Below are 72,089 nucleotides of genomic sequence, written 5' to 3'. Positions count from 1 at the left end.
ATCTTAACTGATTAGTTTGAGCCATGAATGGGGATTTGCACCGACATTGTGTTTTGATTGAAATGAATGAAGTTCATAAATGTTATATGACATGTGCAATGTGGACCTAAGGTCATTCTGTTTATGCTATGATATGTTTGGGTCCGTGGTCATTCTATACATGTATGGGCCTGAGGCCGTTCTGTTAATGATATGATCATATGTGATTGGACCTGATGTCGTTTTGAACAGCTGTTAATATGTGGGCCTAAGGCTGTTCTTAACCTTATGTGGGCTTGAGGCCATTTTGTTTATATGATGGGCCTAAGGCTGTTCCATTTATATGATGGGCTTGAGGTTGCTCCGTATTATGTTGGGCCCAAGGCCATTCCGTATTATGATTATGGATATTGTGAGAACCTTATGCTCATTTATTTACACTGCTTTACATTATTATTACTCATTGAGTTTCACTCACCCAATATTATGTATGCACATGTAGGTGATCCACAACATGAAGCCCATCATTAGAGTCAGCTTCAGGAGCTATTTTGTGACCCTGTCGAGTCATGCCTTTGAGATGGAGTTTTGCCATTGAGTCACATCACGCTTTGACTTTATTTTGTTTTTGCTACTTTGGTCTTGGGTTATGTAACCGATATGTATAATTTCTTATGATACCTAAATTTCTTTGTATGGGCATGTAAATATGTGAACGTGTGTTGATGTAAGCTTTATTATTTTCCTTATATTGGCACAGCTCAATGGACTTCTTCATTTGTTGTATGCTTTCGTTTATGGCCCCATTATTATAATTATTCCATATGTTTGTATGAGGCTGAATTTAAGCAAGTGATTACAGGCCGATTGTGATGCAAACTTTTAGGGACAGGTTTGGGTCATGACACATTCTCAAGCCTCGGTGAATCGTCTTAAGTATATGTATCTTTCAGTGGTAATTGCTAAGCACTAATTAATCCAATGCACTATCACCCAGTGCTAAATGCTACGTAAACCCATCAAATTTATTGGCTTTTAACCGGAAGGACCTTGGCACTTATACCACATTTCGGTCTTTCAATATAGACCATCAAGCCAAATTAACCTCTATCTCATGACCCGGATTCACCACTGATAACCGATTAAAACCATGATGTTTTAATGTAACTAATGTAATAATGCAACATTCAATTCTTGACAAAACGTGCTCAGTGCACTTCTGTTCAATAACAGATTTTTATTCTCAATAAACAATTCAATGGTACAATTGAAATAAATTCCTTTTCATCATCATCATATTACAATGATTTTCTCAATAATTTAATTTCCATAGATGACCTAACAATCATTTCCAATTAACAATACATAATTCCTTAAATTATATTATGAAATTTCCAAGTTTAATCTAACATTTCAAATTTCAATTTAATATCATAAATTCCAACATTATATGTTCAATTTCAATATCCCAACCTCAATTTCTCAATTCGTAAACTCTCAATTTCTAGGTTTATTTATTTATTTTTTATTTTTTTATTTACAAATCGGGGTTTTCTTATTTTCTTGTAACTACATGCAATATTAAATAGGAAAACTAGGTTTACTAACAAATATAGAGAGAACTACCTAACAAATTTCACAAACCCTAAACCCTCATGTTGTTTTCCCCAAAATCTCTAACAAGTCAAATAATTTGAAGGAAAATACCACAAACACATCCACAACTCATATTAAGTGAATAAAACGAAACCCTACCGATTGTAGAGAAGAGGAGACGATAACTCTCAAGATGACGACCGAAACGACTTTCCGTCGAGATTAAAGTGAAGCCTTCACCGAGCTCTACAATATCCGTGTCGGATTGGAGATCAAATCTCACTCTAAGCACTCCAAAAGTTTGGTTGAAGATGAGAGTATTGGTGGTGGGTGTGTAAATATAGAGAGATGGAGGAGAGAAATAAAGAAAAAGAGCGAACGTTGTGTTACAAATGAGAGAGAGGAGTTGATGGCTTAGGAATAACAAAAGGGGTATCAAAAAGACTAGGTTGTGGTGTAGCCATGTTCACACATTTCAGCATTGGCCGTTCATGTGCCTGTGGTGGCCACTCAAGCGGTAGATGGTTTAGACCTCACTGCTTAACGACCGCTTGTACGGCCAAATTATACTGCTCGTGTGGCCAGTTCTGGGACAGATTTGAGTTTTAAAGTATTTCAATGCCTCCACTTTTCATTCTTATGCCCGAAACAAAATTTATCAAAAGCGTTATGCGCTAAACAAGTGTATTAACATTTCAATTAACTAAACAACAACGTAATCCATCAAGTCACAAGCCCGAGAATGTGTCAGGGCATCCATATACATGGTTTCAAGTTGGCTTTTAGACGAGGACACTACAGATTCTTCGGGCCCAAAATAGGATGTAACAATGTTAATATAATATAATTTACGAAGTTTAAAATATTTCGGTGAATTGGGAATCATGATGTATTGATTGCCTCATTTTACAAGTATGCAAGTCTAATTCGATTTGAGATTCTTGAGATTCGACTCTCCAAGCATGGTAATTATTATTTATATGCTAATTAGGTGTATATGACAACCATGTTCCATATTAAGCTATTATTTCATTAATTATACATGTGATTATGTGTTTAACGTGCTTTTGAAAGCTAATTATGTGTTTTGTAAGAGTTTTGACTCTATATTTGTTCATCGTAGGAAAATCTGTTCCGAATTCGATTAAAATTTGAAATTGAGAGCCGAAAAGGTGATAGAAACCAAAATTGTTTAATTTATTGTGATCAGCATAATTTTTAGAGTTTATTGTGAAATTCAATTAAAAATTAATTCAGATAAAATTAATTAGATTAAATTCAATTAACATAAGCTCTAATTACTTAGCTAAGCTTTGATTAACTAATCAACTAATTGAGCCTATATATGATGTATATGCGTTTAAGCTCATATTCTTGAGCTCAAAATATGAGGGAGAACTCTAGAGAGAGAAAGAGAATGTTAGTAATGGGCGCCCATGTGGCATGACCATTAAAATTTGATTTTGAATCCTTATCCAAATAGGTTTTGATTTTGAAATCAAACCTATTTAGGATAACCACTCTTGAAACAGACGTTATCAGTTTGAACTGATATAGATAGATATAATATATATTAGATATTATCTGTATCTTAACTGATATGGATAGATATTATAATATATTAAATATTTGTTATATGGTTATGGGTAATCCAAGAGAAACAACGTTGAGTCTGTTTCAACCCATATTCTGACTCTCTCCCAAGAAACAACGATCAAAGTCATTTTGCACTGTGGTTTGTGTGGGTGATATTCACCATTGTAATATCACCCCACTGCTGGGATTGATTGATCTGATTCTGGAAGCACGTGATTTATCCACGAGGTTCAATCATCAAAAGGTATGATCTGATGATTTTATTCCGCTGCATGTTTTGTGTTTTGATTTACATTGGTATCAGAGCCATTGATGGATATTTTCGTGCTTTCTTTTATCATATGTATATTTATAAAAGATAGTGAGATCCAAAATATTTCATTTTTATGATCATTAATGTCATTTTTTAGAGCATAAATGATTTTATTTTGGAAAAAGGAGTCCGGCAGTACAAAAATCGGAACTGTCAGTACCCTGGAAGGCGGCGCGTGGCATTCACGCGCCACCACGCCGAAGCCACGCGCGCCCACGCGCTTCCACGCGCCTACACGCGCCGGATGCCCTTCTGACGCGCCTGCACGCGCCATCACGCGCGCGTCGGCGGTGCTGTCTACGCACGCGCGCCGTCCGCGCCCGCACGCGCGCCGCGTGCGGAGCCGAGCGCCGAGCCGAGGCTGAGCCGCGGGCCGAGCCGAGGCTGAGCCGCGCGCCGAGCCGCTCCCTGAGCCGACTCGCGCCGAGTTGCGCTGAGCGGCGCCGAGCCGAGCCGAGCCGTTTTTCCCGCCTGGCTTGGCTCTAAGGCTCTGTTTGTTTGTTTTTTAATTCTGAATTGCGTTAATGGGCCATAATATATTCGTTATAGCTTTGTTTTAAGCATGGTTGGTACCCTTAGACTCAGAATTAATTTTTCTACATTCTATAAAATTTTGAAAATTTTAAGAAAATAAAAAATATTTTTTCTGTGTTAATAATTCATTTTTTATGCTTTAAAATGATGCTGGTATTGCATAAATAATTTTCTGGGGTTGAAATTTTTATTATGGACTTCTGAAATGTTTTAATATCTACTGGTAATATTGTCTCATTTTATCAGTTTCTGGATTTTTTATTTCTAATTTTATGTGTATTTATTAGTCATTTAAAATTCCAGAATATTTCAGAAAAATTTCAGAATATTTCAGAACAATGTACATTTTAATTATGGCATAATCTGAATATTGTTTCTGTTTACTAGTTTCTGGATTTTTTATTTCTAATTTTATGTGTGTTTAATTAGTTATTTAAAATTCCAGAAAATACCAAAAAAATCCAGAAAATTTCAGGATGATGTACTTTCTGTTATGGCATAATTTAAATATTGAATACAGCATATTTTTTTTGGGTTTGTAATATGTTGTAATTAGAAGAGCATGATTATTTATTTATTTATTAGAATTCCATTATTAAATAAATATAGCATGAGTTATTTGTAGATTTACATTAAAATGCTATTGTATGGAATTTATCATGCTTTGTATATGCCATAGTCAGTGGGAGGTTATTCGGTTGAGAGAAATCTTTGTAGATTAACTCCCGAAAACCAATATTTTGCGCATAAATTAAACTAAATTTTGGATAATTGTCACTTGTGGCGCAAGAGATGATTACGAGCATAGCGGATTTTCGATCTTGCGACTTGTGTAATATTGTCACTATTTAATTTAGATTTTTGCGGCAAAATTATATTATGCTAATCAAATTAATCCCAATGCGAATTTCTCTCTAAATTGATTTAGCTTATGGAAGTTAATTTGGTTGACCTAGACTTAGTAGAGATGTTCAAATGTGAACAAACTAATCCCATTCTTTAGATGAGAAAAAGTCTTGGAGACTTTAGGTCAAACCTTAATTGAGCCAAAGTAAGGAAACATGACTCAAAGTCGCCGTGTTTTTGTTGCCTTGTTTGGCACAATAAAAACTAATGTGTGCGCTATAGTTAGCGGCACGCTACATAGTTTTGGTTGGCGAGTTTTGGAGTTATGAAATTAGTAAGCCCTCAATAGATCTGTATATGATCTTGACTAATGAGCTGCGCGGATTGACTTTGTAATTTGACTTGTAAATAATGTTGCATCATTGGATGAAGTAACATTCAAGAGTCACGTCATCCAAGAAATACGAGCTTAAATAAATTAGTCATTAAGTGTAAGACGAGTAGCCAGTACGAGCAGTGTTTTGCTCTCTACCCAATTATTGGGAGTGGATTGAGCGAAATTTCATGCACTATAATAGTGTGCGTTGAAATATCACGTGAAGTTAAAAGATTAGCGCTTAGAAGCTGCAAAATCTATTAACACTGAGTGAAAAGATTAGCGCTTAGTGGCTGCAAAATCTATTAGCATTGCCAACTTGTCTAAGTGTGGACACTTACTGTTTCCACACTTGAGTGTGAAACATGGATGAGGTGCTTCTTTGTGTGATTCCTTTACTAGGCTAACGTTTTGAATAACATTTACCACTAAGCGCAAACGTTGCAGCATAGTAATGAAAAGGTTAAGGCTGACAAGGTTGTTATGACTCTAAGAATTTAACGCATCGCTTGTAAGAGCATTGTGTTGAATTAGACTCTTTAGCCTAATTCGCGCTTAAGTTACTTCAGGAGCTATCATAGTTGATAGCTTATTCTCTCCTTCTTGTGGATAGTAGAATTAATTGCAAGTAACTATGAAGCGAGAAATAGAGATGGCAACAGGAGTATCGTCATCTTTCAACTAGATGTATTAAAGTGTATGGAGAATAAAATTGACTTGAAGGTGCAGGGGATTAGCACTTACTAGTTAAATTTGCGACTTAGGCGCAGTTGATATCTCCATGACATCCTTTTTATGATCTAGTGAATATGACTTAGTCGTGAGTCATTACCTAGTTGGGCCTAAACCTTTAAAACTTGTCTTCGAGAACTCACACATTAAGATGATTGGAATTAGTTTATGACATTGGTCATGAACCAGTGGCTTATTATACTTAATCACATTAATGAGATGATGACACGATGGTTTGAGTAGGCCTTCTCGGGCCCACTCGCTTATGACATCCTGCTCTCATGTGAATGTGTAACTTTGTTCGCAATGGGTGCGCACAAGTAAGTAGGAAAGCCGCAGAAGGTCATTTGTTTTGGCGCATTTAGTCCACTATGATATTTTGTGACTAGATATGTGTGAGGGTATGATAGCTAAGCCTCAATCTCGACACATTTATAGATTACGATACGCATCTGAGTCAAGACTATTTGATCTCCCATAAGTCAAAAATTTTTGAGATGATTTTTGACATTGCACATATAAGGCCGAGATCAATTAGATAAGAGTTTTTTGTGCTTTTAGTTTTGACCAAGGTGGCGAGTATCTATTTGAGTTATTTTTTCAGAAAAACTCTGTGAAGAGAGATGGATGCTTAGAACATTGATTATTCCTAGTACTCAACAACACACTGGTGTAGTAGAGATAAGGAATTAAATATTGTTAATGTTAAGTAGATAATGGCACAAAATGTTTCCCAATTGGGAATTGCACTAGTTTGTTGCCTATATCCCTAACTAAGTGCCCTCCATATCAGTTTTTACACTCCATTTTGAGTAATGGGTTAGCAGAGAGCCATCTATGGGCGATCTGTAACCATTAAGCAGCTTATCTTTATTCTACTTCTCATAAGATTGCGAAGTTAAGACCTAGGGTTCTATAGCGCATTATTGTATGCTGTCTTGTAAACACAAAGGGTCGTGTGGCGCATTATTGTATGCGGTCATGCAAACCCTCCGGGTCATGTGCATATAGGTAAGCAGCTTTGTGGTAGTGTAACTAAGTCACATAAAGTTTTATTAGTAAAGGTGACGTGAATAGAGTTTTCGGAACTCTATAAGATGGAGAATTCCAAGCATAGCGCTCTATGTAGCCTAGTTGAGAATGGAAAGAAATTTCCAATATCCTAGGGACAGTGGGAGCGATGTGTCTACTAATGGATTACTCCATTAGAACAGAATACTCTACATTCTTAGTTGCGTGGTAGCAAATGTGAAAATTTTCCACGTCATCACTGGGTGATTGAGAGGGAAACATTCATGATTGCTCCGCAAGATGATAAAGAGCCTAGGATAATGCCAAAGGCTCTAGTCTCCTGTTTTTTAGAAAGTGGATCAATGTTGCGCAGTTTAAGACAAAGTCTTTGAGGATTAACCATTTTTATAATTTGGTTGACTTTCCATTATGACGCAAAACTGTTGTAAAGTTATGCGTAATTTGGATAGTCATTGTTGAGGCATAAGGCTCGCTAGATACCGAATGGTCGCACCATTGAGGAAAGTGTAGACCATGAGAAGACTTCCTCCTGGGGAGTGAGGTTATTTTGACTTAGGCTATAATTGACATAAGTTCGGAACATTGATTTGTGGACATTGTGACCTGATTTCTCATTAGAGAATTGGATAAGTAGATCCGTAAGGATTTACCTTCTGCTTTTATAGTGAAAAGTTAGGAGCGCAAAAAGGTTGCTGGTTCCAATAAATCTTTTACAGCCTAAAGCAGTTATCCAAACAGTGGTTCTTAGATTTCGTCAAGCCATGATAGGGCAACGATGATCGATGAAGACCACTGAGGCATGATCAATGGTCCAAAAGAAGTTTTTCCTTACTTAGTCATTATGAGCCAGGAATTTATAAGGTTGTCGCCACCTAGGGTGGGCAGTCCTCCATTTTAGATATGATGGACATGGGTGATGTAATTCATATGCTCGGATGTACGATCCTTAGGGATTGTTTTAGGAAAATTCTCGGTTTGTCTTCGATGACTTACATAAGGAATATCCTAGAACGATTCTAGATGCAAAATTGCAAACCCATTGACTTACCTATCGGTAAAAGCCAGAGCCTTAGCTATTGAGTGAATCCTCAGATTGTCTTTGGGAGAAACAGATGACCTATATTCCTTGATTTTTTCTTTGTTGTGGGAGCCTAAAGTACGCTATGTGGGCGTATTCGGCATGATAAGTTTTATCTTTGATAAATGGTTAACTGAGTTGTATAGACATTGACCTTGCTCATTAGACTGTGGATAAAATGCTTTATTAGAAGCATATTAATTTGCTCCTTGTAAAATTCAATGCGCTAGTTGGGCGCATCTGCGCTAGTTGGGCGCATTAAGAATGAACGCAAATTGGTCACCAAAAATATCTTTATGAGAGGTTATTGCGCAAGAGGTAGTGATCTTAAATCATTTCATGTGAGGCGCACATGGTGGATTCTGTTGTATATACTTATCGCAAGAGGTGCTGATATGGCTTATGTTTGGAATCCATAATTGCGCAAGCTGTGGTCTTTTTTTTTTAAATCGATCACTTATTTTGAGATGATGGGATGTTGACACTATTATGGTTTGTGTCATAATGATTAGCAGATGATGATGTCAGCAGGCAAGATTGGCTCACTCACACGAGCAATCGCCCTTGGCGCTTGGGAGCGAGCAAGGATGAGACTGGTGGTTTATTTTTATTCGGAGCCAAGAGAGGCTTAAATCATCCACTATGTATGTCGCCTTGGTTATAACCAAGATGAGGTCGTGTTAAGGACCAAACATGGATGTTAGTACCCACTTTCCATGTTGTGCCTGTTATGATTAGCCAGATACGAGATCTCATTTGGCGCCTAGAAGGCGAGCAAATAGAGAATTCGGGTTAGGCGCTAGAAAGCGACTAGACTAATATCTGTACGGTGTATCGAGTATGACGTCACTCTTTATGGAAGAGATACTCCACCGTAGCATGTATTCATACTATATGTGCTTGGCGACTGAGTAATGAGGTGAGAGAATGGATCCCTGCTTCCTCACCGTGTGAGTCTTACGTGTCATTATTGATATGACTTTCATTTATGTACCCTTTTGTGACTTTTGACTATGTCATAAGGTAAGGGGTTGATGTTCTGCTACTTTGGTATGTTGCCTGCGGTCATGCATGATTCGGCCTTAAGGGACATCACTGGGAAAGCGGTCAATCCTAAACTAAATGGCATGAGTGCAAAGGGAAGATCATCTAGTATTACACCACTGTTGTATATTCACTGCCGGCAACTCATATCGCTCTGTATGAGAGGTGAATTGAGTGTGAATATATTGCAAGAATTAAGAGGGTCAAACATGCTCTTTTTGAGGGATTAGAGATGTTTTTTGGACCGGTGTAATTAGATGGGTCTGGGGTATATGAGACACTATTTCTGTTCTTTTTGGGTTGATGTCTCTATGCTGGCTCATTTTGAGTTTCTAGTATAGAGCTCCCACATGCAGGTGTTCTCAGCAGTCGCACGGTGCAGTGGCTAGTATGAGATTGTTCGTTTTTGGGGAGATTGAGATAGAGATGTGGCAGTGTCATGCCAACTCATGTGCGAGTGGGAGATGTTAGTAATGGGCGCCCATGTGGCATGACCATTAAAATTTGATTTTGAATCCTTATCCAAATAGGTTTTGATTTTGAAATCAAACCTATTTAGGATAACCACTCTTGAAACAGACGTTATCAGTTTGAACTGATATAGATAGATATAATATATATTAGATATTATCTGTATCTTAACTGATATGGATAGATATTATAATATATTAAATATTTGTTATATGGTTATGGGTAATCCAAGAGAAACAACGTTGAGTCTGTTTCAACCCATATTCTGACTCTCTCCCAAGAAACAACGATCAAAGTCATTTTGCACTGTGGTTTGTGTGGGTGATATTCACCATTGTAATATCACCCCACTGCTGGGATTGATTGATCTGATTCTGGAAGCACGTGATTTATCCACGAGGTTCAATCATCAAAAGGTATGATCTGATGATTTTATTCCGCTGCATGTTTTGTGTTTTGATTTACAGAGAACAATATATAGAGAGAGAAAGAGAGCTTAACATGAATAATCTTGCTTGAAGCTTAAAGAATTAAAGAAGATAATTCAGGATTTTGCTAGAATTGGTGCCATTAAGGACTCTAGGTATGTAATTGAACCTTATGCTGTGAATTGAAGTCATATAGTTTGTGAATTCAAGAAGAACTTGTGATTAAGTGTAAGAAATGAACTAAGATGAAGGAATTGGGATGAATCATACATGTGTGTAAGAAATTACCATGGAATCTCATTTTTGAGCATGAACATGTATTCTATGTTGAAATAGAGTTGTATCATTCACGAGTTCATGGAATTTAAGTTTAATTAAGAAGAATTCAAGCTTACTTGGTAGTTTTAGGGAGTAATTCAAGTAATATATATATATATATATAAGATAAGGAAGAAATTGGATAAATTGAGATATTGAGATTGGGACTCAAATATGCTTGTTTTATGATTTTACACTTCAATTCAAGAATTTGATCTTTTGCATGGAAATTGAGTTTTGATTTAAAGATATGACTTTTGTTTAAAGTTAGATATGTTAAATTGAAGATGTTTTTAAGACTTTTGGGCCTTGAAAGGTATGAAATTGAAGTTGGTTTTGCAAAAGAGTGAGTTCCAATTCAAAGATAATTTTCGGATTTGAGGAAACCTAGAACTGCACGTACGGCTAGGAGCCCCACACATGCGGAAAATAGAACACACCAAGGTTCCAACACTATTTTAATTGCACATGTAAAGCACACGTGCAGTGGTAGTTCCGCACGTGCGACCTGGCCTTCCGCATGCGTGGTTTTTAGGATGATTTTCAGTTTCATTTTCTCTTCATTTTTTCGATGTTCGGGCCTTCATTTGCACGATTTTAACGCATGTTTTAAACTCGTATGCTTATCATGATCACGGAGGAAATTAAAGAACAAATAGGAAAGACTTTACAAATTTGTAAAGTATGAATCGAAGGTTTAAGAACCGGCTGAATGAATAGAATGTGTCTTGAGAGATTGTGCTTGAATGTGTTTTTGTAGCTCAGACGCCGCATTCTAATCCAATTGTGAGTAACAACCTTGTAAAGATATGTTTGAATTATAAGTATTTTCTGAATTATAAAATGTGCTATTTCTCAAATGATGCTTTTTGACTGATTGAATGATTGTCCTATTTATAAAATGTATTTGTGGCATCCATAGCATCTATTACTGTTACTGTTACTACTGCTGTTACAGAGATCTCTATTCGTTTTAATCTTTGGAACTACTGTTTGCTGTATTGATGGCCATCAATTATAACTTTTTGGTCTTATATGACATACTGTACTGTTTTGTTATTGGATGTACCACGTATGACTGCTATGATTTCAATATGATTTGATATGTTATGAGATACATTGACTGTTTAAAATTACTAAAAGGACATCATTCATTACCTCTTTACACAATTGTTATTCACTAGGCTCTAATTCACTGTTTTATATATGTATGTAGGTGATCAAGTGCAAGATCGAACTTAGTGGCGTTGACCTTAACTCTGTTTTTTTTCAAGCTAGCTTTTTTGCCTCACTTCGAGGTTCTGACCGGGTCAAGCTTTACATAGGTGGTTTAGAATTCACTATTTTATATTTGTGAACAAGTGTTATGAATTTGTTTAAGACTGGTTTGTTATCGAGACTTAATCCTTAAGTTATGTTTTGTTTTTGTACTTCAGCTTGACATGGACTTGTGTGTATATGTATATATAAAGGGTTGTTTTGTTTATTTAAGTCTTCACAGCTCATTGGACGTTATAATTTATTATTTAAGGCTTCCGTCAGCCCCTAGTATTGTATTACTGTTAAGCAAGCCTTTGATAATCTCAGATTACAGGCCGATCACTTCTCTAATCCCTTGGGGCGGGGGTTGGGTCATGACAGAGTGGCATCAGAGTGCGAATTATACCGCACACACGCGTCCAAATTAGTTATAGGATGTCTTAGAAAAGAAATTAGGGCATTACATCAACATGTGTCAGTGTGTGTGGAATTGTTATGTACATACTTAATGTGAATGTGAATGTTACTTTTCCTATGTTTATTATTACCATGTTTACATATAGATAATGGAAAGAACAAGAATTGTAGATGAAAAGAAAAACAAAATGAACCCGAATCCTCTAATGCTGGGATTGACTGATCAGAAAGATTGAACGGTGGAAGTTTTAACCAGAATAGTAAGACAATTGACACAAATTATGTGCAAAATGGTTATATGGAAATTAGTGTAGGAATTGTGCATTCCTTGATTCGATATAAATTTTGAACATGCTAACTAAACTCAGTAAATTAGAAGCGGCCTACTAATAGCCTTGTGAATTTGTGAATGTACTAAACACGAAGGAATCGAATTTTGTATTTTGAATACTCTTGAGCAATATTGATGGACTTGTAATTTTGGGAACCTATCTAGTTAAATCTGATATGGAACTATTAGTTATGACGTTGATTTTACAAGAATGGATGGGAGTGAGACTAGTTTGTCATCATATTGTGTGTTACTTAAAATATGAATTTCGAATGGATATTGTTAATATTAGATTGATAGTTGCCTATGGGAATCTCTGATAACGTGAATGTGTTTATTATCATCTGCTTATATGGAATGGTTAAACTGTAAGACTTACTCACTTTTGTGACACCTGTAGCTTATATAATTACTGAATGATTTGTCTCACCTAAAGTACTTTGGACTGTGTGTGAAAGCATCAAATGATTGATAATCTGTCAATCTATTGTGAGAAACAAAACCCTAATTGTGCTACATTACCGAAACATGATTGAAAATCTTTTCTGTGACAATTGAATGCCTGACTTCATTATACTCAGAAGAGTTATGCAAATATTGATGATACGCTTCAGTATATATACAAATCTTGAATTTTGATAATTTGCTAGGTTGATTCTTCACACTAGACTTAGACAATTTACTATGAACTGCTATGCATGACATTTTGAACTATGCTAAAAATGAATGGACATGGGAACATATTATAACTAACTATGTTATGGAGATATCGTAAAAACTTTGATATAAAGTGAACATATTTCCTAGCATTTGCTTATATGAAATAACGTAATTGTAAGAACACTTGCTTTTAAGATATTCGATGGACTGATAAGAACTGCTTGGGATGTAGAGTAAGGTTGAGAATTTGTTTGCTACAATATCGATCTGATCTTGTCGATGACTGTTAATTATGACACTGTGAATAAAACTATTGTGATCTACTTATGCCAAACGACTGAACTACACGAATGATTTGGGTGTGTGATATTCGGGAATTATATGGATTTTTTTTTTTGTTGAAACGTACCACGTCATGTTATTAAAATTTTGGGAAGGATTGAGAAACTTCGCTTGTTTGTTTGCTGGATTAATGTAATCATGGGTTTTGAATATGGGAAAAATTTGGTCAACCTTGTGTACCATAGTATAAAAAGAGAAATTATTTGAGCAACAGAAAATGAAATGATAAACGGAACCCGAATTCGATTTGTGATATGGTAAGAGAAAATATTAATCAAGGAAAAATATTTACACTCACCCCAGAAAACACCCAAAATACTAAGATTGTTATCTCAGGTGCCTTTACTATTGTGAATGATCATCTATGAATTAATTGACTTTGGACTTTTATATATACCTTTGCTCGGAATGATTGTTATATTACTAGTTTCTATCGATTGGACTATCAACACCATGATTTTGTGAGCATGTGATCTGTATGGATACCCCGAATAGTGAATTTTATATCATGTAAAATTGTGAACCTATACGCCTACATGTGAGACATTTGAGAATTGTTATGCTGAATATAACATGATACCTATTGATGTGACTTGAGATTATTTGAACCATTATGACTTGACTTTAATATAACTGTGAGAACTGGTGGACTTAGAATAATTGTGAAATTGCTGACTGTTTACCTAAACTAATTGATTGTGACCTTTGGAATGAAACTTTTCTTGAGACTAAAAGGATAGAACCTTCATCTGATTTAATCTAATAGGACCACTATTTGATCGGCTATGATTCACTATTTACCTGATTTGAGTTAATCAGAGCCTCTATCTGATTTAATTTCATTACGAGTGAATTACGAACCAATATAACAAATGACCAGATTGTAGAGCTCAGAGAAATTGAATTTCCTGAATGTTTACTTTATGATAAGAATCACATATGGACTGCTAACAACAGAAAGATCTAATCATGAACTCTATTGAGGACCAATCATTGACTATAAGGGATATGTGTGTTATAGATGAACTAAATTGTATGAGTCAAGTAAATGATTGTTTTAGAGAATGGATGTTTTTGTGTTACCATGATTTAAACCCAATGCAATGAGAATTGTTAATCGTGAACTATATTGATTATGAACACTACTTGGGATTAAAAACTTTAACCATCTAGAAGTATATGAATTCAGTACATCTGGTGATTGATTACCTCAGTATTATATTTGTTGTTATAGGGTTAATATATGGATTTGCTTGATATTCTTGATGACCACCCGATAATGTCAGAAGATTGTGATGGAATACAAATTGAGTCGTAAACTGTTGAATAATTGAGAGCATTTGTATTATGCTAGAGATTGACTGTTTATCGAATTCTACCATTTCTGTTATGGGGAGATACCAATTATGTACATCATGTGACTAATTGCTTCGGTATTACCTTTGCTATCATGGGAGTAATGTCTAAACTCATCTTGTAATCCTGATGACTTCTAAATGATTTGAATGAATGAAATGGATCACTGAATCAAATACCGAATTGAATTATGAATTGTTGAATGACTGAGGAATGAACCAAGTTTTTATAACATAGTTGAATGGAGAATAATATGAACCTAAGACATTTGATCTGTATCCGATATAAGGTACCTAAGTTTGGAGGACCAAACATCCTAAAGTGGGAAGAATGTGACAACCCTATTACGTATTAAGCTATTATTTCATTAATTATACATGTGATTATGTGTTTAACGTGATTTTGAAAGCTAATTATGTGTTTTGTAAGAGTTTTAACTCTGTATCTGTTCATTGTAGGAAAATCTGTTCTGATACTAAATCTGAAATTGAGAGCCTCAAAGGCGACAAAAACCAAAATTGATTAATTTATTGTGATCAGCGTAATTTTTAGAGTCTATTGTGAAATTGAATTAAAAATTGATTCAGATCAAATTAATTAGATTAAATTTAATTAACATAAGGTCTAATTACTTAGCTTAAGCTTTGATTAACTAATCAACTAATTGAGCATATATATATGATTTTATATGTTTAAGCTCATATTCTTGAGCTCAAAATATGAGAGAGAACTCTAGAGAGAGAAAGAGAACAATATATATATATATATAGAGAGAGAGAGAGAGAGAGAGAGAGAAAGAGAGCTTAGCATGAATATTCTTGTTTGAAGCTTGAAGAATTGAAGAAGATAATTCAAGATTTTGCTAGAATTGGTGCCATTAAGGACTCTAGGTATGTAATTGAACCTTAAGTTGTGAATTGAGGTCATGTAGTTTGTGAATTCAAGAAGAACTTGTGATTAAGTGTAAGAAATGAACTAAGATGAAGGAATTGGGATGAATCATACATGCATGTAAGAAATTACCACAGAATCTCATTTTGAGCATGAACATGTAATCTATGTTGAAATAAAGTTGCATCATTCATGAGTTCATGGAATTTAAGTTTAATTAAGAAAAATTCAAGCTTAATTGGTAGTTTTATAGAGTAATTCAAGTAGTGTATATATATATATATATATATATAAGATAAGGAAGAAATTGGATGAATTGAGTTCATAAACATGACATGCATGGCATAATTTCATGGAATTCTTGTTCATACATATAAAGTCTTGCATGGTTTTACAAATTTGAGAAGAAAACTTCATGGATATTGAGATTGGGACACAAATATGCTTGTTTTATGATTTTACACTTCAATTCAAGAATTTGATCTTTTGCATGAAAATTGAGTTTTGATTTGAAGTTTTGATTTTTGTTTAATGTTAAATATGTTAAATTCAAGATGTTTTTAAGGGTTTTGGGCCTTGAAAGGCATGCAATTAAAGTTGGTTTTGCAAAAGAGTGAGTTCCAATTCAAAGACAATTTTTAGATTTGAGGAAACCTAGAACCCCATGTGCGGCGAGGAGCCCTACACGTGCTGTAGAGACTCTAATTTTTGTAATTACCTTTTGAGAGGGAGATTTATAATCTGGCTTTGGGCCGTGGAGGAAGTCGGACTGGATAGAGCCGAGCACGTTTGGGCCGAGCTAATTTGGGCCTGTTCCGAGTGGGTTTCACTCGGTCGTGGCTCAGGCCCCCTGTTTAGGCCGAGCTAATTGGGGCTTCTTTGGAGTTGATCTTGCTCGATCGAGGCCCAGGCCCGAGGTCCAGGTCCCATGTTTGGACCGAGCTTACTTGGCCGAGATGACCGCCTGCCAACCCGGGTTCCATGGGTTGCACACGTAGCTCGGCGAGAAATGGCTTCTATTCACCGGCCGACCTGCCTTGAGCACGGCTCTACCGGAATGCTACCGAGCTCGGCCGTTATGGGGCTCGACGAGTGGAGCACTTAGGCACGTTACGCAGCACGGTCGTGGAAGGCCGAGGTAATACCGTCGGGCTGTCGAGTTCCCACTAATGTTGTCTGACGGTTTGGTTAGGTGGTGTTCGCTGGATTTGTGCTGACAGATGGGAGAGCAGCTCCACGTGTCGAGAGACTAATGGGTGCAGAGTTGAGCGCAGAAAGTATATAAGCATGACTGCGCCCCCCATGCTAGGCATGGAACATCATTTGGTGAGAAACACTCATTGTGATATATCTCTCTCTTCCTCTCTCTCTCCTTGAGTGTGTGTGCTAACTTGACCGTCGGAGGGGTTTTCCGGCCACACCGGCAGGTAGCTCACCGCCGTTGTGCTCGCAGGTCGATCGGATAGACAAGGAGCTTGGACAAGAGGAGTATGGGCTCCGCGGAATATTTGCTCCCCGTACAATTGGCACCGTCTGTGGGAAGCTTGATAGACAAAACCTTGTCTTCCAAGCTCATCTGATCGCCTTCCATGGCGAACAACGACGAAATACCGTTGTCTGCCATCGACGGTGTTACCCCGGAGTCAGCCAAATAGAGAGACGGACTCCCTGCCATTCCAAACATGGTGGACCTGGAGACTTCCCCAAGAGGACATTCAAGAGACGCGCGTGATAAGCATGCTAGAAGTTTTGGTCACTCGCGGAGCCTAGACGGACACCGGCGGCGAAGAGAATCGCACGCTAGACGTCTGGAGCACAAGTTAAGGGACTAAGACGTCATCATTCGGAGAATGGTAGCGGAGATGGAAGCTCTCAAACGGCATATCAAAGGGAAGGGTGTTGCTGGAGTGGGAGACCAGAGTGAGCGCACCCAACCATGCCGTTCAGGCAGTCAGAGCCGGCGGCACACTCCCTCCCTTTCTATCACTAGAAGTTACAGCGTTGGAGATTCCGATGCGCCTGTAGAGAAGTCTAGCGCGCAAGATAGTACCTATCAACCCTCACGTCCGGCGACGATGTCGAGATATTCCTACTCCGCTCGCTCAGAGGACTTGCGGGTAGTCTTGAAGGAGCGGGCTCGCCGGAGAGAGACTCAAAGGGTGCCGGCGCTCCAGCGGCTATCTTACGGGGGTTACGCCAGTGAAGAGGTCATAATGCCACCACCCCACCCAGTCGTGCCTCTCCTTCTAGACACAGATTTGGCGACGCTGAACGCGCCCTTCTCCCTTGAGATAGAAACCACACCGCTCCCCGCGGGCTTTCACCAGCCCAAGTTTACGCTCTACGACGGAAAGACTGATCCATACATGTATGTAAGCCACTTCCGGCAGGTCATGGTCGGACATAGGCGCAATGACGCTCTTATGTGCCATATCTTCCCGTCGAGTTTAGGCGAGCTGGGCTTGAAATGGTTTGAGAGGCTGCTGGAGGGAAGCATCGAAAGGTGGCAGCAGTTGACAGAAGCCTTTGTGACTCGTTTCAAGATCAACACTGAAATGCCAAAGGAGGTGGACCACCTTCTCAGTGTCAAAATGGAGTCGAGTGACACACTCAAGGCATACAACTCAAAATATTGGAAAACCTTCAATGAGATTTTAGATTGCCCGATCAACCTGGCAATCACCCAATATAAGCGCGGTCTCCCGGTCGGACATAGGCTGCGGGACTCACTTACCATGAACCAGCTGACATCCATGGGCCAACTAATGCAGCGCATCAATGAGCACATCCGAGTAGAGGATGATGCGGCGGCGTCCACCGCGAAGACAACTCCAGTGGTAACAAATAAGAGGTCGGCTGGCAATGTACACGCGGTCGGACAGGAGACTAACTGTCCAAATGATCGCGCCGAGGAATCTGACCGTGGGTCAAATCATCAAAACCGGGGAAGGGGTCGTCGGAATGACCGAGCTGAATACCCCCGCGATGACGTAGCTGATGCTAACAGAAGGTTGAAAGCTCGGATGGGCATCATCACGGTCTTTAAGATTCCAATCTATCGCATACTTAGTGAAATCTGTGACGAGGATTACGTCCGGTTTCCTGCTAAGTTAGGCGATGAGCAAAAGGGCTTCAATCCGTGGTACCGCTGCACATATCACCGGGAGCGAGGACATCGGACAGAGGATTGTTTACCTCTGAAGCAACACTTTGAGGAGTTAGTCGCAGCCGGACACTTAGATCTTTACATTGATAGGGGTGTTAAGTCTACACATCCCGCCCCGGCTGATCTGCATGGACCGAATGACTTGGAGGCGCCCCCTCAAGGAGTGGTTAATGTGATCCATGGCATAATGGAGCCGGCGCGTGTATGCGAGCTCTGCGAAATGATCAAAAAGGCGAAACACATAAGGGAAGTTTTGTCAGTCCAACCCGCGATCAAAAGGGGGAAGACCGAGGGAAAAGACGTGATTAGTTTCTCCACAAGGGACCTAAAGTGCATTCAAACGCCACACAACGACGCCCTAATGGTCACCCTCCGTGTCAAAGAGTTAGATGTCAAGCGCATCTTGATTGACCAAGGAAGCTCGGTTGAAATTATGTACTACGACGCGTTCAAACAACTCAAACTCTGAGATACAGACTTGGCTCCAGCAACTTCGCCACTGGTAGGTTTCAACTCGCAACCGGAGTGGCCTTTGGGAAAAATAATTTTACCAGTCAAAGCCGGATCCGTGGTCAAGCAGGTGGAGTTCTGGGTATTGCAGGTGCTGTCTACACACAATCTGATCCTCGGTAGGAGCTGGCTTTACGCTATGCAGGCTGTAGCGTCGACCTATCACCAGGTTATGAGATTTCCCTCGGCTATGGGGGAAAATGAGGAAATTTGGGGCGATCAAGTCATGTCGAAACAATGCTTCGTGGCAGTAAACGGGAGCTGGGCTGCCAAAGGCTTCGTCCAAATGATAGAAGGACCGGAAGACCAGGGAGTCCTTGAAGATGTGGGCACCAAGGCCGAGGACAAGGCTGTTGAAGAATTGGTAGAAGTGCGGATCGGCACCGAAAGTTCAAACAAATTCTTTTTGCTTGGCTCAAGCCTTACCGCCCAAGAAAGGACCGAGATGGTTGATTTCTTGACGTCGAATATCGAAGTCTTCGCCTGGACGCCGTACGATATGCCCGGCGTTGACCCAAGTTTTATTTGCCACCAACTCAATGTCTTCCCGAATGCACGCCCTGTCATTCAAAGAACAAGAAGATCGGCTCTCCATCATACCGAGGTAGTCGCAGAGGAGGTAAGAAACTTGCTTGAAGCACGGGCTATTCAGGAAGTGCACTACCCTCGGTGGATTTCAAACACGGTCGTAGTACCCAAGAAGAATGGGAAGTGGCGAGTTTGCGTTGACTACAAGACCGTCAACCAAGCTTGCCCTAAAGACAGCTTTCCTCTGCCTAGAATAGACCAGTTAGTGGATCTGACGGTAGGGCATAACAGGCTCAGTTTCTTGGATGCCTACCGAGGTTATCATCAGATTGCCATGCATGGCCCCGACCGTGAGATAACCTCTTTCACCACTCCAAGGGGACTCTTCTGCTATCGAGTCATGCCTTTTGGTTTGAAGAACGCCGGGGCAACTTTCCAAAGGATGGTGACCAAAATGTTCGCCCCTCTACTAGGCCGGACAATGGAGGCTTACATCGATGACATGGTGGTCAAAAGCAGGCATTAGGCAGACCACTTGTCTGACCTAGCCGAGATGTTCGCCATTCTCAAATAGCACAAGCTACACCTGAATGCGTCCAAGTGTGCCTTCGGCGTAGAATCCGGGAAATTCCTAGGCTTCTTAGTCACAAACCGAGGCATCGAGGCAGACCCCACACAAATCAAAGCCATACAAGAATTAAAGCAGCCCAACTCGGTGAAGGACGTGCAGCATCTGGCCGGAATGGCCGTCGCGCTTAATCGATTCATAAGTCGGTCATCAGATCGCTGCCGCCCTTTCTTTTGAGCCCTGAAATCCAAGTTTTCGTGGGATGACGAATGTGACAAGGTTTTGGCCGAGCTAAAGGCGTATTTGTCTTCTGCTCCATTATTGGTGACACCAAAGCCCGGCAAAGAACTCTACCTTTATCTGACCATTTCTCAGCATGCAGTTAGTGTAGTGCTTGTCCGGTCAGAAGGAATCCAGCATTTCCCCAATTTCTACGTGAGCAAAACCTTGCTACCGGCAGAGTCGAGATACTTACAGCTGGAAAAACTTGCCTTGGCGTTGATGATGGCCTCTAAGAAGTTGGCGCATTAATTTCATGCTCACACAATCATCGTTTTGACCGAGTTCCTGCTCAAAGCTTTATTCGAGCGGGCGGATTTCTTCGGTCGAATCCTCAAGTGGGCGGTCGAATTGGGACAATTCGACGTCAAGTTCCAACCCCGCACTGCCATAAAAACACAGACATTGGCCAATTTCGTTGCTGAATTCTCACATGGAATTCATCCAGTATGCCCGGTGGATCTTGCCACGGCAGCCGAGGAGGTCAATGCAAGCTTGCTAGAAATTGCACAACAGGGCGATGTCGGCGACGCGGAACTTGCGCGCCCCGCCATAGAACCTCCAGCCGGCATAGTACTGTAGCCCGACGATGCGACGCCGGACTTGGGCATAGCAGTTCAACCTGTTGGGTCTGGTGCTGCATCACCGAGGGGAGATGAAGAACAGCCGAGCGACTGTGATCCCATCGACCTTCAAGCCTCCCAGGACCCCTCAGAGTGTTGGAAGCTCTTTGTCGGTGAAATGTGGAAACTTTTTGTAGATGGAGCCTCAAATCGTCACGGTGCCGGGTTGGGCATAGTTTTGATCTCCCCAGATGGTCTAAACATCGAACACTTTATCACACTCGGATTCCCTGCGTCAAACAATGAGGCTGAGTACGAGGCGCTGCTAGCTGGACTTAAGAGCACGCTCCAGTTGCGCGCATCCGAGCTGATGGTTTACAGCGATTCCCAACTTGTTGTCAACCAAGTGTCTGGGGTCTACGAAACTAAAGATGACAGAATGGCGAAGTACCAAGCTCTGGTAAGAGACCACATCAAGCGATTCTAGGCCATAAGGGTCCAACAAATTGGACGGGAAGAAAACAGCCGTGCGGATGAGTTAGCCGGTCTGGCTTCCATGGTCGACAGAACATCTCCCAATCCTCTCCTGATTGAGTTTCTTCCAAGGCCTAGTATTGAGGAACCTGAGCAGACAGAAGTACTCTGCACCGAGCTTGGCTTTTCTTGGTTGGACCCTATTATCCTCTTCCTAAAAGAACGGACCCTTCCGGCCGATAAAAAGGAAGCACATAAAGTCCAGGTAAAGTCAGAGCGGTTTTGGCTCTCTCCATCTGGCGCTTTATACAAGAAGTCTTTCACCGGTCCTTATCTTAAGTGTGTACACCCAAACAGCGTGTAAGCTTTCCTGTACGAGATTCATGAAGGCATATGCGGCAGTCACATCGGGGGAAGATCTTTGGCCTACCGTGCTATCTCGCAAGGATATTGGTGGCCGTGCATGCAAGCGGATGCTCAGAAATATGTTCGCAAATGTGAGAAGTGCCAGAAGTTCGCCCACCAAATTCACCAGCCAGCTAGAGAACTTCTTCCCCTCACAAACCTTTGGCCTTTTGCGATGTGGGGGCTGGACATAGTGGGACCACTCCCAACGACACCAGGCAACTAGAAGTTCTTCATCGCGGCTACGGACTACTTCACCAAATGGGTTGAAGCTGAGCCCTTAGCAACTATCAAGGAGAAAGATGTCAAACAGTTTGTCTGGCAGAGTGTGGTAACGCGGTTTGGCATCCCCAAGATTCTAATTTCTGATAATGGCACCTAATTTGACGGGCGTTTATTTAGAGGATTTTGTGAGGAATTGAAAATTGAATTCTACAACTCCACCCCGGCTTACTCGCAGTCTAACGGCCAAGCCAAAGCATCAAACAAGACCATTCTTGATGGGTTGAAGAAAAGACTTGAGAAAGCCAAAGGAAAATGGGCCGAGGAACTCCCAAGTGTCCTTTAGGCATATCGAACGACCCCGAGGCGATCTACTGGGGAAACTCCTTTTGCCCTGGTGTATGGCATGGAGGCGGTTATCCCATTGAAAATCGGCATGCCCACCATCCGCAGTGAAAATTTTGAGCCCGAGTTGAATTCTGAAGCAGTCGCCCTGGAATTGGACCTAGCTGAAGAGCGCCGAGAAAAAGCTTTGATCCACGTGGCCGCATACCAACAAGAATTATCCAGGAAATACAACAAAACCGTGCACTCCAGACCGTTCAAAGTGGGCGACTGGGTTCTAAGGAAGGTTATGGGCAACACACTGGTGCCGGGCGAAGGCAAGGTAGGGGAAAACTGGGAAGGGCCTTACAAGATAACCGGTCTGGCAGGCAAGGGGACATACCACTTGGAAGATTTGGAAGGAAAGGGCATACCCCGATCATGGAATGCGGCTACCCTCAAACTGTACTATTTTTAGTTTTCATAATTTTTATGTGATTTTTTTGAGGAACGACTTATTTGCCTTACACTTCTGAATGTAATATTCTTTATGTCAATATAATAGACGTGGCTTATCTTTGCTGAAGCATTCTGTTGTTTTCAATGCTTACTTTGAGGTGTTAACCGAGATGTTTTATTCCAGTTCAATGAGTTGATGATTTACTCAACTTTGTAATTTCAACCGAGATGTTTTATTCCGGTTGAACGAGTTGATGGTTTACTCAACTTTGAGATTCCAACCGAGATGTTTTACTCCGGTTAAATGAGTTGATGATTTGCTCAACTCTGTGATTTCAACCGAGATGTTTTACTCCGGTTAAATGAGTTGATGATTTGTTCAACTCTGTGATTTCAACCAAGATGTTTTACTCTGGTTAAATGAGTTGATAATTTGTTCAACTCTGTGATTTCAACCGAGATGTTTTACTCCGGTTAAATGAGTTGATGGTTTACTCAACTGTGATTTCAACCGAGATGTTTTATTCCGGTTACATGAGTTGATGGTTTACTCAACTATGGTTTCAATCGAGATGAATTACCTCGGCTAGATGAGTTGATGATTTCCTCAGGGCTTTTGCTGAAATGTTTTGTCCCGGCTAATGGTGTTGATGATTTGCACAACTCAAAAGGTTTAGCCGAGATGCTTTACCCTGGCTAAACTAGTTGACGTTTTGTTAAAGGTTTTTGCTGAGATGATGAAACACAGTGCAACATGCAGTACAACAGTTAACGAAATCAGAACTTTTCATTGATGTGAAATAGAATTACATACGGTGGGACTGGCAGCCCGGTTATATTCCTAAAAATAAAAAAGAAGAAAAAAAAAACTAAACTAAGGGAGATAGGTCGGCGAAGTCATCCCTGGTAGCAGTTGCCTCCAGGTCGACTGTGGTTGTGGTTTCTTGGACGCCGGTCTCAACTTGGTCAGCCTGCTTTGGGCGGTTATCTCCCTTGGCATTTTCCTCGGCTACTACAACGCTTTCTTCCTCGGCTTCAGCCTGCAATGCGCTGAAGACATCGTTGGCGTATGGCACCATGTACGTCGGCAGGAAGGCAGCTGGAGGAGAGGCAAACACGTCAGTTCCAGATCCTTGGCCGAGCTGTTCGCAAGAAGCCTTCCAGCCGGCCTTGAAGAAAATGTCCTGGGTGGCATGAACTTGCTTGGTGTAGTTTTCCTCGGCCTTCTTGAAACCTTCGTTGTTCGCCTCATCCAGCTCATCCTTTCTTGCTTGTTTCAATGCTTCCAGCTCGGCCCAGAGAGCATCTCTTTCTTGCTTGGCGGCTCCAAGTTGGCCAAGCAATTTCGAGTTGTCTGAGTTCGCAATCTCCAAAGAAGCTTCTGACCGCCCCAGCTCGGTCTGAAGGTTCTCAACCTAGCTGGCAGCGTCCGTCGCCTTCTGCAAGAGTCTATGAATCCGCTCCATCACCAGATGTTGTTTCTGGATGGCCTGCAAGAAGAGAGTTTTGATTAGAGAAAGGAAGCCGAGCAAACACTTGGAAAAATTTGAATAAAGCATGCGAAATTCTTACCCGGGTCATAGACTTGACCGAGGACTTCACGAGCCGGGTGTCCGGCACGTGGTCGCTGTCGGTCACATCGCTCGGCAGAAACAGGGCTTTGGTTAGATCGAAGGCGAGGAGGTGCTCTTTATCCCCTTTGACCGAAGCATTGGCCGGGATCTCTTTTCCCCGGTGCTTCAATTGGGGCTTCCATGGAGGTGTTTGGTCAGCTGTGACAGCTGGTTGCTCAGTGTTTAGCTCCGCTATGAGCTCAGCTGAGGGATCAGCAGTGCGAGGCCTTTTACCAGCGTGGCGGCTTTCGTTGCTTGTCTGCACCGCGGCGGTTAACGCCAACGCGACCATGGCCCCGCTTGATTGACCGGCAACAGCTGTACAGGAGGGAATGCTCGGTAGCTCGGTGGATGTGGCGGTGATTAGGTTTTTGATGCAGCTTCGTTTCGCCATCTCCTCTACTTCGGTTAACCATATAAGGGGCACGTCCGGTAGTGTTGGGTCAGGAGGTGGGGACAGCGCTCGGAGGAAGTCTGTCACTCTACTTCGGCGGGGAGCGGAGTATCTGTAGGTCGGTACGTAATCGAGAAGTTCGTGGCAATCCCAGTTACTGTACCGAAGCACAATTCTGATGGCTGATTCGTTGGGCTTGTAGTAGTGGGCTTGCAAAGCTTCAATGGTTGCAAAGAGAAAAGAAGAAAAGATATTAAGTACAGAATAGTGAAGGAAAGTAGTTTGACCGAGCAGTTAGCACGGCTTACATGTTGAACCGAAGTTCTTGCTGATATACCAGCCCAGCACGTTGGCTGTTTCATAATTACCAGACACCCAGAAAAAGTCATCGCCGTGCATATCTTTATCTGGGGTGCCGGTTACTATCTTCTTCTTGCCCGGTCTGATTTTTAAATAGTAGTTGAGACCATCGCCGGTATGCCCTAGGGTGTACTGGCGAAGTATCTCAGCTAGTCCTAGGCTCAGGCCTAACCGGTTGTGCTCGGCTATCCCGTTAATTATCCTATAAGTGTTGGTTGAAACTTGGGTTGGTGCTAACCCAGTGCGCCTCAGGAACTCGCACATTAAAGGGTTGACCAGGAAGCGAAGGCCGCCTTCGATAATGGAAAGCACGGTGAAAGGGCACTGGTCTAGCCTGCCCCAAGGGGTTGTGTCCTCAGCACCGAGCTCTAGATGTACATCGGCAGGGACACCGTATTCTTCTCGGAACGTGGCTAGTGCGACTGGCGTGTCAACCAGGAAGCGGTAGCGCCCCATGTGTAGCCGGCTGGTTTAGCACGGCTATGTTGGTTTGGCAAATTTCTCGGTTGATGGCTGCTCGACCTTAGAGAGCCTCAGTATTGGTGTGTGGTCCCCTTGGACTTTGCAGTAAAAGGAAGTTTAAGTGTGAGCGAGAGCGCGGTCGCACAAAACGAGCTTGACTTTAGCTCGGTCAGATGGAGTGCCTAACCATCTCGGTCACAATGGTAAACCTAGAAGCTCAGTCGCACAAGCGGGCCAGATTTTAGCCTGGTTGAGCGGTCCAGCACTTTGTTACCTCGGTTCATACGCAAGTTTTGCAAACCTACAACTTGCTTGGTGTTGGTGTTATTTGGGATCAAACGAAGACCTGGAGCCCGGTCCGCCCCAGATCCTCATGTGTTCATCACTGAGGTTGAAGAACAGTAAAAAGAGTAGGGACAAATGAGGGTTTTGGGGGTTATATCCTAAAACCAATGGTTTTTCGTGCCCAAAAATGTGAAATCCCAAATGAAAAAGCAATAAAGGGGTTCGAAGAACTTACCAGAATGGGGCAGAAGTCGAGTCTTCAAGCACGAACGCGGCAGAAAGCAAGAATGGAGCTTAAAAAAGCAATGGAGGGCACTGCAAGTCGTTTGGAATGAAAGAGAGACAGTAGGAAGAAAATGAAGGGGGATGTGGCATGTTTATAGGAGAAAAGAACCGCCTAAATTTGAATATGAAGAGATGACTGGGTTGGCTGCTCGAGGCCAATAAATGATCGACGCGTGTCCCCATTGACGGCGGCGTCAGTATTAAAGAGACAAGAAGGCGAGTTGAGACGTCAACCGAGCAAATCAAGAAACCGAGCTTAGGGATTAGCGCGGTTAACATTTTACGAACTAAGAACCGAGGGAGAATCTACCCCGGTCGGATCAGGTAATCCCAGTCATGCTTGCGCGGACGGAATTAAGGGGCAATTGAGAGGGAGATTTATAATCTGGCTTTGGGCCATAAAGGAAGTTGGACTGGATAGTGTAGACGCGCCCGTGGGCCTCATGCTACAGTTCGGACTCAAATAGTCCCTGTTCTTAATCTGATCTCACAATGTGCGATGTGAGATTGATAAATCACCAAAGAGTCCAAATCCGGCAAATCGTTTTAGAAAATAGATTTTTAAGAAAGAAGTGTCAAGCATGGACTGCTTTGCCAAATACAGAGTCGCCACCTAAATGTTTTATTTTTGGGAAATTTAGGAAATCCTGACTCGTTGCCTAAGGCCACATGTCCGTCATCACCAAAGTTGTCTCGGCTTGGGAACTTGGGTACGATTGGGGAAGGTCAGCTATGAGCACCCCCACTCGCCCGATCAAAGATCGGCCACTACTAAACATGATATCTTGTTTTTGAAAATACATGTGTTTTGATTCCGGTTAATTAGCTAGAATTACTATGTGATGCGCACAGCAAAACAAGTATAGACTAGATCGCCTAATTTGGAACAAAGCATTGCATATCCGTTTGTCCGGAAAAATGGTTTGAGTTTTGCTACTCGCAAGTAGGCTAAAATACGAATTTCAATGAATTGTCCCAATTCAAGCAATCCAACCTTCATCCACAGGCATTCAGGCAGGTACATCACATAAGCAATTAGCCTCATGGCAAGCATGCTATCATGTTAACATTCACATACATACAAGATGCTAAAGCATAAATACTCACAATGTACTCCGAGCCAAAACAAGAAACTAGTTAGTAATCATGCATGATCCTAGTTCATGTTAAGATGGCTAATGCGACGCATGCAAAATACAGCTAGAATAGTCTCGGCTAATCTATGGATGGCATGTGAAATGCAACAGATAACATGTATTTAAGTTAGATTTGAAATACTATGCAATTAGTATGATGCGCCGAGCCCGGTGCATGCAATACAAATGAATGGATGCAAACATGCTATCATAAGTATGCTAATCAAAACATGTCCTAATACTAACCATCAAAAGCAGGTAAGTAAAGGGGAGAAAGAAGTGGGGGTTGGAAGACATGCATCACACACACGCACGCTTATTACACAATTCGCCCTCTCTTGGAGGGACCAAAAGAATAATACAAATTTAACTAACTAATAAGCTAATTAAATAGTTACAGACCACTTAACTAGTTAAGCAAATTAACTAAGCTAATAAAGCGACAGAACGGCCTCGGGAAGAGGGTCCAATGCATGCGTGCTCGGCTCCGCTCGGAAATCCACCACCATGCACAAGCTGCCTCTGTTTATACTGCTCTGCATCTCTAAAGACTACATAAGTCCCAAGGATGCTTCAACATCACTCCCTGATCACTGTGGAATATCACCGACCAAGAGGAATGGTCACTGGCCATAGGAAAGTGGTCATCGACCAGTTGTAAGGCTCTCGGCCATCTATTATTGGTCGATCGGCATTGAAAATGGTCGGTTGACCATATCTTCCTGCAAAACCCTATTTTGACAGCAGCAGAGGACAGACCAGGCATGGTAATGCATCTTAAAGCAAATGTTTGCACAACCAACCTCCCCATCATGTCATGAACTCAAGGGAGTTTGGTCCTCGACCCTCGGACCACCAATCACGCATTTCAATGCATGATGGTCCAAGAGGCCAATGTGTACAATTTCAATGTCAAATGGAATGCACACAAAACACATAAAGGACCCAACCTCTATCATGCTTGATCAAGAGGCAAGGCATGCATGATATGCACAATGTTATGCATCCTAAGCATGCAAGCTAAGTATGCAACATGAACATGCAAACAAGCAATGTGTACTAGGCACGCAACCTAAGCAAACAAGCTTGCGAGGCATGTAACAACCATGCTAATGACAAGCATGCAACAATATGTAAAGGGGACTTAGCATGGAAGCATGTAAGGCAACTTAACAAGACGATGCATGCCAAATGCAATGTGATTCAAGCATGTGACAACATGCAATAGGCCAAGTATGCAACAACACGCAAGGCGAGCATGCAACAACATGCGAAGGATGGACTTACACCAAAATGGACAGCCCTCTACTAGGTCCAAAATAGTGGCCAATATGCCAAGGAAATGGAGGCAAATGTACATACAAACATGCATGCATACATGATCCAATACTTAAGCATAAAGAGGCAACTTTTAAGCACACTTAAAAGGAACAAACATGGACAAATGGCATACATTGTAAGCTCTGAAATCATGTTAGAAAAGGTGCCAAACCAACTAAACAAATCAAGCAAAGCATGTAACAAGGTCCAAGGCTCAAGGCTAGCCAAGGGGCTCAAGCCATGACCATGCCAACCAAGCCTCAAAGGGCCAAAGGGACTCAAAACAGTCCCAAGGCAGACCAAAACAAGGCCAAAGACACACTTAGATGGCATCCCAAATGCCTACACATGATGGCATACACAATGGCATAAACATGGAGCATGAAACAGAAACTCTCTAAGACATTAAAAAAGCATCAATTGTGAGTAAACAAGCATGCCATATGGAATGAAATGACATGGTAAGTGACTCCAAGTCACTAAAATAATGCAAGTAAAGCATGCTAGAGGATCCAATACTCAAAGCCTACAAGCTAGGTTACATGGTAGCTATACAAAGCAAGTCCTGGATGACCCAAACAACCAAAATCAGACATTAAGCATACCAAAACATGCATAAAAACTTCACAAAGCTAAGCCAAAATCATGCTAGAAAGTCATGGTACATCATGATGCATGTTAAGACAATTTCATGGCATTACAAGGCAAGTATGCAAAGCATGCATGGTATGTCTAAACCAACTTAAAACAGTGCTATGTCATGATAAAATAAGCACAAATACCGGCTGAAATGAAGCTAAAGCAAGCTAGGCATACAAGCTACAACACAAGCCATTTGTGCAAGCATCAAAGGCAACATGGAGAGGGGATGACTCTCTCCCATTTAGGACCTCAAAATCACCTCTCCACCACTGAAAATCCTCTAGATTTCAGTGGTAGAGAGGTCATGCAAAGCTCAAAGCGAGGGCCAAAAGGTATGGCCTTAAACAAGGCCTAACAAGGCCTTGGAGGGGGGAAACAACCCCAAACCTCAAAGAAAACTTAAACAAAGTTCTAAAACACACAAAATCAGAACTTTTATTAGTTATGCACTAAGCTCAAAAATGGATGCAAGATAGGTCAAAAGCTTGTGCAAAAATGTGGAATAAAGGGGTAAGGTTCTTACCCTTGAAGACCTTCTTCAAGAAGACCACTCCAGTAGCCTCCCTAGGTCAAAACCAGCTCAAAAACTCCAAGAACAACCCTTTGGCACCTCAGCAACCAAGGTATGGTGTAATACTATGTGTCTTAGTGCAAAACTAAGAACAAAACACCTTTATACACACACAAATCAAAAGGAGAGGGAGATATAGAGATAGATAGATATAGGACTTCTCTAACCCTAATATTAGACCTCTGGAACTTTTTGGAACCTTTGAGGAGGGAGGAGAAGCCCTCCCTTTATAGGAATTCCAATCTTGCAAAGCTTACAAAACAAGCTAAGTAAGAGGGAAATCCCTCCATATACGTGTATGGAGGGGGGGGCATTGTGGATGCCAGCTATCACAGCTGGCATAAAATATCTGCCAAAAGCAGATGAATAGTGGTCGGCCAGCCAAAAATGACAGATTGACCAAAACAATGGTCGGTCGACCATAAAGAGTGCCGACCGGCCATCACCAATGGCCGGTAGCAACAAAACAGGGCCGGTGGCCTCAAGCCATGGCCGGTGAGGTGTGGGGATGACCTACAAGCCATTCCCTGCCCTCAGAAGCAAAACAAGTGTTTGGTGCAAAACCAAACACAAAACAAGCAAGTCGAGAGATCCTAAGGCAAGGCGCATAGCTGAGACCTCCGAGAACTCAAAACGAACACGAACATGGATGATTGTCGAGTGTTCAAGCGGTGACGTCCAAGTCTTGAGGACGGCCAAAAATGGGATGTCTACAGATAGGGTCGAGCACGTTTGGGCCGACCTAATTTGGGCCTCTTTTGAGTGGGTTTCACTCGGTCGTGGCTCAGGCCCCCTGTTTAGGCCAAGCTAACTGGGGCTTCCCTAGAGTTGATCTTGCTCGGTCGAGGCCCAGGCCCGAGGTCCAGGTCCCATGTTTGGACCGAGCTTACTTGGCCGAGATGACCGCCTGCCAACCCGGGTTCCATGGGTCGCACGCGTAGCTCAGCAGGAAATGACTTCTATTAACCGGCCGACCTATCTTGAGCACGGCTCTGCCGGAATGCTACCGAGCTTGGCCGTTATGGGGCTCGGCGAGTGGAGCACTCAGGCACGTTACGCAGCACGGTCGTGGAAGGCCGAGGTAATGCCGCCGGGCTGCCGAGTTCCCACTAATGTTGTCTGACGGTTTGGTTAGGTGGTGTTCGCTAAATTTGCGCTGACAGATGGGAGAGCAGCTCCACGTGTCGAGAGACTAATGGGTGCAGAGTTAAGCGTAGAAAGTATATAAGCATGACTGCGCCCCCCATGCTAGGCATGGAACATCATTTGGTGAGAAACACTCATTGTGATATATCTCTCTCTTCCTCTTTCTCTCCCTAAGTGTGTGTGCTAACTTGACCGTCAGAGGGGTTTTCCGGCCACACACTGCCGGGTAGCTCACCGCCGTTGTGCTCGCAGGTCGATCGGATAGACAAGGAGCTTGGACGAAAGAAGTACGGGCTCCGCGGAATATTTGCTCCCCGTACACCTTTAAATCCCGAACCTTGAGTTTCTTTTATTAAAGCCCTTGAATTTACACTTAATTGCGTTTTAAACCCTAGAATCAGAAAGAATCGTAGATTAATCCGAGTAAGCCCTAATCGAAACCAGTAGATTAATAATCACCTTTAAAACCCTAGTATTAATTATTAGACCTTGTAATTATAGATTAATTACTTTAAAATCTTAATTCCCGGTAATGCCATTTTCACTCGATTTCTTACCTTTCTTTGCGCTTTAATTTAGCGAGACCCAAATTTATTATTTCAAATTTTCTAATATTAGTATATTAATAATAAATATCAAGGTTTCATAAATTTAGACTTGGTCCCTACATACTTCTATTTTATTTCATTCTGAACCTTAATTGTAATATTTTATTAATTAATGTACTTGTGCCTATTATTTTATGTTTACAAATACAAATATATCCTATATATATATATATATATATATTTCTTGGAGTCCAAGTAGTTGGCCATGTGATGGATGAAAGGTCCTTAATGGTTTTGATGGACAACCTTGACAAATTTGCACTTGTAAAACTTCGTCCCTAAGAAACCTCTCAATCCTTTCTCTATGTATATGCACACTTCTCCCTCTCATTTTACACATTTTTAGCAATGCATTAGAGGAGTGATAGAGAGTGATCTTGGAAAAAAAGAGTGAGAGAGAGAGAAGAGAAGAAGAAAAAGAAGAATTGTGTTGAGTCTTATACAACAAAGGTAAACCTACATCACATCTTCTCTCAAGTTCTTTAACCACTTGTTTTTCCACTCCTAATACATGCTATTTGTATATATATATATATATATATATTGTAGTTGCGGAAAATAGAACACACCAAGGATCCAACACTGTTTTAATTACACGTGCGGAATGCGCGTGCGGTGGTAGTTCCGCACGTGCGATTTTCAGGATGATTTTCGATTTCATTTTCTCTTTGTTTTTCTAATGTTTGGGCCTTCATTTACATGGTTTTAACACGTGTTTTAAACTCGTATGCATATCATGATCACAGAGGAAATTAAAGAACAAATAGGAACGACTTAACGAATTTATAACAAATGAATCGAAGGTTTAAGAATTGACTGAATGAATCGAATGTGTCTTGAGACATTGTGCTTGAATGTGTTTTTGTAGCTCAGACGTCGTATTCTAATCACATGGTTCAAGGAGCTAACTGTGAGTAACAACCTTGTAAAGATATGTTTAAATTATAAGTATTTTCTAAATTATAAAATGCTTTATTTCTGAAATGATGCTTTCTAACTAATTGAATGATTGTCCTATTTATAAAATGTATTCGTGGCATCCATGGCATCTATTATTGTTATTGTTACTGCTACTGTTATAGAGATCTTTGTCAGTTCTAATATTTGGAACTACTGTTTACTGTATTGATGGCCATCAATTATAACTGTTCGGTCTTATATAACCTACTGTACTGTTTTGCTATGGGATATACCAAGTATGACTATTATGATTTCAATATGATTTGATATGTTATCAGATGCTGATTCACTGATGAAATTGACTGTTTAAAATTACTGAAAGGACATCATTCATTACCTCTTTACATCGTTGTTATTCATTGGGCTCTGGCTCACCATTTTATATATGTGTGTAGGTGATCAAGTGCAAAACCGAACTTAGGGGTGCCAACCTTAACTCTGTTTTTTGTCAAGCCAGCTTTTATGCCTCATTTCGAGGTTCTGACCGGATCAAGCTTTACATGGGTGGTTTAGAATTCACCTTTTTATATTTGTGAACAAGTGTTATGAATGTGTTTAAGACTGGTTTGTTATTGGGACTTAATCCCTAAGTTATGTTTTGTTTTTGTACTTAAGCTTGACGTGGACTTATGTGTATATGTATATATAAAGGGTTGTTTTGCTCATTTAAATTTTCACAGCTCATTGGATGTTATAATTTATTATTTAAGGCTTCCACCAGCCCCTAGTATTGTATTACTGTTAAGCATGCGTTTGATAATCTCGAAATACTAGCCGATCATTTCTCTAATCCTTGGGGCGGGGGATAGGTCGTGACAGTGTATTTAAATTATAGTAGATGACCTAATGAATTTGGCGAATGATTATGGAGAAAACATATAATAACTCTATTAATTTTGTGGAGTTTTGAAGTAAGTTTTTCGTGAAAAAGTATAAAATCCCTATAGATCAAATTCTTGTATTAATCTGAGTACTACAAATTTGTTTTTAGTAAAATTAATATTTATGAATTCTTTTTAAGATCTATATTGATTGTGAAATTTAATAAATAAATAAGATAAATACGTCTATCTGTGCACTTTTAAATCATTTTTAAATTAAAAAATGAAACAAATTTTCAAATTAAAAAATGGAGACATATATACCTATTTGTATACTTTTAAATCGCTTTAAAATGAAAAAAATGAAAAAAAGAAAAAGAAAAAAAAGAAGGAACAAATAGATCCAAATATTGAGACAAATAGATTCAAATATGGAGACATATAGATATGTTTAACTATGAGAAACTATAGGTAAAAATATGAAATCCCCTTGGAGTGAGTCTCTCTCTCTTCGATGAGAGCTTTTCCAACCTAGGGATTTTCCCGTGGGTTTCTTTACAGAATCCATAGCCCTTCTTCTTTCCCTTCATCTCCATTCACCCTTAATCCCTTGCCCAACCTCTGTTGTCTCCACTCCATCCTTCTTACCACTCTTTCACCCCAAGCTTAACCTCCACTCTCCCTTTTCATCTCAACCCTTTCTATCCTATTCTGCCCATGGCCTCTCCCTCTAATAGCCCTGCTTCGAAGGAGCTAGAGTTGTTTGACAGTCCGGACGAAGTGGACGTTGCCTCCAGCCTGTGTTTATTGGGCAAAGCCTTAGCATCCATGCCCCTGAACCACAATGCTGCCTCATCCATTATCAAAGGGGCATGGAAAGTCAAAGGAGAGCTATCAATCTTACCTTGGCTTAAGAATACCTTTCTCTTCTAGTTTTCAGAGGAGGATGACCGCAATCGCATCCTAAGAGATAGTCCATGGTTGGTTATGGGTTCTCTATTGGTGCTTCAAACTCTCTCTGCAGGACAAACCATTGACGAAGTGGGTTTCCACAGATGCCCTTTTTGGGTTCAAGCACATGGGCTACCCATCCAGAAAATGACCAAACAGAATGGAGAAATTATTGGCAATCGGATCGGGAAAGTGATTAACGTGGAAGCCCCTAAGGAAGGCCTCTTGCTTCATCGAAGTTTTTTACGCATTCAAGTGGAAATCAACACCCAAAATCCTCTTCCTAGAGGTCTGTGGCTAAAATGTTCCCATTGTGGCAATGAGGTTTGGATTTCCTTCAAATATGAAAAACTTTCAGATTTTTGTTATGACTGCGGACGTATTGGTCACGAGAACAAGGTTTGCAAGTTTGTTTCTAAAGCAGTCGGAAGCCAATCGGGGTATGGGCCTGACCTTCGCACGAGGGTGGCTAGGAATGTTGTTTCTCTGGTGAATTTTGCCAAACAATCTGATGTCTCGCCGAAAAATAGCCGTATCTATCTCAGCCCAAACCAACGGAGAAATACCGGCAACTCACCGCTGGCATCCATGGCAGCGCATGAGTTAGGGGCACACACCCACAGTACTACGGATGAGCCTCCTCAGTACAGCTCCCCTCCACATCCAGAGTCGTGCGCACACACTACTGCTTATTCTCAGATTACAACCAATGGCACGCGTAATTCTCCTCCACGTGGCCTCCAAACAGAGGCAGTATGTGAGCCTACTCCTACTCCGATAGAGGCCTTCTCTGGTAAGTCTCTAATTCTGCCCATCTTTCCTACTAAACATTCCCTTCAGCCCTTTGGCCCACTTAAAGAAGCAAGCCTTTTGAATGAGGTTACTCATAAGCCCACTTATTTCGTGACTGGGCCACCAGAAAGCCCACGCACACCCGAAAGCCGAAAAGAGTTAGAGCCTACTGCACCTCCTAATGGTTTGGGCCTCACTGATGTAACCACAATTTTACAAACACCTGGCCCAACTCTCCAATCTCTAGGCCCCTCCTCTACTCTGGACTTGTGCCTTTCAAGAGCAATAAACACTTTATCTCTTATGAGAAAAGCTACCGAAGATGATCTCACTCCAAACCACCCCCTCAAGTTACTCAAAGCTGCAGAAACTCTACTAGTGAAGAAACTAACAATTTTCAATCCTCCACTACTCCACCAAGGGGAACCACAAGTCGCCAAATTAGCAACCCCAGCAGCAAATTGGCCAAGGGACGAGTACGGAAACTTATGGCCACCCCAGTTCTAGGACATGGCAAAAGTGAGCTGGTGGATGTCAATGTTCAAATTGAGAAGGCAACAGAAAACAGTAACTCTCTGGTACCCATTGAGGTTAGTCCGTTTACATATGAATTTGATTTTTTTGAATCCCAAGTCCCAAGCACTTTTCCAGTTTCGGATCAGGCGGTGGTGGCTGGCCCTAAACAGCCACCACAGCCATGTTGATTTTGAGCTGGAACTGTCAGGGGATTGGGCGGCCCCTGACATTCCAGATCCTCCGAGGGTTATGTAATACCCATCGCTCTACAATAATTTTCCTTATGGAAACAAAGAATAAGCAGATTAAGTTGGAAGGAATTCGTCGAAGGCTCCATTTCCCCAACCACTGCTATGTTGATCCCATTGGCTAATCAGGCGGTTTAGCTCTTTGGTGGTCGGATGAGTGTAGACACCCCATTTTTGACCGTCCTCAAGACTTGGACGTTATCGTTTGAACACTCGATGATCATCCATGCTCGTGTTCGTTTTGAGTTCCTGAAGGTCTCAGCTGTGCGCCTTGCCTTGGAGCCTCTCAACTTGTTTGTTTTGTGCTTGGTTGTGGACCAAGAGCTTGTGGCTTTGTTTCTGAGGAAAGGGGGTGGCCTGTTGGCCTGCGCTACAACCCATCGGCCAGGCCCTGTGCCCATCGGCCAGGCCCTCTCTCCATCGGCCATCAGTAGTGGCCGGCCGGCATCACTGATGGCCGATCGGCACCTTTATTGGCCGGTCGGCCATACTTTTTGGCCGAGACCTTTTTATTTGCTTTTGCAGATATTTCTTTGCCAGCTGTGCCAGCTGGTGAGCACAGATTGCATCCTCCATACATGTGTATGGAGGGATTGTAACAAGTCTTTAGCTTGTCCAACAAGCTTAAGACTTGTGATTCTATAAGAGGGGAGGTTCTATAAGAGGGGAGGTCCCTCTCCCTTTCCAGAGGTTGTGAAAATTTGGATGAGGGCTATACATATCATTCTATCTCTATATTGCTCCCTCTCTCTCTATATTTGTGTTAGCTTGTGCTCAAAAGTGTCATTTCTTCACACTTTTGCACACAAACACCTAGTGAAACACCTTCACTATTGAGCTGAGGTTCTTGGGGGTTGCATTTGAGTTGTTTTAGCTTGGTTTTTGCCTCTGAAGTTGTTGTTCTAAGGTTGTTCTTCAAGGTTGCACATACATTTCCTTGCAAATACTCTGCCATGCCTCTGTTTGTGCTCTGTTGCAGCAAAACGAGAAATTGCAGGAAGTAGTGGCCGACCGGCCATCAGAGCTGCCGGCCGGCCACAAAAACTGCCGATCGGCTATCAAAATTGGCCGATGGCCATCAACTTTGGCCGATGGCCATCCCTCTTGGCCGACTACCCTTCAGCATGTTCCTAAGGTGGATCAGAAGCCTCTTGGAAGTTGGCACAATTTTCAGAAGTCCAAAAGAGTACAAACAGAGACATCATGAGGCACGGTAGTGGATTTCCGAGCGAAGCCGACCGAGCATGCATATCTTCCTTGCCTGCGAGGCCATTTCATTACTTATGATTAGTTCATGTAAACTAGTCATTTGATTTGTTTTGTAATATTCTAATTAGCTTAGCATAGCTATTTGTTTCAATTTGTGTTGTAATAATTAATTAACTAGGATTAGTTAATTAGTTGTGGCTTGTAATAAGTAGCTTAGCTTAGATTAGCTTAGCTTATTATTCGGACCCTCCGTCGAGAGGGAAAATTTTGTAATAAGCGTGCGTGTGTGTGATGCATGTCTTCCAACCCCATTTCTTTCTCCCTTTTACTTACCCTCTTTCGATGGTTAGTTTTAGAGCATATTTCAATTAGCATCCTTATGCTTGCATGCGTGCATCCATTCATCTGTCTTGCATGTACCGGGCTCGGCGCATCATACAAAACTGCATTGTATTTCAATACCAATTTGAATACATGTTATCTAGTTGCATTCACATGACATTTTAGAATAGCCGAGCCTATCTTAGTTGCATTTTTGCATGTGTTGCATTAGGCATTGTTAACATAGCTAGGATCATGCATGGATTACTAACTAGCTTCTTTTTCGGCTCGAAGTACACTGTGAGTGTTTATGCTTTAGCATCGTTGCATATGTGTAAGTGACTGCCATGTTTAGCATGTTTGCCATGAGGCTATTCGCTTAACTGCTATAACTACATGAATGCATGTGGATGAAGGTTTCATTGCTTGAATTGGAACAATTCATCAAAATGTGCGTTTTAAGCCCACTTAGGAGTGGCAAAATCATGTTTTTCTAAGCCCACTTGAGGGTGGCAAATCCGCGTCTTAGCCTACTTGCGAGTAGCAACTTCAAACCATTTTCGAAAAACAAACATGAGTTGTTTTGTTCCAATCCGCGTGATTGAGTCTATACTTGTATGCTGTGCGCATCACATAGTAAGGTTAGCTAATAATCAGAATAAGAACACATGTGTTTTCAAAAACAACATATCATGTTAGTAGAGGCCGATCTTTGATCGGGTGAGCGGGGGTGCTCATTTCAGGACCTTCCTCTCTCATACTCAAGTTCCCAAGCCGAGACAACTTTGGTGATAACGGACATGTGGCCTTAGCCACGAGTTAGGGTTTCCTAAATTTTCCAAAAATAAAATATTTAGGTGGCGACTCTGAAATCTAGCAAAGCAGTTCATGTTTGGTGTTTTTTGATTAAAATCGATTTTCCAAAACGATTTGCCGGATTTGGACTCTTTGATGATTTATCAGTCTTACATTGCACTTTGTGAGATTAGATTCAGAACCGTGATAGGAGTTCGAACTGTAGTAGCTAAGAACACAATTCGTGCCCTTACGCGCGGAGCGGAGTTCGGGGCGGTCTACAATGAGGTTAACTTTTAGGTCCGTCACAAATCCCCCAACATCTTTAGATGCATCATCTCCAAAGGGGTCATTACTGAAGATTGGCTCGCAACTTTTGTTTATGCACCTCGATGGACAGAACGACAAGTCTTTTGGAAGTACCTCAAAAAAATTGCTTCAGAAAACAAATGTCCTTGGCTTTGCATAGGGGACCTAAATGAAGTGGGAATGTCGTGGGAAAAACAAGGCTCAGTAGCTTGTAACAAGTTCAGAATGGAACAATTCTAGGATCTACTATCAGTTTGCAAGTTCATGGATCTTGAATTTAAAGGGGCCCTGCACATATGGACTAACAATCAACGGGGGGAGTGCCTCTTGAGAGAAAGATTGGATAAAGCCTTTGCAACCGTAGAATGGCGTCTTATGTTTCCATTTGCCCAACTCTACCATGAAGCTTTTGTGGGCTCATATCACTGCCCAGTTCTACTTAATTGCATCATCCCAGCAAAAAAGGTACCTCGCCAATTTAAGTTTGAATCCATGTGGACGACAAAGCCGGAATGTGCTGAGATCATTGCGTTCAATTGGCAAAAACATCAATCAGGTTCTCCTATGCACCAATTTACACAAAGTCTGGCTTCTTGCCAACGAGGCCTCACCATTTGGAGCAAAGATGCCTTTGGAAATAACAGAATCAAATTGAGTGACTTAAGGGCCAAACTACTTTATTACCAATCTCTTCTGTACTCACTGGATAATGGATCACAGATTCGTCTAATCCAAGATGAGATAGAAATAACCTTACTTCAAGAAGAGATGTATCAACATCAACGCTCTCGAATTAACTGGCTTAGTTATGGAGATCGAAACTCGGTTTTTTTTCATGCAACAGTGGCCCAACGCCGACAAATGAATCAATTGGTCAAAATCAAGACTGGAAGTGGAGTATGGTTAGAGACAGATCATGAGATTAACCAACATCTTCATAATCACTTCTCCACTTTATTCAAAGCTAAGGATCCACGACATTTTGGGGAGGCACTTTCAGTGGTAAGCCATATGGTCACATCGCAGATGAATGCTAATCTACTGAGGCCAGTCACTGATGGAGAAATTAAAAGTGCTGCTTTTCAGCTAGGGTCCTTAAAGGCTCCAGGACCTGATGGTTTTCCTGGGCTATTCTACCATAAGAACTGGGATGTAGCGGGTCCAACGTTGTGTGTAGCAGTCCAAAGTTTCTTCACAAGTGGGTCCCTCCTTAGAGGCCTTAATCATACCAATCTAATTTTGATTCCTAAGGTGGCTGCCCCTATTAGTCTCAATCATTATCGGCCCATAAGCCTCTGTAATTTCAGCATGAAAATCATTACTAAAGTCATGGCCAACAGATTAAAAAAGATTCTGAAGCATCTCATCTCACCTCAACAAGCAGCTTTTGTCCCCGGTAGGCTTATTCAAGATAGCATTCTCATAGCTCACAAGGCCTTCCACTTTTTGAAGCAGAAGAAATCAGGAAAGCATGCAAACATGGCCCTTAAGATGGACTTTAACAAAGCCTATGACCGTATCCAATGGGACTTTTTGCAAGCTGTGTTACTCAAAATGGGCTTTCATGGGAATTGGGTGAAATTGGTTATGGAATGTGTCACAACAATAAGGTTTTCAGTTTTTGTCAATGAAGCCAAACGCACTTCTATCATCCCCTCCTGTGGACTTCATCAAGGCGACCCACTCTCACCTTTTCTTTTTCTAATGGTGGCTGATGTGTTCTCTAACCTCATAACTCGGGCTCTATGTACCCAAGAGATTTCGGGGTTGACAATGAGAAGGACTTGTCCAATCCTCTCTCACATTTTCTTTGCTGATGATGCTATACTTTTCCTCAAGGCCAATCAGAATAAATGCCACAGCATAATGGCCACTTTGAGGATGTACAGTGAAGCTTCAGGACAAATGATCGATTTTGACAAGTCAGGAGTGATGTTCTCATCCAATGCATCTATAACAATCCGTAGCTTCATCTGCTCTTCTTTAGGTGTTTCACAAGCCAATCTTACAGCTAAATATTTGGGCCTACCTTCTTCATAAGGCAGATCTAAAGCTGAAGCTTTTGGGAGTCTGATTGAAAAAGCATTGAGCAAAATGCAACGGTGGAAATCAAAGCTTCTATCTCAAGCAGGTAAAGAAACACTAATCAAAGTTGTCGTTCAGGCTTTACCCTCCTATGCCATGTCCTATTTTGAAATGCCAAGATCTTTCTGTGCTAAGTTCAATTATCTTGTCCGAAATTTTTGGTGGAAAGGGGATCCGGATAACAAGGGCATCCCTTGGGCAAGTTGGGATCATATGACAACCCCCAAAAAACAAGGAGGTATGGGCTTCAGGGATTTCAAAGCTTTTAACCAAACCTTACTGGCTAAGCAAGGATGGCGCCTCCTTATGAATCCCAATTCTTTCTGGGCTCGTGTGTATAAAGGCCTCTACTTTCCAAATTCCAGTTTCTTGCAAGAATCCAAGGGAAAGAGAACATCTTGGGCATGGACCAGCCTTCTCAAAGGAAGGGAACTCCTCCAGAATGGGCTCCGGTGGCAAATCCAAAACGGCAAACTTGCGCAGTTTTGGGAAGATAAGTGGGTACCCTCTACCAAAGATTTCAAAATTGCTTCACCTAAACCATCTATTTGCAACATTCAAAAAGTTGCTGAAGTCATTGATCCCACTCATAAAACCTAGAGCCGTGCACTTCTCATCGAGTGGTTCTCGAAAGAAGATTTACAGGCTGTTCTAGCCATCCCAATTGTAGCGGTCAATAGAGATGATTTTTTAATATGGCACCACACTCCATCAGGAGTTTATTCAGTCAAGTCGGGCTATGTCCTAGCCAAACGGATCTGCCACAATTCCAATGTTTCTAACAAACCTTCGGGATCTCTTACCCTTGGCACAGCTTTTTGGAGTTCAATTCAAAATCAATTGTGATACAGCTTTTTGTCAGCACTCTTCATTAGCTACACTGGCTGTGATTCTTAGCGACTCAAAGGGAAACCTATTGGATGGTTGTGCTAAGTCTATTGCGGCTTCCTCTGCAGCACAAGCTGAGGCACATGCAGTGCGTATGGCGTGTTTCATGGCTCAAGCCCTCAATCTCTCACAAGTGGAAATCGAAAGTGACAACAAAATGGTGATCTCTTTTTGCGTTTCCGAAACAGTTCCACCGTGGGAGTATAGTGCTGTTATTATAGATATTAGAGCTCTTGCTCCTCCAAATTCTATTTTGTTTTCCTGGACCAGACGAAACAACAATGGTGCAGCACACTGGGTTGCAAAGTCTTGTCTTTCTAAGTCCTTACCTGTAAATTGGGTTGTATGCCCACCTGCTGCTCTTGTCTCCATACTCAACTCTAATGTATCCCAATTTCCTCTTTAATTGAAAGTTTGAGAGTTCAAAAAATAGGTTAAAATATGTTGATAGATAAGTTAAAAATATGAAGGCAAATAGGTTTAAAATATAATGACATATAGGTTCAAAAATGAGGATAGATAGGTTAAAAATATGAGAACAAATAACTTCAAACATAGGGACAAAGCAATTAAAAATGTGGGAGCTGAAGGGTTAAAATATGGAAACAAATAGGTCCAAATATGAGAATAAATAGGTTAAAAATAAGTCTGTCTGTCTATTTTTTAAAGCCTATTTGTCCATTTTTAAGTTAAAGAAGGGATAAACAGACCTATTTGTCTATTTTCAAGGCCTATTTGTCCATATTTAAACCTATCAAAAATGTTTGAAACCACTAATTAGTGGTAACACTAATGATGCGGCAGTGAGCCCCACCGACGACCACAACGTTGGTGTGCCTTGTTTTTTATTTATTTTTTAAGTGTGTGCCAACTCATTAGTGGTGCTTTAGAGCATCACTTTTAGTGGTATGTAGCATTACTGTAAACCTATATGTCTATTTTTAAAAGAGTAATGCTAGAGACCCCAAATATTCTACCAAAAGTTTTACCAATTGTCTCACATGGGTGTGGGACCCACACAATGTGGGTCCCATGTGGGTCCCACACCTATGTGAGACATTTGGTAAAACTTTTGGTAGAATTTTTGGAGCCTCTAGCATTTTTGTTTTTAAAACTTATGTGTTCATTTTTATGTCATTTCAATGCTTATTTGTCCATTTACAATTTTTGTTTGTCTCCCATTTTATATGTATGTATCCATTTTCGATGTCTTTAAAGAACCTAAATCTGAAAGTACTCAAAAAGGAATTTGAAACTATACAACTGTGAATACAAAATACTAATAATAATAACTTAAGATTTATTCATTTGGAATTGCCAAAGGCTATTTTGCGTGCTCAATTTTGCAAGAAAATGTCGTTTTTGACTCTGAATTTGCATTTTTTCACAAAATCATCAAACACTACACTGAAAAACCTAGCTATTTCCATTATTATCTTTTTTTTTGAAATTTTATTTTCAGTATTGATTTTATTTAAAGATCTTGAAAAGGCAATTCCAAAAATATTGATGTTATTAAAAACGGATTTATAAAATTCAAATTGTAACATTTTAAAGTTTTTTTTGCACAAAATACACATAAAGAGTAAAAATGTCAAGAATTATCCTTATCATCACATGTTAGGACTTGCTAACCCAGAAGTACCATGCGTGTGTGTGCTTGTAACCAATGAAGATAAAAACTCAGACCTTTATTCCAAAACACTCTATGTGGTGGTTTTTCACAAATTTTTTCATAAATTAAAGGCAATAGATATGTTTTTTAATTTATATTTCATGGATTCTTATGTTCTCTTTGGTTGTGCTCTCTTACTTCACCCTAATTTTGTGACCAATGATATACCTTTTTTTCACAAGCCATTTCGATACTTCTTGTTAGTGGAAGATTATTTTGCACTCCATGTTCTATCATTAAGCTGTATTTGGTTGGGAGATTTGAGGAGAGATTTAGAAAATGAAAGGGAAAAGGTGTGTGAAATCAGGTAAAATGTACGTATATTTTATTCACATTTCTATTTTTCTTTTCAAATCTCTCCTCAAATCCCCCAACCAAACACAGTATTAGCGTATGTTTTGGTAGTCGTATGAGAGACTGGGTCATATCCACCTTCTTCAGTTTCTAATAATTTGGGACCAAAAAAAAACAATGGATGAAAATTGTAAAATTTTGGGAAATAGTAATTTAAAATGGAAGTACATATTCTCACAGAATTATGTTGAATGGTCAAAGATATAGCATATACATCTTTTAATTACAGAATATGGTTCATGTGTGGACTGCCTCAGACATTCTTTACCAAGATGATATTCCTTTTCCACACACAAAAAAAGTCTTTTGAAGCAGTTCAAAATATGTGCCTTTTTTCAGTACTTGTAACATATTTGTACTGGAATCTCATTAGTTGGATTATTAAAAGTTGAACATACTTTAAAACATAACTTTCATGACTTCTCACCAATTGACAGAACTACAGTTTAAATTTAGGTAAGGGAAGTTGTGAATCCATAAGAGTCTCAGTAAAAGAAGAAGAAAAAAAAAATCATATTGACCTCCTTTAAAACATGAAAAAATATATTAAATTTTACAGCTTTGGCAAAATAATATCAATCTTCCTTTTAATAAGGTTAAAGAGACCATAATTAATGCAGATATAAAAATAAATAATATAAAATATATATTTTAATATAAAAATGTTGACAATATCATTTTTCTATCCTTATGACTAGCAAATTTCTTATGGAAAAGGAAGTTATGTTTTATGTGAATTAGATATTATATTTGCTGTAAATTTTTTAAAAACAAAAAAGAATCAATATAATTTACCACAATGGTAGGCTTCTTTGTAAGACCATAATTTATCCAATAAAATTTGAACTACCTCCATTCCAATAAGAGAGAAACATAGTTTACTCTCAGAGAGAGAGAGAGAGAGAGAGAGATTATTCTATTTGGTTTTTGAATTTTCAATTTTTTTTTTTGAGTTTTCAATTTATAATTTTTATTTTTAGGGAACTTTTTTAATATTGGATTAGATTTTTTTTTTTTTACTTTTTAGATCCACTTAATTTAGATAAATTTAAAGAGTATAAATTTGTGATTTTTTTAAATTAAAAAAATAAAAAATATATAAAAATCCAATATATTTTTTGTATTTATTGATTTTTTAAAAAAAATTCACAAATATTTTACTTTTTAAATACATCCAAATTAAGTACATCTAAAAAATAAAATTAAAAAATAAAATTGACTAAAATATTTAAAAAATTGACTAAAAATAAAATATATATAAATTAAAAACTTAAAACCTATTTTTAAAAATTCAAAACCAACATTTTTCACTATAGTGATCTCATGAATTAGGCCGACTGGCACAACAGTTGGTCTGTTTGTTTTGGATTTATACCAATTACATTAAGAGTTATTTACAAAGCGACCCCTAAACAATTAGAAAAATATCACTTTGACTCTTTAAATTATAAAAACGTACAAATGGATTTCCTAAACTATTGGGAAGTATCGCTTTGTTCCATAACCTATAAAAGCGTACAAACGAACGTCTTAAATTATTGGCATATTTTACTTTGATCCCTTTCATTAAGGGTCCAATTTGCATGTTTTTATAGTTTAGGAGGATTATTTGTAGGTTTTTATAATTTAGAGGGATAAAATAATACTTCTCAATAACTTAGGAGATCTTTGTGTAAAAAATCCTTACATTAACTCATATCGAAGTATAATGCATAAAAATATACAAATACTTAATTTTCAATAGTATTTTATTAGGCAAATTACACTAACAATTCCTGTAATTTAGAGTTTGTATCACTTTGGTCCCTGACATTTCAATTGTGATACATTTGATCTTAAATTTTGAATCTCGCTCTAGATAAGGACAATTGAAGATATTATTACTCTATTTCAAGGGCGAAGTTATCAATTTGATAAATTATAAACTAGTTTAACAAAAATAAATGTCAAAAAAATTATTTTAAAATTTTTAAAGATTATTTCTACTCACCAAAGTAAAATTATATAAAAATGATAAATATTTTACATTTTTATTTTTTTTTATTTTTTATCAAATTAATTTTTAGTATGTGTTTGGATAATGATCATGTAATAGGTGGTTGCTTTTATTGATATTTTTTTTATGATTATCATGTAATAGATGGTTGTATTTGTTGTTAACATATATTTTTTTAATGGTTATTAGACTTTTAATATATAATCGATATGTTTAATATATGAAATATTTTTAGTTTTGGATTTTTTGATTTAATGGATTGGTTTAATAATAACATTAAAGTTGTTGCCATGTTTGGTTTTTAAAAAAATAAAAACTAATTTAGCTGAAATAATTATCAAAAAAAAATATTTCTACCATCTCAAAAGATAAAATTATATAAAAATGATGTGTTTTTAAATTTTTTCACCAATTTAATTTTTAGTTTTTTAGAAAAAATTTCTAAAAATAGATTTTGAAAATCAAACAAAACATAACTTTATAACAAAAAAAGTTCCAATATTATTCATTAAAAAATACCATTATATTTCAAACAACATATAAGTCAATCAATACAAAATAAGTTCTATGATGACGTTGTTCTTCAAATGGAACAACAAAATTTTTAATTGTCCTTATTTTGAACGAGATTCGAAATTCATGGTTAATTATATTACAATCGATTTTGCTGCAGACCCCAGTGGGGGTCGCACTCCCAGTGAGGTGGCGAGCCCCCACTGGCTGAAACTCAAAAAAAAATAAAATAAAATAAAACAGTTTTTTTTTGTCCAATCACGGCGCGCCACCTCACTGGGGGTCGACCCCCAGTGGGGGTCCGAAGCATTTTTCATATTACAATTGAAAGGTCAGGGATAAAAGTGAAACAAATCCCAAATTATAATGATTGTTAGTGTAATTCGCCATTTATTTGTAAGGAAAATGATATAAAATTTCACTTTTTAAACATATTTTTAAGACCTTGTGATTGTGTAAAAGAAATAATTAATGAAAAAATATTTTAAAAAGTGAGCCTAACTTTGCAAATAGCCAGTGTATTTCGTGATTTCGTATAATCATCCATTGTAAACATTTTCATTAAAAGAGAAAGAAGAACCCAGGCTTATATCACCTAAAACGCTGCATATTTGAATTTTATGAATGCTAAACATTTTTAAATCTTAAGATTATTGGAAGTTGGTTCGGTTGTTAATTTCAAGTAGGGGTGCAACTTGGGCGGGCTCAACCCCAGCAACCCGAGCCTAGCCCGAGTTTTTTTAGGGCTTAGACAACTATATATTGTAATTTGGACGGGCCTGGACAGATTTTTGATGTCCGAATTGTACTTCAGGCCGGGCTTGGGCAGAATCAATGGCCAACCTGAGCAACCCAAACCCGAATTGAATTTAATATATTAATAAATTATATAATATATATAAATTAAATAAAAGAGTTATTTTTATTTTTTATTTTTTATTTAATATAATATCAAGAGCAATGTTGTATCTTGTTTGACTATTTAAACTAGTAGCCAGTTATGATTTTTTAAATTCTTGGACCCCTTTCAAATGGAAATTATTTTAAGTGAGGTCATTAAATAGTAAAAAATAACAGGAAAAAGAAAACTGGAAGTACCGTATACTAGATTCTTAAGCAAGAAGTGATAAAAATGTGTTGATAATTGGTCTACCTACAGGTTTCTGGACTTGTGAATTTCGGGCAATTCGGATAATTCGGGCTAATCCGAGTTCAAAATACAAAGCTTGGTCCGGGCTTGGACAGCAATGCTCGGGTTCATGGTCGGGTTTGGGCAGGCTTGGGCACTGTCAAATACAATTCGGGCTGGGCTTGGGCAAACCCCCAATCCGAATGAACCCGCCCGAATTACACACCTAATTTCAGGACCTCGAAATTAGTCAAAGTGCACATAAATTAACCAACCATCTTATTATAAAAAAAATAAAATGCAAAGGCTTGTAAGCTTTCACATTCATCATTTTGCTCGCATAGAAGTTGAATTTAGGAACAAAATGAAATTCAAGACATCATGTACTTGTTGGACATGACAGGACTTGCATTAAAACAAAATCAAGGGGTTTGATGGAGAGAAAAAAAAAAATTAAGGGAATGTCTGAGAACAGCATAAAATTTAAAAACAATTATGAATTAATGATAATTTTTATCAATATTAATAAATAAAAATATAAATTTTGTTTATACATATGTAATAACTTTTTAAAATTTCTTCTGGTTGGTAATTTTTCCAAAAAAATAATTGATGAAAGTGGACCAAATCCAAAACTCCCTCTTTGGGTCCTTTTTTAGTGAAAAAGACAGTTTAAATTTTTTTAATTTGTAAACTCCTTACCAATTAAGGTCTCTTTCATGAAGGACCAACAAATTTATTTTTATTTTTTTAGGTATAATTTTGCACTTAGTAACTAATTATATATTTTAAATTTTAAAATGATATAACTTTTGATCTATATATTGATTTTTAATCAAATTAGTACTTTTAAAATTCTCTCATCAAGATTTATCAAATAAGAACCATGTTAGCTATGAAGTTTTTAAGAAAATAAATAAATAAATTTTTTCTATCAAAATTAATGTCAACAAAAATTTACTCTCATTTACAATAAAATTTTTATTCTGATTTGAGTTTTGTTTGGTGATAATCTATTTTATAAATGACAGCAGACATTTACTTTGGCTAGAACTCTCTTATTGATGATGATGATGATGATGATATTTTATTATTTAAAAATTAAAATTTTACAATAAAATTTGCTTTGAACTAGAGTAACATTTTATTTTGAGATAAAGTAAAATTTTATTATTGATGTTAATTTTGACAGTGAATTTTTTATTTTTTATTTTTTAAAGAATTTCATAGCCAACATGGATCTTATTTGATAGATATTGACGAGAGAATTTTAAAAATACTAATTTTATTAAAAAGCGACATCTAAATCAAAAGTTATATAATTTTAAAGTTTAAAATATTAAATTACTCACTAAAGATATTTTGGTAATAATGTGTGTTGGATTTTTGAAGAAATTATTTTTGTGTTTACTCTTAATGCATGAAAGTTTTATTATGAGGGAGTCTGACCAAATTTCAAAAAACGAAATAAAAGACCCTGTTTGATTTGGGCTCTCAAAACAATTTTTGAGAGCTAAAAATTGAAAGCTCATTTGTTTAACTCTATTTTCAAAACTATTTTCAAAATTATTCTAGATTTATCTCTATTCCCTAAACTATTCCGAATTTATTTTAAATTATCTCCATTCCCAAAACTATTTCAAATCAAATTTATCTCTATTACCAAAGTTACATTAATTGAACCAATATGTATGTTGAAATATGGGTTAGATCAATTTTCAAGTTAATTGAACTTTTTTAGATGAAACTTTGTAAACAAATAATTTGTCAATTAAAATAAAAATTTAAAACCAAAATGAATTTCTATTCGAATTAATAAAAAAAAATTGAAAATAGTGAAAAAATATGTTAAATTTAAATTCGGATGACGAGTGTGGAATGAGTAAAATACGAATCGAAACTCAAAAATTAATTTTAAAGGCTCAAAAAGTAAAAAAAATTGACTAAAATACAAAAAATACATTTAGAGTAGCTGCATCTAAAAAGTTAAAAAAAAAAAGAAAAGAATGGAGTAAAATATGAAAAAAGTTCATTAAAGACAACAAAACACAAAAAATAGAAAAACTCAAAAACTAATTTTGAAAATTCAAAACCAAACAAGTTTTGGATTTTCAAATTTCTAAAATTATTTTCAAAATACTCAACCATACAAATTTTAAAATTTTATATTCTTTCAAAATTGATTGTGAAAATTAAGCTAAACGGATTACAAGGGTTTGGTCGAGTGGAAAAATCTTGGGTGTTACATCCAAGGTTTATAGTCAAGAAAAATGCTTGGGAGCACTAATTAGTGCTCCCACTAATTAGGTGGCAGTGGGTCCCGCCATTAATGATGTGATGTTTTGGTTTTGGAGTTGTATTTTTTTTATTTTTTTTTTTACTTTTTTAATGCATTAATGCTATTAGTGGTGATGTTTTTAGTGGGATGAATCATTGTTGTATAGTCAAATCTCAATTCGACTCCCCTTGAGGTTAGTCTTTTGGGAAACAGTACACAAAGTTTATAAGATAGTCTTTTAGGTCTAGTGAACCATGCCTAGTGTTTGAAGTGTAGGTTTGAATCCCTACCTATGTACGAGTCTGCAAGTTACCTATATATAGTTGAGAAGTGTAGGTTTGAATCCCTACCTATGTACGAGTCTGCGACTTACCAATATATAATTAAGAAGTGTAAGTTTAAATCCCTACCTATGTATGAGTCTACAACTTACCAGTATATACTTGAATGACTATGCAATATAGCACCACTAAGGGTCCTTAGCTCCCATAGTATCTAACTTGTTACTCCTCTATGGTTAAGTTTTTTTGTTTTTTGTTTTTTGTTTTTATTTTTTATTTTTTTACATACTAAGACAACACTTGATGATAGAAAGTAAAAATGGGAATAGACATAAGCCTAACATGTAGGGGTGCAATTCAGGTAGGTTTAAACGGGTTGAGAGGTTGTTCAAGTCCAACTCAAATTGTTCTCAAACTTACCTGGTCTACCCAAGCTTGAATTGTAATCCAAAGTTGTCAATTCAAGCCAAACCCATGTCAAACTCAAATTGCCCCAATTACACATAAATTTTAGTTTTTTTTCTAGCTAAACTATTAATTTTTTAAAACTACACTCTATTTATATTTTTTTTTAGAAAATCATTAATAACATCAAAATAAATCATAGGTAGTTTTTACAATTTATGAGTAAGAATAAAAAAAATAAAATTTTGTATTGTGGTACTTGTGTATATAATATATATTCAGTATGATTTAATGCTTTAAATTATTTTAATATTATGTAATGGCTAATAATTTATATATATTTAATATTTTTATATATTTATATATATATAAGTTGGATTTTAGGTTGCTCGGGTTATTTGATGTTTTTGTCCAAGCCCATCAAAATTTAATTCGGATTTCTGAATTTTTGTCTAAATCCGTACCGAATTCAAAAATATCTTACTCAAGCCCTAAAAAAATTTGGAGTAAGCTCGGATTGTTCAGGTTGAACCTGCTTCAGTTGCACCCCTGATGACAGGCTCATTATTTAGTTCACAATTTATAGGATTTGAAATTATAATTTAGGCTCATAAATTTAAGTTTGTCAAATTTTTTCAACCCAATTATAATGTGGATTGAGTTTGAAAAAAGTGCTTCAAGCTCGGCCCAACCACAAATTATCATTATACATATTTATATGTATGATTTAAATTGGGTACATTTATTTTTTATAAGTGAATATTATAATAAGAAATTTATCATAATTGCAAGGACATCACATAATTTTGATAATGCCCTCCTTTTCTTTTTAAACATTATCCGTTAATAATGTTGGCCCAAAAATTGTTGATGTCACATATTTTATCTCCTTAGTTGCTGAGAAAGCCTTATTTTGCACCTTCTGCTCTCTTTCTTCTCTTCTCCTCCTTTCCATCGAGCTTGTCTTCCCCTTCACCATTCACCTCTTCTTGCACAGGCCACATGCCAAACCTTACCACCAAAATCAGTGAATTCAGGCACCAAACAACCCTTGTTTGGTGACAAAATTGAAGCTTTTGTTGGCAGCATCACCACCAGCACACAAAATACACTGCACTACCACCACCAGCACAACCATCATAATACACCAGTAAGCTAACACTAACGCTGTGTTTGGTTGGGGGATTTGGGAAGGGAAATGGAAAGGGAAATGGAAATGAAAGGAAAAGGAGAAAGAATTAATAGAATTCCAAATCCCAACTATGTTTGGTTGTGTTGGTTATAAAATAGAATTGATGTCCTAAAAGGTATCCTATTTCTTTATTTATTTCTCACCCCCTTTCTTTTCCCATATATTTTTTATTATAACCAAACATAAATAGGATTACATTTCTCATTCGTTTTCCAAATCTCACCTCAAAAACTCCAACCAAACACAGCATAAGGAAACAAAAACACCAGACACCTAACTCAAACAATGCTTTCAACAGCAGATTCAACATAGCTGTCCAAAAAGAGCATCACTCAGCATGAAGATCGTCAAAATTCATAACCCACCCAGGATAGGGCAAAAACATCAGCAAAATTCAACACTCAACCTGCCAATCATCAGCAAAATTCGGCAGAAAGGCATCTGGGGGTCAAAAAAAACAGTAAGTATGATTGGCTATGGAGGTGTCACCACATGACAAAACCCAATTCACCAAGAAACATGAAGACAAAGTTCCAGTGTCACATAATCAGCATCTAGCAGAACTCCACACTAGGCGTCTAACCAAACCGTGAGCAACAGTCCCCAACATACAAATTCCGACCTTACACTTAATCAATTTCAGCGAAAATTACTTTTCGCATTTTCTTGTTCAGAACATTTTTCACATTTTTTAAAGCTTGGCATGATGAATAACAAAATTCAACAGAGAGACCAATATGCTTTCTATATTTTAAAGGCAGAATTTTTTTTCCAAACCTAACCAGATATATCAAAATTTGTCTTACCAATATCACACTATCACCACCACCACTGACATAGGGTAGCAATCACACAGGAAAATATTTTTCAATAAAAGCTTTTCTCAAAAAACTATTTTTCCACTATAAAAAATGGGGGAACTTAAGCTTGTTCCATTGTCATATTTACTGAAAGAACATTACGGCCAGGATTTCAAAGGCCTTCCATTATTCCATCCCTATGAACCTTCGCAATCTTAGTCTTACAACACAACTATTGACCAGCCAAAAAGCCGTTGTATTTGTATGGTCAGTTTACACATTTAAGGCCATTCCTTGATAGTCACTGCCTCACAGGACCACTTACGAAAAAACACATATTGCAGGACAAAAAATAGGAACCACAGAACAATCAGCAAAATTTTTCATGTGGTAGTAACAATCATCAGCATGACTCAAGAAAGAGAAGAGAGCACAATGCACTGTAAATACATTTATAAAAAAATATGAATCAACTAAAAGCAATAGAAAAAAGCAGAAATTTCAAATTCAAGAAGTCTATTTGATGTAGGGGATCGGGATTCCGCCCAAGACCTTATAGAAATCATACCAAGCAAAAAAACATGCCCACACAGAAGGAGACATCATATTTTTTGTCTTAACGTGGTTCGGCAACAAAGCCTACGTTTACAGGAGAGTAACCAGTTATCACTATAACAATAGAGAAATTACAGAAAGATTACAATAGAGGAGGAGCTCACACTCTCCTCACTCACCCACTCACCCATCTCCCTCGCTCACACCGAGAGAGAGACGGTCCTCCGCCTCACATCTCTCACTCTCTTTGGTTTGCTCTCTTAGTTCTCTCAATTTTGCCTATCCAACACCTCCATTTAAACACAAATGAGGGAGAACCTCATTGGTTGCCACCTACCTTCTTCCACTCTCTAGTGGGTTGGAGTTGGTGAGCCACCTACCTTCCTCCATTTGAGTAGTGGGTTCTCCATTCACATGGGGTGATCCAACACTTGAGCATTACAAAAGTACATGAAAAAGATCCTTAGCTCATACTTACAGAATTCTGTGTATTGGTAAAAAAAAAGTCTAGTCTAGTCTTTTCTAAAAGGTTTTTCCTTTGTATTTAAAAAAAAGGAAAAATGTAAAAACAGCTATTACATACTGCAAATTAAATTACGAGTGCACTTTCAAAACTGTTTTTTAAGTTGCAGAAAAGAGCTGCGACTTCAAAAAAAAACTGTATGGTCTCCAAAACTATACCGCGGTGATTGTGAATACTGCTGGATCGGTTTCAATATGGTTGAGGGCTTTAGGCAAGACATTGTTTGACTGACAAGATTGAAAAACAAAAGAAACAAAACAAAACAAAAAAAAGGCAAAAAAAAAACTTTAGTTTCTTACAACTACCTAAGGTGGGTAATTTTCAGATTTCTAATTCTATTCCACCTGACCATTGGAGATTGAATGAAAACTGGAACTACTGATTACTCAACACAAACCAGCACTGTTTATTCCTTGGCTTCATTGTTTTTTTTTTTTTTTTTTTCTTTTTCACCATCTCTTACCCTTGCTGATTCCTTGGCTTCAGCCTTCATTGGTATCCTTCACAATCTCTTCTTCCTCGGATTCCTTTGCATTGCTTGACATTGCTTTTGTGTGGACATTTTTCAAATCTTCAATCATCCCTTCTTGGTCAGTGCTTTTGCCACTCTCCTCCAAATGCAAGTCTTCCTTAGCTTTTCCAAAACTCTCCACCCCATCTTCTTTGGTAGCCCTTTTAGCTGTTTCTACTTCCTTGGCTTCTGTAATGACCTTGAGAAGTTCCGGAGGCATAGCTGCTGTATCAAGCTCCAGGCAACCCTTGGGAGTATTTTTACATTCTTGATCAGTAAGCATGTACGAAGGGACCTGATGAGAGAAACGAAACATCTCCTCTCTTGGAATTGTCTTTGTTTCTTGTGGGTCCAAATTCTGGTGAAACACTGACTTCAAGCCGTGAACTTTAACTAGTGGAGCAACAGTTACACCTCTCTCCCCGTTATAATCTTCAAGCACTTCTACCATGTCATATTTGTGTATCACCTCATCTGGTGTAAACATATTCCAATCAGGAGACCAGTTACTGTAAAGAGCCCAAACGTCTCCTTTTCTGGGAAAAATTTTAATGGCCCCTCTTTTGCCTTTCATCCACTTGACCCTGTGTGAGAAGGAATTGAGATTGCTAAAGCTTACATGCTTGCCCACCCTGAAATCCCCACTAGTCTTGGTAAAGCCAGAATCGACCCAATTTAGAGGGCCCAGGTCAGCATTACTTTTAGAGGTCAGCCAACTAATCTGCAACTTGAAAGGACGCTTGGATTCCACACTACGAACCAAAGCATAGTATCGAGGCATTCCATCGTCGTCATCATAGGCTGCCCAAACATGGTTTTTACCAAAGCATTTCGCTTTCCGATCCTTGTCAAAGTCATAAAATTCTGGATCTGTAACAATCATTGACTTTGTTTCAGCAGCCTTTTCATTGGAATCAATATTAGAAGCGACAAGGGAAGACTTTCTGGGTTGGACTGAATTCTTAGTTTCTACAAATGCAGCATTTTTATTTCCATCTTTCTTCTCACCATTTTTTTTTTCCATTCCCATCTTCTTACCATTTTTAATTGAAGCCTTCAGTGCGGCTTTCATATTCCATTCATTGAGCTTCTTCCTGATCTCCATCTTGGACTTTGCAATCAGCAAATTGCGAATTTCTAACTGTGACGTCTCCTTTGCACTGTTATTCTGGATAGTTTCAGAAGTGCCGAACCTTTCTGTTCCTAAGCTAACCTTCTGATTAGGCATTGCCATTTGGTTAGGCATCTCTCTTCCAGTAACATTCACCTGAATGCAACTCTTTTTCATAGGCCCAAAAGTAGAAGCAGCATTGGAAGCTAACCTGGCACCCGTTTTCTTAGAAGCACCACATTTCCTCTGAGCAGCCACCTCTCCCATCTGTGCCACCTCACTCACTCTCTTCAAATTCTGACTTGTATTTTCATTTTGACCAGCTGAGGAAGCTGATGCTGGCACACTTCTAACACTACCTGGTGTTGAAAGTAAACCCTGCTTCATGTTTGGACTATTGATTGAACCAACACCTATAGACCCTGGTTTTCCCATAGTTGGAGCAGAAGTGTTGTTTTCCATGTGACGGTTTACATTTTGCTTCTGGCAGTAGGAGGGTGACGGGGTGGACGGGTTTGGATCATTTTTAGGGTGCACCTCCACAGAGTAAAAGGCCTCATCACAATTAGGACAGCGAAGCTTTCGATTGAGGTAAGCTCTTAAATACTCATATTGCATCTTACATCGGTTGCATGCAGTCCAAAATGTATTTGGTTTTGCAGGACGAGGTGCAATGGGAATAGGTTGGGGAATACCATCACTCTTTTGATCCTTTACACTTGAATCATCATTGTGGGTGGAAGTATCCAACCGGTTCTTACCGGCAGGCATTGATGAATTTCCAGTTTCATATTTATGATTCCGCTTCTGGTCATATGCTGCTCTTTTAGTCTTATCAGACAACAAACTCCATGCTTCAGTGAGCATTTTGAATGCCTCCTCAGCCCCAACTGACTTGTTTTTGTCAGGGTGAAGAGTGCGAACCAGTTTCCTGTAGTGTCTCCTCAATGTTTCATAATCAGAGAACGGATTCACGCCTAGAACCCCATACCTGTCTACTTCACCATTTATCTTTTTCTCTGCAGAAATGTACACATCAAGGGTCGCCATGAATTCATGAAGACCTTCAAGCACAGGAAACAAGTTTTGAGCTTTCAAAGCAAATTTTTTGGCTCCATCAATGTCCCTCTCTGTCAACTTCTGCTCCGCAATTTCTTTTGCCCTAGCAGCAGTGTCTTTATTACACTCCATTTCTTCAATGTTTCACGGTCTCCGTTTCTTATTTAATTCTTATGTTCCTCCTCTGTGTGCAAGCCCTAATACACCAAAATAATGAATTGCCAGTAGGAACCCACTTTTGGCAAAAAAAGAGAATGACGACATGAAATTATCGGAGTATAATTAGGTCATTATTGTTAGTCATAACCATAACCATAAAATCAAACACTTGAATAAATGCATCTTCCTATTTACCAAATCCAGAGGTTTTTCTATCCTTACGTCAGTAGATTCTTAATGAGCAACCAACAAAACTGCAAAGGTAATGATCATAATCGACTAACTAGAATACCAAACTTTTGGAAAACCTAGATCAATAGGTGGTAAGAAGTTCATAGAGCACTATTTGAACACGAAATTATCGGCTCATGATTAGGTATACGATAATGATAAAATCAAACACTCGAATAAATGCATCTTTCTATTTACAAAATCCAAAGATTTTTCTATTGTTACATCAAAAAGTTTTAATGAGAAACCGACAAAATTGCAAGGGTAATGATGATAATCGACTAAATACTTAATGAGCATATCTCACAAAATTGCAAAGGTAATGATGATTAATCAACTAACTAGAATTCCAAACTTTTGAAAAACCCAGATATACAAATTCCAAAAATTATATATCCTTTGATCTAGAAACCTTCTTAGCGACCAACCATTAAGAAAATAAACTAACTAAAATACAGATCATTTGAAAAACACAAATCAATTGGTGATAAGAAATTCAAAAAACAGTACTTTGAACACGATCGGCATCAACAACCACCGTTATGAAAATGATCTAACAAAACTACTGATCTTCAAAAAAAACACAAATAAATTGGTGATAAAAAAAATCAAAGAACAGTAGTTAGAAAAACCATCTACATTAGTCATTCCTACCAAATTTCAGTGATCATAGAACAAATTCAGAGAAAAACCCTCTGACTCTTCCGGACTGAACCAATGATGGATCTACGGGGGGCTCGGGGGCGGCCACACCCCCAAAAATTTAAAAAATATCATATATTATACTATAAATTTTAAAATAATTTAAAATTATAGGAGTTCGCAACCTCAAATTTTTTTAAACAGTTTCAAAATTATATAGAGTAGCCTCCAATTTTTTAAACTATAGAGTAGACCCTCAAATTTATAATTCTGAATCCGTCCCTGGATTGAACAAACAGAATAGAATCCAAAACTGAAGAGAGCAGAAAATGCACAGGCATTAACTACTCACTTTTACTTGCAAAAAGCAAAATTAACAAAAACCCATCAATCAGAATCTGATATACTTGAGATCTCACATCTACTGTATGTGACTAAACCCTAGAAAGTCCTTATTTATCATCAATGCACAATCTAAAAAACCACATTGAATTATAAAAATTACTTCCATGCAAAGCACAAATCAAAGACAGTGTATATAGACATACAGATACAGATACAGATATAGAGTTCAGATTAAAAACAAAGATACGATTGCTTACCTTATTTGAGAAATGAGAACTGTAGATAAGACGCCATTGATGAATTTCTAACAAATTAGATTCTGTTCTAATTTTTTTCCACCCAAATCAAACATAAAAATACTAATAATTCTCAGAACAAGATTTATTGTGACGATTTCACAAACCCTATTACAGATTTAAAACAGAGAAAATATAACAATATAACAATATATATATATATATATAAATAAAAAGGAGTATATTTTTCCTTCTATTTATACCAAAGCATTGGGTTAGTCCATTAATTATCTAAATTTGGTAGTTTAATTATACTCTGAATATTCTAGAACTCAACATTTATTTATTTTTTGTCATTACTAGAAAATTACAATAAAAAAAATAAAAAAAGTTGGTAAGTAATAATAACATATTTATTGTTTCTTGTAAATTTCCAATAATTCTTTTGTTTTTCAAATTTGAATTATCTTATAATGCCTGTGTGTTTTCAAAGTTGAATATGTCTAATTTCAAATTTGAGTTTTGTTCTTCAGCTTTAGTGAATTTCACATAAATAAAGTTTATTATATCTGTTGACATACTGTATAATAGAAGCAAGATGAAATTTCTTTTGTATTTCAAAGTAGAGGACAGCCGAGTCATGTAGTATTTCGTTTAAATTTGACTTGAAAATTTAATGAATTTCAAAACACATTTAAATTTGAGATGTTTACTTTTTGAGTTGATCTCAAACGAGTTGTAATCAAGTTGCTCACGAAACTTGATTTTTTAAAAGTGTATAATTAAATGGAGATGAGTAATAAGTTGTTCAAACTTGATTTGTTTACCTAATAAGCTAATTTTAAATGAACTATTAACAAGTTGAGTTGGATTAGAGTAGTTTAAATTACAATCTTATCAAAATATCATGCCAACCATAGTGAATTGTTGTGCTTGGTCTAAATTTGTTAATATTTTGCAGGGTTGGCTCTTAAACTATTGGAATATATGTATGGCAACCATGACCATATGGAGAAACTTCATTAAATTTCACCAAAACAATTGGTTTACTTTATTTTCTTCCCTTATTTTCTACTTTACAGTCCAATGTATGAGTACAATGATTTTATTTATGTTTGATATGAGTCCAGTGAGTTGAGATTTCCATGGATGATTCATTGAACATGTCTATTTTAGTAATATCATTACTTTTTAATTTTAATGAAAAACTCATCCAGATTTTGATAATGAAAAAAAAAAGCGACGCTTGAGTGGGACCCACATGGACGGTGCAAATGCAGAATATTCTGACCGAATAATCTTTCCGAAGCACCAACTCAGCACATTAAGATCCACATTGCATTAAGGTAAGTTGAATGGGATATGAGAGAAGCATGCGCTGCCAATATCTCAATGACAGTAAAATATGACTGTTACATTAGACAGATAGATGATTCTACAATTTCATTCATCCCTGAAGATAATTACTAGTGATTGTGGTCCTTGGTGTTTTTATAGGGAAAGTCTCAATACATTCCCCAGAAAACTTGAAACATTTTCTAACCATCCAAACAAACAAGCATACAACAGCTTCTTCTTTCACACAGAAAGCCGAGTTCAACAAGTGATGAGTAGACACATTATTAGATTTCTAAGTGAATTCAAAATTCCCAATCTCTGCCTACATATATATACCTAACTTAAAAGAGTCACAAACCACAATTTTCACATTCATCAAATGGCAAATCATTTGGCTTAGCAGTCACTAAAATTTTGTAAATATTCCACTGGAAGCTAGAACTCAAAGAATGCAAAAAAGAAAGAACAAAGAAAAAAGGGACTTGAAATAAATGTAATCGGCAATTCATTAATATATAATGACAATAGAATAAGCTGCAAACACAAATTACAAACCCATGTCCTCTGGCTCATGGTTCACAGAAGAATGAAAACAGCCTTGATATCTGAAACAAACTGGTACAAATCAATAATCATGTGGTTTATTTTTGGGTTTTTTTGTTTTGGGAACACAGAGCAGCTAAAAGTTGGCTTATTGTTGGCCCCATCTTAATTTCTCCAGGAAAATGTTTTCAGCAAAATAAGAAAGAGGCGAGGGTATTTTCCTTCACCCTTGCGCTCATGCAAAGACCATCTTTAGCAGCATCTCAAGCTTGTGACTTTCCATAGAGTTGTGCGTACACACTCCTAGTCCGGTACACAACAATCAAACTCAGCACAACTGCAATAGCGCAAAGTCCTGACATAATACCACAAGTGATTGAATAGCATATGATACCGGAACAAGAGAGTGATTCATCCTCCATAAGAGGTATTCCCGACACTAACTGTTTGAGAGAAGCTTGTTTCTCTGCTTCATAGTCGTAAATGCCACTGGCTATGACACCAGAGAAGATTAAAGAGCCTACAGGACTTGCCAGTGTAAGGAAATTATATAATGCACCAAAACTTTTCAAGCCAAACAGTTCTGAGGCTGCAGCAGGCACAATCGCCCAGTGTGCTCCATATCCAAGTCCTATTAACACCGTCACGACATAGATTGCCCCAGGCCAACCCATGGCATAATAGAAGAGCCCAAATGACATTATGACCTGAACAACAGCCATTGCCACTGGCCTTGGATAGGCATAGTTCCTGGCAAATGAAGAACACAAAGAGGGATGAAGAAAATATGCAATTTCTTTTTTCTTTTTTTCTTTCAAAGAAACCAACAAGGGGCAATTACATTATTAGTCCATGTAGTTTAAGCGAAGTGTTACTTGAGTCCTTGTAGTTTCAATTTGAACCCCATACTTTCAGTTTTGTTGTAACATTGGTTCAAAATTTTAACAATAACGGAGGGATTATATTGTAACAAAATTGAAAGTGTAGGGTTCAAATTGTTCAAATTGAAATGACAAGGATCAAATTGAAACTTGGCTCAAATTAGAAGGACCAACTGTGTAGTTTACCCAACAAAGAAATAGAAAGCATGTTGTAACTTGGCAAAGAATGGGATCGCGTCACAAACCTAATGATGATCTCAGAGAAGTATCCTCCACCAACACGGCCGAGAAAGTTCCAAATGCTAATCATGGATACAAATATGTGTGTGTCACTAAATCCCAGAGATTCACTCATCTGACCCATATTATCAACTACTGTCAAACCAGAACCGGAAGCCAGTACAAGGGAGAAAAAAATAAGCCAAAAATCAGCCTTTACTAATGCCTGCATTAAAGTGAAATCCTCGCCTCTACGTGGGCCCTTCTTCCGCTTGACCCTTACCGCTCCTTCAGCAGCTGCTTGAAACAGTTTCGCTTGCAAATGAGCAATTCGTTTTTGTCTTTCTAATACTGGAAGCGAGTCTACTTCTGCAGATTTCTCATCTTCAACCTCACTTAAAATGACCTCATTATTCCGTTCCTGCTCGGATTTACTTGATTCTTCTCTTTGAGGCTCAGCAAGAAGGCTCTCCTCTATCAGGGGTCTTGGTTCCGAGAAAAAAACCAATTTAACAGGAATTATAATCGGAAGCAATATGATAATGATCAATACAACTGTAAGTATTGTGACAACTGTCTGGTTCAAATCAACAAAATCGTCGAGCAACAAGACGACCAACAAATAACCTGCTAGAACAAGACAGATGCTATAGGTGAAGAAGAAGCTTGAATTATCGGATGGTTTAACTTGTCTGTGACCTCCCACACGTCTAATAATGAACATCAAAGAAACAATTACAATTGTTGGCCAAACTGCAACCATCAAGATCAGTGATGCTTGATTAGAAGCATTGATCATGGCATAAAATTGAGTTATAATTGCACCGCTCAACCCCGCAAATCCTTTCAGTATCCCCACTATAGGACCACGGCTTTTGGGAAAGTTCTGCACACAGGACACCAAAACTCCTGTGTTGAAGTAGGTCTCTCCATTTGTTCCCACAAAAATGGAAATACACATCTGCAGACATAAATGGAGTTGACATCTTTATTAGAGAAAAAAGATTAAGTACCCATATTTGTAGTCAGTTAAAGACAAATAATGTGTGCCAATCAATCAACTAATCTACTGCCATTCGAGTCAATCAATCAATCAGTCAACTATGCCCCATCTCTCACTTACTCACATTCTGGGAAGCATAGCAGAGATACACATGCAAAAACTAATTTCCAACCTTAGCTCAAACATTTATTAGGCATGGAATCAACTTTAAAAAATATAATGAAATAAAAATTAAATGGATTAACATATTTATTTCAACTCAAATTGTGAGAATGTGTTCAATCCTACATTCAATTGACAACAATTTTGTTGGCTTTTTGGCTTTCGAAGATTATTATTGTAATTGCGAGCGTGCCAGCAAGGATCAATCAGTCCTTACAGAAATTTAATTGCCAACTAATTATCAGACGATTGTGTTTTAGTTCTCTCAGCCTCAATGAAGAGGACTTTTACTGGTGCCTTGATTTAGGAGAATTAAGCAAAATATAGATCAAATAAAAAATAACTAAAGTATTTCATTAGAATGAAAAACTTACAATGATTCAAACTCAGTCTCGTAGAGGTTTACAGCGACAATCTACTTGAAACTACTCCTATGAATGAAGTGCAGTGCAGAATTTAAAGTACTAGAATGTAAAGAACAGGAAATATAAACCTAAGTAAAGTAGAATAAGACTGGTTTTTGGATCTGAGTCTGGGGGCCTCTTTTCTGGGACCTTCTCTACTATTTATACTGCTTAAAAATGACCATCGAAGTGTATTTCCAATCGTCGAACTACTCCTCCATGATCGCTGATCATGTTGCCTCAAGATTAGCTCCATTACGCCATCACTTGCAGTTAGGCTTTCCTCTTAAATTTGAATTCAAATGTGAGTAACCGATGATGCCACATCACTTTGTATGTCTCTGCTGATCTACTGCAACTCAGATCTCGTAACAACCAATACTAACTGCCACGTGTACGATTAGGATTGAAGATTTGAATAGTCTTCCTGTACTACCCTTATTTTGCCACGCGTCGAATTGTAATTGGCTTGTACAAAATATGTAGCCAACAAATTTATATTTAGTGCCTTGCACATATTGAACTTACCATACTACATGTGGCAGAAATATACTACTATAATGACACATCCCATAAAATCTGAAAAAAAATACTACAATTGACAAGATATTCAAAGTACAATGCACATATTTGTTTTTGCAAGTTCAATGCATCAAAACCAAAATAGTACTAATCTGATATCTGTAGACTAATTTTAAGATCTTGAATGTGATGACTTTGACATCATGAAATAAAAAAAAAAATCAATAAACTAAGTATTGCACAGTGAACCTTGAGTACAACATGGTGACCTCCGTAGCTTCAATTAATGGATGAGTTTAGAAAATCTTAATAAACCTATTGAAGCCTTCACGTCTCTATATCTTGCCGCATTTAGATTCATTTCACCTCTCTATATCTTTCTGCATTCCATTAATCTAGAATTGTAATATGAATTACACTTTTCGCTTCACCAAGCTAGACAAAATTAATGACAAAGATCTATAATATAAAAACAATCCTCAGATTGGCAGAACACAAAATGACACTAAGGCAGTGATTGGATCATCAATTTGGGTAAGAATTTGGAAAATGAAAGGAAAAGATGAGGGAAATTTGATAAGTGATCCATGCTAAATCAATTGTGAGATATGTGAATGGATGTTATATTCAATCTATATTTTGGTTACAAGAGTGATGCTCATTTATAGAGGAAACACCGAAAGGAGAAGACAAAAGCTATGCGTAATAATGAAAGTGTGTGAGTGGTGCTTGGCCTTTACAGCTGAAAGAAAAGAATCCTATGCTTTCTATGCTCTATCCTATAATATATTATACTATATACATTATACATTACATTATACATTAACAGTCCCCTCCAAACTCAAGGAGGACAAACATCAACCAACTGGAGTTTGGAGACAAGTTCAACGAAGCGGCCAGGAGAATGAGCTTTGGGGAAGATATCAGTAGGTTGATCAACAGAAGAGATTGGATGGAGATAGACAGTACCACGAGTGACGTGTTGACGAATAAAATGGCAGTCAATCTCAATGTGCTTGGTGCGATCATGAAAAACATCATTGTGAGCAATTTGAAGAGCGCTGTGATTGTCACAAAAGAGGTCAGTAGCACCAGAGGGGGTAACACCCAGGTCAGCAAGAAGCCAACAAAGCCAGAGAAGCTCCTAAGTAGTATCAGCAAGAGTACGGTATTCGGCCTTGGTACTGGAACGAGCAGTAAGAGATTGTTTCTTGCTGCGTCAAGAAATAAGAGAATCACCCAGAAAAAAGCAGAACCCAGTAGTAGAGCGGCGGTCAGTAGGATCTCCAGCCCAATCTGCATCGGAAAAAGCACAAAGCTAGAGAGATGAGCGGACGGAATAATGAAGACCATGAAACATGGTGCCTTTGAGATACTGAAGGATACGAACTAATGCAGCATAATGAGGGGTACGAGGAGCCGACATAAACTGGCTGACAATATAAACGACATAGGCAATATCAGGACGAGTAACAGTGAGATAGACAAGACTGCCAACCAACTGACGATATAGGGTAGCATCAGAGAGAAGAGTGCCATCAAGAGGTGTAAGACGACTCTAAGGCTCCAAGGGAGTGGAGTCAGTCTTGCAATCCGTAAGACCAACACGTGTGAGAAGATCAGAGGTATACTTAGCCTGAGATAGAAAAGAACCCGTAGAATCATGAAAGATTTCAAGACCTAAGAAATAGCTGAGAGGACCAAGGTTTTTCATCTCGAAATGATGGCTAAGAAACTGTTTAAGGCGAAGAATACCATCAATATCATCACCGATGATAATCATGTCATCCACATAAAGCAAAAGCAGGGTGGTCTCTTGAGCTATTTTCCGGATAAAAAGAGCAGTATCATAGGAGCTGGAGGTGAAACCACATTCATGAATAGTAGAGCTGAACTTGGCAAACCAAGCGCGTGGAGCTTGTTTTAGACCATATAAAGCACGCTGAAGTTTGAAGACTTTATAAGGTGGATAAGTAGACCCAGGGGGAGGTTGCATGTAGACCTCCTCGAGAAGAACACCATTAAGAAAAGCATTTTTCACATCCAGTTGATAAAGATCCCATTGTCGGGTGGTAGCAACAGCAATCAAGCTACGAACAGAGGTGAGACGAGCAACAGGAGCAAAGGTCTCCTCATAGTCAACACCATATTCTTGGTTGAAGCCTTTGGCAACAAGGCGGGCTTTGTAACGCTCAATAGATCCATCAGAACAAGTCTTGATTTTGTATACCCATTTGCAGCCAATGGCAGACTTGCCAAGAGGAAGATCAACATTGTCCCAAGTTTGAGTTTTGTCTAAAACCTGCAATTCATCAGTCATAGCATGCTACCAAAGAGGATTAGAGCGAGCCTCACGATAGGAGGTCGGTTCATAAGTAGAAAAAGCAGTAGAACCAACAATAAAGTCACGAAGACGAGTAGAAGGTTAGGTTACCCGGTGTGGTCAAGCAGAGGGAGGAGGAGGCAGAGGAAGAGACTCAGCAGGAGGGGAGGATCCCGAGGGAGCAAGAGCAGGACCATCAGAGCGAGCAGGGACATGGGACAAACCAGTAGGCAAGGCGATCTTTAGAGAGGCTGGCAGGGGTTGTGGAGTAAGCGGATCAAAAAACTCGAGAGAGGCTGGCAGGGGTGGTGGAGTAAGCTCATCAGAAAATAGATCTGTGGAAGGATCAATAAAAAATAGAGAGGATGAGGGAACGGACAAACGGAAGAGAGAGAGAGAGGAAAACATTTTGTGTTTCCAAAAGACCACATGACGAGAGATATGAAGTCACTGGGAGAGAGGATCCCAACAACGATACCCCTTATGTTCAATACCATACCCCAAGAAGCAACAAAGGCGGGAACGGGGTTCAAGTTTGGTACGTTCATGAGGTTAGAGAAGAACAAAACAGGCAGAGCCAAAGACCCTAAGGTTGGTGTAAGGGGGACGGGTGTCATGCAGACGCTCATAAGGAGTGTGATTATGAATGACAGGTATAGGGATACAATTGATAGTGTAAGCAGCAATGAAAGTTGCCTCTCCCCAAAAATGTTCCGGACAAGAAGAAGACAGAAGAAGAGCGCGAGTAGTGTCGAGAATATGCCGATGTTTCCGTTCAGCACGTCCATTTTGTTGAGACGTACCGGGCCAAGAACGATGAGGTTGAGTACCATGACTCTGAAGGAAGGAAAGAAAGTCAAAATCTTTATATTCCATGGCATTGTTGGAGCGAAAAAGCTTAATAGTTTTAGAAAATTGTGTTTTAACCATTGCAGCAAAATTGTAATAAAGTTGTTTGAGCTCAGAGCGATTTTTCATAAGAAACAACTATGTAAAATGGGAAAAATCATCTATAAAAACAACAAAAGCGTGCGCCGCCCATAGTGGGAGTAAGAGAGGGTCCCCAAATATCAGAATGAATGAGATCAAATGGTGCAAGAGAAACAGAGTCACTTTTATTAAACAACAAAGCAGGTTGTTTGGCAAGTTGACAGGACACACAATCTAAAGCATCAGAACTTACAGGACCTAAATGACCACTAGAAATTAAAGATTTTAAACGACCAACAGAAAGATGGCCTAAACGACAGTGCCAAAGCTGAAAAAGAGATAAAGGAGGAGCAATGGTAGCAGTGGTAGGAGCTGTGATCTGAGAGAAATCCGAAACATGAAGATGGATAAGTTCATAGAGACGTCCATGCTTAAGGCCTATCCTAAGAGTTTGCCCCGTCCGAGGGTCCTGCACCAAACAACCAGTATGGGAAAAGGTAACAGTTAGACTATGCTCACATAATTGACTAATGGAGATAAGATTTAAAGTGAGAGCAGGCATAAGATATTCATGGGATAAAGATAAGTGAGAGGTGGAAACAGAACCAACATGACTTACAGACAGAAGAGACCCATCAGCAGTATGGATAGAAGAAACATGAGGAGTAGAAGAGAGAGGAATAAAAATAGTAGGGTCAAAGGTCATGTGATTACAACAAGCGGAGTCAAAGTACCAGGAAGTGTTACCTGCGGTGACAGACAAAGCAATAGATGGAGGAGTACCGGAATTCTGCCAAAAATGTTGAAACATGGCTTCGACATCTGTTTGAGAGAAGACTGGAGTGGAAGGATCTATAGGGACAGAGGAAGGTAAATCCTCTGAGGCAGCAGCAGCAGTGCGTTGAGCAAGGATTGGTTTAAACGGAGTCCCAGAACGGTGAGAGTTGCTGCGGGAAAAATATCCGGGGAAAGGACCATTGCGAGAGGTACGGGCGGGATTGCGGAAGCAATCTTGCTGGAGATGAGTAGGACCAGTCTTGTTGCAAAACCGACAAAGACGAACTGGACAATTAACCAGAAGATGAGTCGACGGAAGACTACAATTTTGACAGTAGTTGCAGAAAGTTGACTTCTATGGTGAAGGTGGTGAAGGAGAACTCCGAATCTGGGGAGTAGCAAGAACAGAGTCCACAGGGTGCGGATGGAGAGGACCAAACTTGGTTTCCTCTAACAAGAGTTCAGAAATTGCTTGGTCAAGAGTGGGTAAAGGAGTGCGATAAAGGAGAGATGCGCGTACTGGCTCAAAACGGGAAGTGAGAGCCATGAGAAACTGAACCAAGCGCTGTTGGTCACGGTAAGTAGTAAACAAGGCAGCATCCGTAGTACAATCCCATGGAGGTTCAGAAAGAGCGAGCTGATCCCAAACATAATACATTTGGGAGAGGAAATCATTAATGGTCTGAGGTGTTTCTTGGCGCATACGGTGAAGATGACTTAGAAGCTGATATTGGTGAGCAAGGCCAGTAGTCTGATAGCGTTCTTGTAAAAAATCCCAGATGGCCTTGGCTGGAGAGGAAGCAGAGTCAAGTTGGAACCGACCAAACTGAAGGCTGATAAATGTAATAGAAGTATTGCGAAGCCAAGTGATGATCTGATAGTTTTTACTATCCCAATCCTCCAGACGGTTGACATATTTGGCAACGGATTCCGTGGTGGCAGTGGATTCCGTGGTTGCTTGGATGGGTTTGCACATATCCCCAGTGATGATGGGCCAAAGTTTCTTTCCTTTGAGGAACCCAGACATAGCTTGTGCCCATAAGACATAGTTAGTCCCGTCAAGAACAATGGAAATAGGGTTGTTAGAGGAGTCCAGGCAATCCATGAGGGAAAAGCAGTACTATTGAGGTAGAATCTGAAAAATCCGAGGTTGCCAGTGAATTCAGAGGGTCGAAATCAGTGGGAAAGGAGTGAACTGACCAAAAAATATGACCAGAAAGGCACTAAATTGGCTTGTCAAAGTGAGTTGACTGTTCTGGTCAACAATTCTGGTCAAAAAGGATGATGTCATTGTCTACAGAGATGATGTCATAGGCGCGGCGCACGTTAGCAGAGAAGTGCGCGGCGTACGATAGCAGAGGAGAACAAGCGGCGCACGAAAGCAGCCAGGGCTGACGTCAGAAACATGCGGCTCACGTTAGCAGATGAGGCTGCGGCGCACAATAGCACGGGACAAGTGTATGAGGCGCGTGGAGTCGCGTGGAACGTCGGATGATGATGAATCTGGTGGCGTTGGATTCGTCGTGAGGAGACGAAGGTTCTGGTGTGGTCCACTCTGTAAGTTAGATAAGGACGAGATATGCAACAATCTACCAAACAGAAAATGTGATGCAGACGAGATACATAGCAATCTGCTAAGCAAAAAATGTGATGCAGCGGAAGAAGAGACTAGGCAAAACACCTGTGCTCTAATACCATGTGAGATATGTGAATGAATGTTATATTCAATCTATATTTTGGTTACAAGAGTGATGCTCATTTATAGAGGAAGCACCGAAAGGAGAAGACAAAAGCTATGCGTAATAATGAAAGTGTGTGAGTGGTGTTTGGCCTTTACAGCTGAAAGAAAAGAATCCTATGCTTTCTATGCTCTGTCCTATAATATACTATACTATATACATTATACATTACTTTATACATTAACATCAATAAATACAAAAAATAATAAGTGCTGGATACTTACCACAGAGTTTCTACTGCCTTTCTTGGTCGCTCAGGAAAATAAATAAATAATAAAAATAATTTGAAGGAATTGCAATTTGAAACTAGTGATATCTGATCCATGCACAATCTCTATGCAACTAAGTCTAGTACATCAATCAGGCAAATTTGAGTTTATTATTATTCTTTTAATTCTTGAAAACCAAATTACTTTAGAAGATGAGATTAATAATTTAATTTGTTAAGTCTTCATCAACCAAAAACGGATCACAGACAATCAGAGCCTGCAGAAGACAACCCTGCTGCCAAAAGAAAGAAAAGAGAACAACTGAAGAACCAGACCACTTTTCAATATAATGACGAGAGAGAGAGAATACATTTCATATTGCAAAAGTCTGCCTCAAAAAACTTAGAGCCAATTTGAAGAAACTATGAACCTGTAATTCTCATTCGGTCAATCGATCAGAAGCTATGGGTCTATCAGTGTAAACTGTATCAAGAGACTAACTATGGTTGCAAAAATCTAATCCTAATCCTGTCATTTTTTTAACTTGTTTGTTTCTCAAATTCAGTTCTCAAATCAGAAATCATGTCACCAAACCAAAATACCCAACTTGAAACTAAAAATCCCCAATCTAAGTATGCATCATAATTTCCTTTCATGCATCTAATTCATCAAAATCGCAACAACCCGAACACATTACCAGCAAATGAATCCCAAAATGCCAAAGAAAATTGAAAGAAAAGGGACCCAAGTTCACATTTGTAGTCAGTCATCAAGTTAATTTGCATTTCATCAACAACAATTGAAAGTTCAAGCAAATAGAAGGGCATAAGGAACAGAACCCAACTAAAAGTCAAAATAAATAAATAAATAAATAAATAATCTCAAGCATCTATGCCACAATCACCATTTGTATTTATCTGCCGACAGAGAGAGAGAGAGAGAGAGAACTGACCACCCACAAAGGCAAAGTAGGCAATCTGTGAGTGACAATGAGCCAAACAAGACCATACCCAACAAAATTCTGAACAACACCAATGGAAAAAACAGCCCAAACGGGCAAAACCTCGATCAGAGTACCAGCAATGAAGCCAATACTGTCCCCCAAATCTTTAGCCACACCCAAAATGGCAACTTGTCTCTGATTGTAACCCATAGTGCTCTTTATCACAGGCGATATACTCCCAAACAAGTACCCAATTCCAGCACAAGACTGAACCCACATTGAAGCCACAAACACAAGCCATCTGTTGTTGAAGAAAGCTCTGATTCTCTCCTGTAATTGCTGCGGCATCGTCTCCGATCAATCAATCAAACAAAATCCTTTCCAGATCAAGAACAGTGAATGAATTGATAATGGAGCTTCTTCTGATTCTTTAGCTTTGTTGGTTTTGTGAGATTTTAGAAAAAGATAATGTATTTGGGTTTGGCTGTCAATAAATGGATAATAGTGTCTTTGTTGCGTGATGTGATTTTGTTTGTGCTCTGTCTCTGTTCGGAAAAGTAAAACTGGTTAGAAAAAAATATGATTTAAAAATTAAAACGTGATCTTTTTTACTTCCCTTATCTGCTCTGTGTTTTTCTATTTATTTATTTTTGTGGAGTGGAGGACATATAACATGTGGAAGTCCACGGACAGTGACAACAACGTTTGAATGGAAGAATTGCATCAGTTGGGTGTCCGTGGGTCGGGTGTCACTCTGCCCCGCACGGAGAACTGTTAGTGCATATTACTATTACAGATTCGGCCTCGCTTTTCACGTTTTAACATACTCTTTTTTTTTTTTTTTTCTTTTCATAATTAGCGAAGAAAAATATTTGACACATTTAATTTATTATTTTTAAAAATTATTTTTAATAATGTATTTGATAAATTTCAAATTTAAATTTGTTATATATTTCATTATATGAGGTATAACTAGTGATTTAGAAATGATAAATTATGAAAATATAATATTATTGTAGAAAAAATTAGAAAGACAATCCCTTTATAAACTTATTAGGTAAATTATAAATACATCCCCTAAGATTTACTTAAAGTACAGATTGTCTTATGTGGTTTAGAAAATTACAAATATCTCTTTATTAGTATTTTTTTGTTAAACAGAATTAAGTAAAAAAATAAAATTCATAATTACTTTCTTGTACAATAATAAAATTACCTAAATTATTAATTGAAATATATTTCTAATATTCTTAAAAACTGTTAATTGAGTTGATAATTTATTAATAAAAGAGACGATTTGTTATGAAATTAGAAATCTCAGGAAGTAAAATGTAATTTTTAAAATTATAAGTGCGATTTGTATTTCAATTAAATCTCAAAAAATATATTTATAATTTACTTAAATTTATTTAAGAATTTAAGAACAACAATAATTTATTTGTTTAGTTAAAAGTTCCTAAAATTTTTAAAGGCGCTCGACGCTAAATTTAATTTTGAAATTTGTTTTCTCGCAGGTCGAAGCTGTCAAACAATTTGTCATAAGGATAAATTCTTTTAACAACAATGATTTAGATCATTAAAAAATACATTATTAATAGCACTAATGCATTAAGAATGGTAAAAAAGAAAAAGAAAAAAGAAAAAAAACAAGACATAAAAAATGAATGAAACTCACTATCACATCATTAATGCTCATTTTAGTATTTCATTTCTAATACTTCCAAACATTTTTCTTCTTTTAAAATGACCAAATTACTCGTAGGTTATATATTTTCAAACAGACCTATCACTCGCATACGATTGTCGAATAGACCCTACCCTCTCTCTCCATGGTCTCTGTCTCTCTATTCAAACCAGACCCCCCCCCCCCCCTCTCTCTCTCTCTCTCGGAGTCGCCTTAACCTTGTGCCGCCTCCTCAGACGCGGTAGATCTTCAAACCCCCACTCTCTCTCTGTCTTAGTCGCCGAGCTATAGATCTGAGCATGCCATCGCCGGAGCTGTAGATCTGAGCACGCCTCACGCCACCGCTCCACAACGTTGTTTCTGGGGCCGACGATCGAGATCTGGAAGGTCGTAGACCTACAGATCTTCTCTTTTTCTGTCACCGATCTGAGCTGTAGATTTTTCTTTTTTCTGTCACCGATCTTCTCTTTTTCTAATCGTTTCTTCCCTGCGGATTCGGATTCGGATTCGGTGACGATCGGTGAGAGATCTCAGATCAACAGAGAATTTTTTTTTTTTGGGATATTTGAAAATATTTAAAATATTTTAAAAATCTTGAATAT

General features: G+C 38.7%; 2 protein-coding genes and 1 pseudogene across 2 annotated transcripts; 1 reads left to right on the top strand and 2 right to left on the bottom strand.

Moving 5' to 3' along the window:
* Positions 1–40,936: 40,936 nt before the first annotated feature.
* LOC145813033 (putative mitochondrial protein AtMg00310 pseudogene) lies at positions 40,937–41,527 on the top strand (annotated as a pseudogene).
* Positions 41,528–52,937: 11,410 nt separating this feature from the next.
* Positions 52,938–57,996, bottom strand: LOC114323298 (uncharacterized). The gene is made up of 2 exons (XM_028270868.2): positions 57,832–57,996; positions 52,938–56,394 (listed from the first exon to the last, which is right to left on the bottom strand). Exon 2 carries the CDS (start codon positions 56,327–56,329, stop codon positions 53,999–54,001), a length of 2,331 nt encoding a protein of 776 aa, XP_028126669.2. The 5' UTR covers positions 56,330–56,394; positions 57,832–57,996; the 3' UTR covers positions 52,938–53,998.
* A 1,634-nt stretch (positions 57,997–59,630) lies between these two features.
* On the bottom strand, positions 59,631–70,566 carry LOC114323297 (protein NUCLEAR FUSION DEFECTIVE 4). The gene is made up of 3 exons (XM_028270867.2): positions 69,813–70,566; positions 60,818–61,752; positions 59,631–60,441 (listed from the first exon to the last, which is right to left on the bottom strand). The coding sequence occupies exons 1-3, from the start codon at positions 70,149–70,151 to the stop codon at positions 59,955–59,957; spliced, it is 1,761 nt and encodes a 586-aa protein (XP_028126668.2). The 5' UTR covers positions 70,152–70,566; the 3' UTR covers positions 59,631–59,954.
* Positions 70,567–72,089: the final 1,523 nt, after the last annotated feature.

The sequence above is a fragment of the Camellia sinensis genome, chromosome 15 (genome assembly GCF_055761805.1).
Source record: "Camellia sinensis isolate YWXY chromosome 15, ASM5576180v1, whole genome shotgun sequence".
NCBI classification, from domain to species: Eukaryota; Viridiplantae; Streptophyta; class Magnoliopsida; order Ericales; family Theaceae; genus Camellia; species Camellia sinensis.
This window is presented reverse-complemented; position numbering and strand designations above follow the sequence as displayed.

Excerpts from the sequence above, each read along its gene's own strand:
- LOC114323298 (XM_028270868.2), bottom strand. The coding sequence starts at position 56,329 with ATGGAGTGTAATAAAGACACTGCTGCTAGGGCAAAAGAAATTGCGGAG.
- LOC114323297 (XM_028270867.2), bottom strand. The coding sequence starts at position 70,151 with ATGCCGCAGCAATTACAGGAGAGAATCAGAGCTTTCTTCAACAACAGA. Across the intron at positions 61,753-69,812 it reads CTACTTTGCCTTTGTGGGTG|ATGTGTATTTCCATTTTTGT; the intron begins GTCAGTTCTCTC and ends TTATGTCTGCAG. Across the intron at positions 60,442-60,817 it reads TTCTCTGAGATCATCATTAG|GAACTATGCCTATCCAAGGC; the intron begins GTTTGTGACGCG and ends TTCATTTGCCAG.